Below are 72,089 nucleotides of genomic sequence, written 5' to 3' on the forward strand. Positions count from 1 at the left end.
ATAACTTGCATATCCTATTACTCCGCACCCATTAGAATTCAAAATATACCGTAAAGCTTTGGTTGCAGTGTGCTCAAACTCACTCTTGGCAAAGCTCAACAACTAGAATTTTCAAAAGACAGTATACTTTCAAACAGCAACATGTTATCAGTCCGAGTACTCTGTATGAACTTTGGCTTGAAAGCACTACTAGCAGGCTTTGTACGAAAGTGCAGTATACAGTTTATACGTTGATGGATGACATGGTGCAATATGCGGAATGGAAGATTTGGAATCACATGACGTCCTCACAAACTCTAGTGGTGTGGAATGAAATGTGCATACAAACACAAAATATGTACAGTGACACCAGTAGATTTCACAAGAGATGAACAAAACAGAACAGTTAAAACATGTGCTCAATGGTGAGCAGTTGTCCTTTTTTTCATGGAGACCACCATATTATATGATATGGAATGAAGCTGTAACATAGTTCTACTAAGGGTACATTGTACTCTGAAATCCTTTATTGAAGAATTCAGCATGCAATGTATTACAGAATTCATTTAAAAGTGATAGATATTTCGCATGCATACAATCTGTTTTTGTGCACTGCGGAAATACAAATTGATCTTTATTATCCTCTAGTTTACATACACACACTTACAAATGAATGAATGAAAAATTCAATCTCCATTTTGAAAAATGAATTTCATGTAGACATAGTTATGGTGTTTCGAAGAATGGCAAAGTCAACATCGCCAAAATCTATTCATATAACATTTTGTACAGCAACCTACAACTGTCCAACAAGTAAGATAAATAGAGATGGATTTGCTTTCACCTCATTTTATTTTGCCTCTACACAGTGTCAAACATGAAATGTATTTTATTCCTCTGCAAGAAGCTAAAGGGATCATATAGTTTTGGTTGAGACCTAAGTTCAGGTTTCTAACATTTTTGTTGGTGAGATAATTGGAAACCTCTATGAAATATGAAAGAGCATGTAATTCCAAAAGGGATTCAATGTTTATTTGATGAAAATTGGTTTTGAAGTGGCTGAGATATCCAACACAGTACAATCCTAATAAAAAGTGGGACCCACCTTTTATGAGGATCGCTTTGTTTTGCTTTGTTTGTGGATGTCTCGGCCATTCCAAAACCAATTTTCATCAAATAAACTTTGAATTCCTCTTTGAATGGTATGCTATGTATTAATTCACAAGTGGTTTTGTGATATCTTGCAAAAAGTTAAAAGCCCAATCCTCATCTCCACCAATACTATACCATCCCTTTAAAAGTAACTTGCTCTCTCTTGTCTGAAGTTATAGGATAGCCTTGCTAGGATCTAATTGCAACTGTCACCTCATATGATTTTTCTTTTAATATATACATACACACACTACTTTCACACCTACCCATGCATGTTCTCCAATAGTTAATGATATAATGAAATGTTTATCAATATTTCCTTCAATCAACACTTCCATTTTGCCTATTAATTAAAATCTAGCTCCTTTTAAGGGCAATGTACAAAGTTTGGATTCAAACCATCACTACAGGTATAAATCCTACTTCCTTCATACGACCTAAATTTTCACAAGTTTTTAAAAAATATGTACAACGAGTGGAAAAATTGTGAATGTATCGAGTATATCAGTATTGCAAAGTAGAAATTGTCGTTGGTCTGAATGCCGGTAGTCATTTTGATGTCAAAGGTCACCATTAGCGCTGAACTCGACAGCACTTGCCCTGTGAGTCATTATTTGAAAGAAAAAAGCACGAAAGAGAATTAAGTGTTTGGAAATCATGAAACGTAATAAAGTTTAATCTTCTTACACAGCATCCTTTATGTCATTCTCATTAAAAAAAAACAAAATTATAAAAATAAGATAAAAACACTTGTATGTGACATTCATGTGCTGTGGGTGCATCAGAATATGTAGGGTCACAGTATGACGTATAACCACACATTAATGTTAATTTAATGTTAGTTTTTCAAATATACTATGATCGGGGATGCATTTCACACAAAGTGGCAAGAATTAGTTGAAATGGCGAAAGGATCAACAAAATCAGCTTCACCAATGAAAGTAATACCAAAAAAAAAGTCATCCTGAATATGGGATGGTGACAACATGCACATATGAAGGATAGTCATACATGTATTTTGTTTCAGAGTTTCCATGATATTATCCTGAATTAGATTAAAATATATTTTTGTATGAATGTGAGAGAGAAAGCTCATATACATATAGACCGATTCGGGTTCGTTGAGGGCAGCAGACAATTTGTGGCACTGGGCGCAGCCATTAGCTCAAATTGCGGAGTCCCAGCCTACCCCCCCTCCTCTCCCCCACCCCCCCCCCCCCCCCCCCCCGAAACATGTTTATCGCGCACTTGTAACAAAGGTTCGCGCATTTAGCAAGCGTTCGCGCACCCAGTACGAGATGCCTATTGGCTAAAACAACCATGCATCAGTTTTTCATTCCGCGCGCGTGCTAATGTAGGCAGGGGGTGGGGGAGTGGGGAGGGGGGTCGGCTGGGACACCGCAGTAATGGCGCTGCCCATGCCGATAATACACATAGCGCGTCACAGAATCGGTCAATATATAGAGAGAGAGCTATCACACAACGTGTTCATTGTAAAAATACACACACAAACTTGCCAAATACATAAATTCTAATATTATTGTGTCTGCGGCTTTATGCCTGGGTGTCTTTCTGTGCATGTGTGTCTGTTAAATTCTGTTTGTCTGTCTTGACGTACCTTGTCTCCTGGTGCTGGTCTCATCACTGAAATCCTGTCGTACAATGACTTCACAGGAGCAAAGCACGCTGCTAGCTTACTCTGTGGAAGAGATGATGATACCAAGTTGCTATGGTGACTCCATAAATTTTCAGGGTAATTATTGACATGAAGCGTGTTCAGACAGGAAGGGTGCAAAACGGGAGTTTGATCAACTACACATTCAATCCATCTCACCGTGCCCCCCCCCCCCATGACTTTTTATGAAATACAAAAAAAAAGAGGATGCAAAAATACATACATGTGTACACAATTCATTTGTACAAATCAGGAGCATAATGTGAAATGAAAAAAGCAAAGGAATTGCCATATGATGTTGGATATTATGTAGTCTTCTTCACTCTTTATTCTTTAGTGGCTTAAAAAAACACAATCTAAATATTGTTGAAACAAATGGCATCCAGTTTATCCCATCCCCCTAAAAGAAAGACAAACAAACAAACAAACAAACTGAAGGGGAGGTCTTATATTATATCACATATTGTCGATATAACTGCCCTGCAGGATAACTACCGTGAGACAAAAGGTTTGTGTGTTCTCATTCAATGACAGTTTAAAGGGATGGGTACAGTATTGGTGGAGATGAGAATTGGACTTTTAACTTTTTGCGAGATACCAAGAAAACACTTATGAAATAGTACAGAGCATACCATTTTAAGAGGAATTCAAAGTTTATTTGATGAAAATCGGGTTTGGAATGACTGAAACATCCAAAAACAAAGTAAAACAAAGCGATCATAATAGAGTGTGGGTCCCATACTTATTAGAATTGCTCTGTTTTGGATATCTCAGCCATTTTAAAACCAATTTTCATCAAATAAACGTTGAGTTCCTCATGGAATCACATGCTCTTTCATTTTTCATAAGAGGTTTCTCATTATCTCACCAAAAAATGTTAGAAACCTGAAATTAGGTCTCAACCAAAACTATACGATCCCTTTAAGGATACATGGATCTGTATTGATTGGACAAGAATGTATTCTAGTGGATATGACGATAGGTGAGCATGGGTGACAGTTTAGGGTCACGTAACCCTTTATGTTCCAATGAGTCAAATGTGCCAAAACTTCACCCACATACCCATGCAGTGGCAGATCCAGAGGGGGGTGCACCAGGCGTGCGACCCCTTTTATTTTTTTTTTTAACAAAAGAGAAAAAAAAAAGAAAAAAATGGGGGGCACATGCACCCCCCTTTAATTTTGTAAAGGCGCCTCCCCTTTACAGAATTCCTGGATCCGCCCCTGCCATGGACAGGTAATAAATGTGGTACATGGAGGGTTAAGGGTGTTTTTTTTTTACCTTCAGGCTTTCGAGGCACCCTGGCCGACCTTCTCTGATCTGGAGGTCAGTGCCCTCTTCATTGACTGCCAGTGTCTTGGCGCCTTTGGCCTTCTCTAAGTGGGAACCAGCCTCCGTGCAACCATTCTCACCCCAGTTCACCTGCGCAGGACACAATACGTCATAGGACCAAGGATACACATGTTAACAGTTACGGAAGTTACTCGAGGTGAGATGGATTATATCTGCCGGCATGTTTCATTCAAACATGGAAGGGTGTTCATTAAACACCACACGTGTCACTTAAGTAGTAGAGGGTATCGGAGCAAAGACACTATAATTTCTCAGTTTTCAGTCAACCTCGCCTTGGTCGAATCTACATGGACACAAGAAAATCCTTGAATTTATGTGCATTGCAACTTACACAAGAAAATTATTACATGTTTAATACAGCTAAATATTATACAATTATTATATGTGTAAAAATATTACATAAATTGCACAAACCTGACACAGGTAGCTAGTTTGAAACCACTGTCTGAACAAGTTATCATTAGATAAAATGAAATTATGAGTAAAGATTGTTATCACATTACCAATCATTAACTTGTGACCAATCAATGGCATGTTTTACAATGATTTATTTGATCATTTACCAATATTTCTATTTTCTTCCCAATTGAACTTCAAGTCAGAGAAGTTCATATTATGTGTAAAAAGGAAATGTAGCTGCAATTATGGCATTGATATAAATTAAAGTAATGGCAATGGTTGGAAATACTTACCGGAAAAAATATAGATAAAGCATATGTTATGAATAAGTCATACATAAATTAATATGATATTATGATGAAAATATATCAATTTTTAAATCTAAACAATAAAAAAAATGTAAGAAAAAAAATGGATTAACAATATCCTAGGCATTCTCGATGCAATAAAAATATAAAAGATTATGTTATGAATTATGGATTCAGCGACCAAGAGATAAGAATTGCAAATCATATGAACCATTGTAATCAATTGACTGACATAAATGATACTAAATTCTTGAAAGATTAAAGATTATCATAAAGAATAATTTTTAAAAAATGCACAAGGTATTATGACTTTAACATAGAAAGTTGTGGAGAATCTTACACATCTTTCATCCATGTGGGACTCTGGAATACATGCTGAAAATTATTTCATTGAATAACTGGCACAACCCCCGCAAAATATTATGTTGCCTTGTTTAAATCAGCCAAGCAAGATGAAATAATGCAAATTGTCATGAAATGTTTAAAACAAATAATTCCTCATAGTGTCTCCCCTAAAATATGTATTAATTTGTCCTTAAAAATAAATAGATTAAAAATTGTGAAGGTGATATAAAAAAAATCAGGAAAAAAAATATGATACATCAGACTCATTTTTATTTCTAAATGATACACAATTCATTTCAATTTGGCTTTAGGAGAAAATATACAACATATTGTGTTTTAAGATATTACTTGATAAACTGTTTTATTTAGTAAAGATAAATATAGAAATGAATATTCAGTAAAGAACATGTTACTACCTTATTCAAGGATGCATTTAAGGCTTTGATATTATGGTGATATACTTCATAAATTACAAAATTATGGGGGGGTTTTTTCATTCAATCTTGTAGTCTTGATGCTGAATACTTCAATACTTCAGTCATTATTATCATATTACTTAAGAAACAAGGTTACTTTAAACAAAGTCTGCTTCTATTGTATCATTCGATACGGGCCAATACATCACAATTCCATGATTATGGTAAAGCTCATTCTTCCCTACAATGTTTTCCTACCGATTTCCTTTTCCTTTTTTCCTGCTTTAAGCATGATTTTATAGAATGTGTAATTATATAATATGTTCATTTGTCACAAAAACTACGCTGTTGCATTTTGCTATACATCGTAAAATGAAGAAAAAGGTTGCAGATAAATGAAAAACGGGGAGTAGAACACTGAGTTAGGGGCATTAAGGAGCGTAACAGGTTACATTTTAGTCCATAATATATACTGATATATACATATATATATATATATATATATGCATATATGGAATATATATTTCAACAGGCACTCACCCTCATGGCCTTGATTCCTCCGACACCACCTCCACCGTAGTAGGATGCGTCCACTGTGGGCCACTTCTTCGAATTAGGGGATGCGGGAGGTTCAGGCGGTGGAGGAGGGGGCTTGATTGCAACCTGTCCGAGGTGGATATATATAGTGGTAAATTTAGTGACTGAACACACACACACAAAAAAAAAGAAATACATTATATATATATATATATATATATATATATATATATATATATATGTATATATATGATTTATATATATATGTGTATATATATATATATATATATATATAATACATATATACGATATGTATAGATATATATATATATAAACACACAAACATACTTATGTACACATACATATTAACATACAAGCAAGGGACGGTTGGGGATAGCAGGTTTGAAATACTGATTTTTGTTTATTTTAGATTCATAAATAACTGAAATTGTGTGGATGTACCTGAAGGTATTCCTAATTTATGTCTGTGCCTATTTTTTCTCGTTCAATACATTATTTTTTATAATTGGGTATCTGTATGGTTTTTTATGAAACATTTTATTGTATATAATACTATATATAATATCTAATAATATATCTAATTATATATATATATATATATATATATATGATAATATATAATAGCACATACGTGCATATAGGATAACAGTGTGTAAACCACTGATGGGGCTACCCTGGGTAAAGAAAACTGAATGAATAAATAATAAATATGTGCTTTGTATGAAGCATAATAAATATGAGTATAATGAATGAATTATATGATGGCCTGAACATTCCACTGAAGCAAAAAGGAAGAAGAGCCTAATTGATAATACACATGAGAAAGAGTGGCATACTTGGGTATATGTGGATGTTATAGAGTTTGGTTGATTCTGACTTTATCATTATAGTAATGTAGGGGATAGCGCGAACGCAGATCCCCGCTACCATAAATTATACGCCCGAGTTCCCCACGTTTGGGGGAATCGCAAGGTTCAGCAAGCCGGAGTGCAATGGCAAGCCTCGCCCTGGGAGTGCGTCCTTCTTGATCAACGCAACTCCTGCGCCAGGTAAGTATGCTTGAGAATGGTGAGCATGATGATATGTTCATTATCAAAGCACATCAAGGCGCGGTTATCGAAGAGATTAGCCACCAAGCTTTATAAGTAATATCATTGATAAATTTCACTTTTTCGGTAACCAGAACTCAAAAATATACAAACATATTTAAGGATAATTTTTTGTTACATTAATCCTATGAAATCGATGTAGAAAATGTGCCAATAATGCAGAAATGCTGATATTGCAGACCTATTTCCAAACATCACACACCTAATATGCATATTCATGTTCTTGTTTGAATAAATATACGACGCATGCGTGATTTAGCAGAAAACGTAGTACACTGTACAACGAATAAAGCCCGCACGTACACAAAGGATCCTGCGTCCGCAATGCCCCCGAGTGTGTGTGTGTGGGTATGACAATCCATGCATTCACGCGTACACACACCCATATGGCTGTGATCGCACATGGTATCGCACAGCCTACTGGGTGAAATTAAGACTGCTCGTTCGCATGCATGTACACTTTGTAATAGTAATTAATCGAGGGGGTCTATCTCCCGAGTTAGCTTCAACCCATTAAAAATCAAGAGAATGGGATAAGATAGCTGCTGATAACAATATAACGGAGATTAATATGTTCATATACTCTGTGTAGTCCTCCAATTCATTTATTTATTAGGGTGGGGTAGTGAAGGGGTCCAGAATGGAAGCTATATAGTCAAGTTGACGAAGGACATCCAACTTTGACTAAGTATCACTTCGTCAAGACAATGGCATGCTTTGTATAAATAATTTTGCTTAGTCGCTGCCGAGGAAAGTTTATTTACACAAGCAAGGCAGGACAATTCCTCAGGGGATTAACTCTGCTATAGTCTCATCGCGTCAACCAATGCAGCCGCTTTGCTCACAGTGGACCGAGGAGAATAGTAAGCGGCGACTTCTTCAGATCGCGAACAATATCTAGGGGAGGTGATTACTCTATGGAAAATAATTCCGAAATGATTATATCAATGCTCCCTTCTACTGAAAAAAAAGAGAAAATAACCCAAGACGATCAGGTGTAATATTGGCGGACAACAATCAACGTCCAGAGACTAGGCTAGTTTAAAAGTCAGGAATTAGTCGCATGTAGTTTTCAAGGTTGAATTTGATGCACATCGAGAAAGGCAGGTTTGAGTAATTCACCTGTTTTTGGTATCATTGTTAATGCGTGTACATTATTTTTATCGATGTTACGAACGGAAATAACAAGCAAATCAACAATAAAGTAACTCTCATTTTCAGTAAATCCAATCTTGTAAAGGAAATTGTGATATATAATTTGGGCCACAGAACACATGAGAGTTCATACATGTATTAATCATATTATATGATATCATGGTAGATCCAAATCTATTAACATTGAGGACCCAGTCATTCATTTCGAAACAAATGAAGAGTTTGTTTGCAAAAACCGATAAGTCCATATTTGCAAAATAGAGATATTTGCGATTAAAGGTCAAGAAAAATAAACAGAATAATAAGAAAAATTTTGCTTCTTTTGACCATAACTTCAAAAATGTACCTTTATATGTAGTGACAATATATCATTTAAAAGGTATTATTTTGTACTTTCTGACAGAGACCGTACTTCAAAATCTTCAAAAATGGACTTACCGGTTTTTGCAAACAAACTCTTCAAATCCTTTGTCCGAAAATCAGATCAGCAATATATTTTCTCTTAGAATTATAGGCTAATGTTTTTCATTACAGATCACAATGTGATTTTTTTAAACAAATTTTCCTGATTAAACGAGAAAATAACTGTTTCCAATTCTTGAGCCAATCACAGAAAGATTGTAGCAACATATTCATCTGTCAGGATCTTTCTTTGAAATTTGAACGTGGGGGATAGCGCGAACGCAGATCCCCGCTACCATAAATTATACGCCCGAGTTCCCCACGTTTGGGGGAATCGCAAGGTTCAGCAAGCCGGAGTGCAATGGCAAGCCTCGCCCTGGGAGTGCGTCCTTCTTGATCAACGCAACTCCTGCGCCAGGTAAGTATGCTCTGATTTGCTGGACAAGCCGCTCCAATCATTATCAAACCACTTCAAGGCATAGTTATTATGAAAGACTCTACTTGCGAGCTTGTCTACTTAATCATAAAGCATCCTTTCATCTCTTCTGTTCAAAACAAAAATCGACGCAGTTCTTATATAATTATTTCACATTAGCCGTGAGAAATCCCAACTAATAATGTTATTTGAACCAGAATACTGTTCATGATTTCGAAATGAGCTAACCTTGTATGCATATCATTTTCATTACAACAGTGAACCGCGCATGCCCATTGTAGCTTGCTGACGGTGTCTTTCACAGTTGTCACGGCAAGTTGCCCACCAAAGATATAAAAACAAATGATCTATTTGATGACAATACACTACGGATCCCTGAATTCCTCTGAACAACGTTCAGTACATCATGGTGTATGTGTGTGGAAACCGTAGACGTGTATTAGTAGCGAAATTAGCCAGAAAAGTTTCTTCGAGGTTCGTTTATTCCAAATGTGAAAACAATTTTTAAAAATTCAATTAAAGAGTTATATCTTTAGAAGCCCAAAGAATATCCCGCATGATATTCCACATACACATCAGTCTTCCACCGTTCTGATTGTCATCGGAATGAAGGCAGTGGCGGGGTCTACACCAATATTGTCCGAACACGGTCAAGTTGACGATGGACCCCCAAGTTTGACTAATATTCACTGAGAAGATGACATGCCTCATTTATTTCGCTGACGAAATTAATTGATCTCGGGGTCAGTTTATTTACACAAGCGTGCTAACATCACAACACCTATAAAACCACACAAAAAACTAACTTGTCTATAGACTCTCTTTTTAGATATAATTTTTGTTTTTCAGTTCAACGCACTTTCAAAAACCTTATAGGTCTAAAGCTATGGGCAATCTGCAGAAAATGCGCGATGAAGAGTCACTACACTATGATTCATCATCATTTTCAAAAATACAACAAAGACTCCATAACTTATAATTCTTACCTATGGATAACAGCGAATATAACTAGATCCTTTGGGTCTCCAATTGCTTGATCGTGACTGGCTATTAAACAGACAAGTTGCGGTTTCACAGATGTTTTGCTTTTGCATTCGTCATTGATTATATACTTTAGACAAACACTTTATAGTGAAATCACCTATGGGAGAGGGGTTTCCGCTGACAAGAAGGTATAGTGTCACGTCTAATTCTTGTCGCAAAGTTTGTGACACGGCATTTTGCTCCTGTGACAATTGCTCCGGTCTTGGTTTTTTTTTTTTTTTTTTTTTTTTTTCGAGGACTTCGGGTTAGGGTCAGGGTTGTGATAGGGTTACATAGGTTTAGCTTGATATGAGGATGAGGATTACTATAAGGGCTAGGGTTTGTGGGTAAAATTTCTATTTGGCTCAGCGTGCAGATTTTTCATTATAGCAATATTGTCGCAGGTGCAAATGCCATGGAATTCGCAAAGTTACCTATTATGTCAGGTGCAAACGCGAAGTCATGGCAGGCCGCGTAACGAACATTTTGAAGGTAAGCTTCAGCTGTCCGTTGTCTCAAGGGGAGACGAGAAAGAGGTCTCAATTCCCTTTTCCCTGGTTGAATTTTATTTCAGACATTTCAGATCAAGATTTGGACAAGCATTCTTGTCGCTGTGAAAATCATTGTTGGTGTCGTTGTTAGCTTTTGTTGCTGATAATAATAATGATGATCATGATCATGATCATGATAAAAATAATAAGTATAATGATAATATCAATAATAACAATAATAATGATGAATAATAATAAAAGAAAATAAATCATTACCATTATTATTGTCATTATCTTTATCATCATCATCGTCATCATCATCATCATCGTTTATCATTATCAAATTGCATTTTTATTGCTATTATGATGGTGACAATATTGTACAGGAACCTATCCAGTTAAGTGTGTGCGTGTGTGTGTGTTTGTGTTTGTGCGTGTGTGTGTGTGTGTGTGTGTGTGTCGGGGGGGGGGGGGGGCAGAGGAAGCGTTGTAGACCACTCACCACACAGCAGAGCAGCTGCCAGAACCACCAGAGGAGGAAGAGACCGAGGGCCAGGAGCACAAAGAAAACACCCAGGACGATGCCAGTGACGTCAGGCTGTCACGTGATCAAATCACACACCTTGCACATGTTAATACAACTCTTAAAAGGGATAATCTGAACACTCAGATACACCACAGTCACTAACATGACTACATGTATCATCAGTTCATGCAATAGAATGGTATTATATTTCTATGACAGCCTACTCCTGTGAAATTCATCTGAAAAGGGATTCATGGAAGAGTAACCGTCGTGGGATTGCAAGCATCTTGTCGCCAGTCACGGGAGTACAGAATTTGCCAATTTCCTTAGCCCGCCGCACACTGTGCGACTCACGACTATACGACTGACGGACTTGGACCTGAAATAAACAAGCGTGTTTACTCTGGGGCTACTTTGATTAATTTCGGATCCAGAGTCTGTCAGTCGTATAGTCGTGAGTCCTATAATGTGCTACGGGCTTTAACTGTAAGCTCGTGGGCTGACAGGGATTTGTTTCATCCGAAATCAAATTATTAAAGTGTTTGTTCCGTCGTCACGGGGAAAACCGTAAATTGTTCTCGTCGCACACACACTACAAAGAATAAATCATCAACACGAAGGGAAATGATAATGAAACTATCTTTCATTTTCTTTTCATGTTTCAAGGATAAACCTCTCTGAACACTGCGTCTCCTTGGCTCAAGCACACTTGTTACGTCAGTGCTCGATATTCACATGGAAAGTACTCACATGGAGGCTTTGAAACATTACACTGAAACTCTTAGAGGAAATTTAAAACCACTTACCGGCGTACAGTCTTCTCCCGTGATGGTTACATTACTGGATATGAACGAAATGCCATTCACAGAAACCTGTAATACAACAAAACTGAAAGTTGGAAGTAGAGAGAAGAACGTAACGTTATACTGTGCAATGACATCTGATTAGGAGCGTTATAATATACCACATGGCAATACAATCTTCAGTAAAATACATGTACATACGCAAGGCCACTAATAATAATCGAGCAATGCAAATCTTTTCTTCCGACGCGTGTTGCTTTCCATAAACATTCATTAGCATAGTCACGCATTGCTGGCAAAGCAACGTCCAGATCCTATTCACTTCAGTTTTCCACAATGTTTGACAGCCATCAGAGATCACGCAGTTTAGTAATAAAAGGTGTATGAAGGTCATCCTTGATAGATATCAAGTTTTTAATTCTGCAATATTTTCTTTTAAGAGTGAATAAAAAGACTGTGCAATAATGCAGACATACATGTGTGTTATTATACAAGCTGTCTGTACTTCCGTCATGACATAATGCATCACCATTCGCACCTTTACAGTATCTTTATTTGGAAGGAGGGAGATGATTACGGGAATAACCCCAACTTTTGTGTCATCTGTTTGAATAGTTGGTGAATTTTGTTTTGCCTCATATATTGATTGACAAAAATGGAGACTTCCAATCGGACTGTCTAATATCCACAGTTAACTTCCAATAGACAATATTACGCGTTTGACAGGGTATATTGGCAGAAAACTGGGCAATATATCTTTTTGGGGGAGGAGGTTTTTGACATCTCAAAACTAGGATCAATGACCTGAATATTAGAACACACGCACAGAAAAACAGTCATTGCTCATTCATTATCGACATCCATTATCGATTTAACGCCTTTATAACATCCTCTTTAACGTATTATGGATGCACAGGTGAGGAAGGTTGCGCTGACTAATTCTAAAACAGGTAAGATGAGAATAAATGAACACGATCGGTTTAGTCCTGGTTCTGTTTTAAATGTACAAAACACAGGTCAACACTCCCTATCTAAGCTGACTTCTATTGTGGAAAAAAATAGCATAATGCGAATACATTTGTATTAAAATCAATATTTAATGAAAACCGTTGTTCAATGAGAAAGTTGTGGAATTTGAACTTTTTAATACTTTTTCTGAGACATTAATGCCGATGGATACAGTATATCATTATGCGTGTTGATGTTATTGTCTTCAAATCTTCCACATGGCCTGCGAACAAAATAACTTTCCTCCTTTGAAATAAAAAAATAATAATAATCATATGATAACTTACATCAAATCAATGCACACTTCTAAAACTAAACTTTGAAGGGTAAGATGTCGTACCTTACTGCTATAATACAGCATAACTCAAAACAAAACATTTTTATACACATGCCAATGATTAGACTTTTAGAGCCGATGGCATCATTATCTTGCTCAATTTGAATAATGTGGTCATGAAAGATGTCACTGCTTTATATGACGAAAAAAATACTTTGAAATGTTTCATTGTACTTCCAATTATTTTGTTTGTTGGAAATAAAATAAATCAACTTGAACAACAACTTGAACCGCTTTCATTTCTTTCGCCCAATTTCAATAAAATTTCGTATTCTATCACGCTTCTGTGTGTGATTTAACTCTATTCATTAACCTCAAAACGAACATGGGAGTGTTCCACTTTCTAAAATTATTCCATAATATTATAAGTAATTCCGCACCTTCCGGCTTCTTCGATGTGCGGCGCTGGACACACAAGCTCACTATCGGTAACTAGGTGCGGCGACACTTCTGTAGAGGGAAGAAATCAGTACAGCTGGGTCCTGTTTCATAAAGCTGTTCGTAAAGTCACGTGCGACTTTACGAACGACTTACACATGGCAAGCCAAGTGGGTTTCCTAATCATCGTTAATTTCAAAAGCTAAATTTGAAATTTGCAGATGGTGATTATTCTTACAACAAAAAAAAGTTAACACACGTTTTTGGTTGAAAGTGTATTTTTGCCCCAATGTAAATGAAATATTGACATACAGTCGTACTTTGTTAAAACGTATCAGATAAGGGAAAAAATGGGCACACACATTGGCACTTCGTATTCCATTCGTTCGTAAAGTCATGCGTAATTTTACGAACAGCTTTATGAAATGGGAACCAGAATATCTGTCACAGCAGCACCCTGGGCATATTCTATGAAGGAATTTTCCACCTCCCTCCCCATATCTGGATTTCCGTCTCTGCTTTATTTCCTCGTATGCTCGATTTTTGTTTGTTTGTTTTTTTTTTTGGGGGGGGGGTTTATGTCACATTATCTCACATTTTCGGCAAAATGGAAACTCACATTGCAACTACTTCCTTAACAAGGAGGACATTCTGAATTTAGAGCTTTAATAACTCACGGTGCTTTCCCATCCTATAGCATATTTTCAAGAAGGTCATACTGTACTATACTGATGTCGCCTGAATTGGTTAAAGTGACTCATACATGATGACTGTATACGCAAGCACAAAGGGTCGGGAAATTTCCCTTTCATTCGTCATTAAAATCGTTATCATCTTACCACTGAGTAAAGAAGGTCATATCCTTGACTACCTTTATACCTTGACCCGATTTTACACCGTGACTCTAAAATAACGTCGAAGCCCTGACGATTTTTAAAAGTACGGAAAAGGATGACAGCGTGCTTGTAATTGTGAAATTTGGATCTAAAGTTCAGAAAGATTTCCTTATCCCATACACGAAGAAAGGGTAGACGAGTGGTATCGTAAGTAAAATCTGATACCCTTCCACGATTATTTTAATAGCTTAAACCAAGTACATTAATATTTTGATATTTGCGGCCCAAACCGTTTACGCGCTAACATATAATCCCTTTTCTCTCTTTTTGATAAAGTCACGAGGGCGGCTAATTACCTTGGTCGTCTGTATCGTTTAGCCGGAAGTTACACCGGACCTTTGACACATCCATCGTCCTCGTGAATCCGTTACCTTTTATGGTGACGTTGAAAGTCTCTGCAAGAAAAGTAAGCATAAACATCGTGAATTGTTTGGTCTTGTGGCAAATGAATTTACTCGTATACGCCTGATGGTAAATCACTTGACTCAACATTCTCATAATAAGAGATCCAGTGATTGCGATATCATTATAATGGTAAGAAATACAAAGAAAAGTGTGAGAGAGTGGTACATTATAGCTACCTCCATCAACAGAAAACAGAAACTCTTGGCCCTGTATATACGTCGAGATACGGTCCTAACACAGCATACCTTAAATCTTCATCTTAAACTCTATACATTGTAAAGACTACAATCATGACGTTATACACGTTATCAGAACCATCGTTTACAAGATTTGTAAATGAAGAATGTTTATCAACGTACACAACGAGCTACTCCCTCAAATAATAATGATAAAGAAATAACACATTAAAAAAAAATGCCCGTATAGTGTTGTGCCAGAGTAAATTAAGTTTGTGATTATCCCCTCATTCAATATTCTGCAGTAGTTGTGAACATGCTGGGATTATAATCTGAAACACATGTATGCTCTCATTAATGAAAATGTATAGATGAATCGTGTTCACTGCATGAATTTCCTCAATTCCAGTTGAGATACAGTAACTCCCTATATACATGATTCATACAAGGATAAGAGCATTCTCCCCTTCCAGGAAGTCTTCATACATACCTCCAGTACATACTACAGTTGGGGAGGCCGATAAAATTTCCACGCACGACGTGTTGACAATCTGTGGGTGTAACATAGGAGGTGAAGAATAAAAAAGTTGCTCACATTCTCATAACTGTCAGGATTTTTTTTTTATTTATGTTTTATTGCAAAATTATACAAAATTGTTGCTATCAGTCGTTACCATGTTATGCTAATCTGAAAAGGCAACTTCATTGATTGATTGATTGATTGATTGATTGATTGATTGATTGAATTTGAATTTGAATTTTTTTGATTTTGGTGTTCACAAAAGCAAGAAAAACATAACTGGGTTCAAATGATTATTACTATACAATAACATTTTGTCTGTATCTGACGTACAAATATAATCGAAACGTATATTCTGACAACATAATACATTTGCATGCCATTGGCCAATTAGTTTGTACATACAAATATATCATAAATATTCAGCAATAATCATATACAACCTCTCCCCATTTAAGAGGTCATCACTGCCAGATTCTTAGAATATTACATGTTTGTTGTGTTGTGGATGTTTTCTCTTCGTTCGTTTGTTTGTTCGTTGTTTGAACTGCTGTTTATTGTTTATGACAGGAGACTGTGGGCAAGGTTAACGTCCCCTTTGTTCATTTTATTTATTTATTTATTCATTCATTCATTCATTCATTCATCTATCTATCTGTTTTTATAATTGGTCTTACTATGTTCTGTGACACATCATGTTGTTCGTAAAGTTTATCTGTATCATCAAATAACATTAAAATCAGAAACCTTGTCGATGATGTGGTCGAGATCGTTGAAGGAGTCCCCACGGAAGATGTGCTCCGATGACGGTTTGTCGGCAACGTCGACCAGGTCCCTGATGTTGCTCTGGCCGACGCGCACGGCCAGGACGGACCCGCCTGCATTGCGCACGGTGTTTGCCTGCATAAACAAAAAAGTCAGGATGATCATCACAACAAAGGAAAAACAAATACAATGAACAAGAAGAACTATTTTGAAGCATGGCAAGCTATGAATTGCAGGGCGGGCGTTTAGCAACGCTCTAAGTGATTTTAGTTACTTTGACCGACAAAGAATTACTGATTAAGTTTCATACCCTATAAACATTTTAATTTCTAGTCAGAAGGTTAAGTTTAATATTGATCAGGTATTAAGTCATTATCAAGAAGGCAAACATGAGGAAAACAGGTCATGAAATATAATGTCACTGTCTTGGGCGAAATATGAAATATGTTTCACATCACAACAGTCATTAATATTTCAACATGATGGAGGCACAGAATCAATGTTCTTGCTGTGAAGAGGTGGCAGCTTCATCTCATTCACATACGCACTTCCATAAAACATAAATTCATCGATTTTTTTGACGTCCTCATTTAATAACACCAAAGTTAAATCCACTTCCTTTGAGATTTGATAAATTCCAAAGGAGGTAAAATATGACACACCCGGTTCAGTATGTAATCGGTTATTGAAGGCAATCAAGGACAAGTGTGGGGACCACGCACCTATAAGAACAACCACTACCGGTGTTTATTGACGTGCTAAACATTCGGAAACCATGACAACTCCAACGGCGCTGGCAACTTCACTGTCGCTGGAAACGATGTCATGTTAAATCATTATCAGTAAACTCTTGTATAACTGTATCTATAAAGTTTTGATGTGATGTAATCGCTGTATTTGATTTTAATAGATTTGTATAGAAAATGAAATATGTATAGTCCACGCTGATGGAAAGCTTAAAGGGGATGACATATTATTATCTCCTCTAATTTTCAAAAATGTGGCTGCAACCGTGAGAAATGCGAAAACATTTTGGGGCATAAGAATCTCTAGATTTGAAAATAAAAGATATACAGCTCTTTTTGTTTGATTTTACTGCATGCATAGCAATGTAATTGTGGCATTGCTCTCAAAGAATACCGGTAGCAATTTTCAGCACTCCTCCCTAACTCCTAAACAGCTTAACAATGTATTACTTTGACACGAGCCTGTTTCATTGCAAACACAGGAAAGCCAATAGAAAGGGGAAAACGGGGATCAACCCTGTGCTCCGAGCTCCCGCGGGGAGGTTAACCAAAAGAGACTTGTGCGGTAACGTGCCATCCAGAAAACCTAGCCACGTGACCTCTGTCGGGTCATTGAAACCATGGTTACAGCAGGAACGTGGGATAGTACATACTTATTGTACCATTCTTCGCCTTCAGTAGATAGCAGGAAGCAAAAATTCGTTAAGTCGATCAAAACGAGGCACTTATTCATAGCGATAGGATTCCACCGTTTCATTGTCATCTTCTTTTCAGAGCCTTCAATCCTTGGAAGTTTATTCACATTTTTTCTGTAAATGTCACAGACGCACCCCTAGTATAATAGCACGATGACTCATCGTTCAACAATTTTTTTTTTCCCTGCAGAGAATCGCTACGGAAGTTTGCGCACAGGTGTTCAAGAAGACATGGTGCATGATTTCACATGGAATAAAGATTTCCCCTGCGTACTGATTAAGTTGGAAGAAACAACAACAACAAATAAAAAATGCCAACTTGACCCCTTGGACAACAGGTTTTGAACCAAATTCAACACAGCCCTCAAATGTACATCATCCACGGTTGAATGTCTTGTTAGAATAGCAAGGAATGATGCAATTTGCGGGTTACGTGTCATCTGTAGCAGATTGTACTCTGCGGAGTAAATCTGAAACGCACAGCTCATGGCTCTCATGACGAATCCACATACTCGTCACTATCCGAGTCCTATACGACACCCCCCCCCCCCCCTCCCCCTTCCATCTCTCTATCTCTTTCAGCTGTGGATATAAATAAAATTGCACATTATTTTCTGTCACATTCAACTGCTAGAGAAGAAGCCACACTACTTCTATCTGCAGTAATTCTGCACTCTTGTGATTCAGTACCGATACCTTGTCAAGAAGCGTATTTGGGGTTTTCAAAGACAAAAAATGTCAAGGGAATCCAATAGCTGTAAAAGTGGGCCTACATTACTTTAATTCATTGAAAATATGGAACAATGGTCCCGGATCTGCATGGATGGCTAGGCAAGGCTTAGCGTATGGAGGTGGATTGACTTAAAAGCTTTTGATTCGATTTCCGTGGCCTTTTGTTTTTCTTTCTCTCTTTTCCATACATTTTTTTTTTTTCATTTTTAGGCTACCATCAATGATCAAGCACCTGCTTACAATATCAGAGTCCTGCATTTTTTTCTCCTCCTTGAAATTGGAATTGATTGCAATGATTAGGGCAACTTCTTTGATGTCAACGTATCTGTTCAAGTATTTTGTAAATCATTGTGACTTACATACTGCACATTCATTTTCCGAGACATTGTTCATATACATGTACTGATAGTAATATATTACCCCATTTATACTGGGAGGTATCTCGCTTCAGGTCCGGATCTGAAGCGAAATACCCCCCAGTATTAAAAAAAATGGAAGATTAGTCCGAACCAAAGTTTGCCTATACTCTAAAGGATGTGGTTCAGGTCCGCATCAGGCCCGAGCTTACGTTAGTATAAAAGGTATCTCGATTTTAGCTTGGTCAAGCCTTCGACAGTGAGTTTGTTTTCGAGTGTTTAAGTGGATTGCACTCAATAGGTGCAGTATTTTTCACAAGCTCGTGCCATATGGGCCGAGAATGGCTGTTTTAAAATAATTCCGAGCTAGAGTTATCTCGCTTTATAGAAGCGGGCTTAAGTCTTGCGCAGTGTAAAGGGGTGCAATCCATGTTACGATTCTCATAGAAAAATTCGGAAATAAAATGAAACTTGAAACTAAATACTGAAAGTTACAAACACAAACCAACCCACCCACCCACCTCCTCTTACACATAATACTATTATTTGCATGCTATACGTGAGTAATGTACTAATTAATCTGGAAGGTGAATCAGAACTCTTTCTTTCCTGCATGCAGTTACGTATTTGTCCACGATAGGACATCATCAAATGCATGCTGCTCGATCGCCTACAGGCACGCCATTCATTCAAATGACAAATTTCCTTCAAATAGTCAATCCGTCCGCAGACGAGGTTCCAATAAGACATGACCTTTATTTTGGAATGTTATTTCACTCCTTTCATAGTCTTATTTTTCGCATCAGTCAGTGATCGTTGATAATGTGCAAGTGTTGATATGTGTGTGGGTGAGTTATACCAAGGAAGTGTGTTTGTTCGTAATGACAGCATCATCTTAATGTTTGTTTTTCCCCTTAGACGTTCACTATAAACGTGTCAATATTGTTTAGGGAACTAATAAAAGTTCATGATCATCATGATGCATTGTTTCGATCATAGAAGTGGAGAATAGTAAATATGATGGACAACATACACAGGTTTTCCCCCGAGAAAGGGTTGTTGTAAGTGAGGGTAATCATATAGAATCAACACTGTATCTTATAGAGTATAATTACACATTTAACATGACGGGGAAGCTGGGGCGTTAGTTAACTATGCCACGTGACATCCGGTGAGTACCTCAAATTGCCGTTTCGATCATTAATTGACTGCAAAAGATCTCCTTTAAAAAAAAACTCTTCTTTTTAACTGAATTTATTGACTAGAGAAACATCTTGTTTTGCATTTTAATGCACGGAGGTTCTGACTTACTCTTGAAATAACACAGTGTCGTAGCAAAGTCATACTGAGCACGTTTCTTTGACAGAGAGAAGAAAAAAACATGAACTTATAGACAATTCATGTGAGGTTGCATTACCCAAATAACTTAAAGGACCACCGTGTGTATGATCATAATGTACATGTATACGTAATACATGTATACATATGATATTATATGTATGTTCGTAATATTATGTATAGATGTACATAAAAATAATTTATGATTATCATAGGCGCCTTGATGACTACACATGCAGATCGAAAACAAGAGGAGCGAGACATAAAACGAATCTTTCTCGATGATTAAGTGATATCACCCAGATATTCGTTGAGCTGTGTGACTTCGCTTTGACTGTTTCCATTACTATTCAAGGAAAAAAATGGGGGAAAAGAATATTCTCCAATAGTTGGTCCAAATGCTGGTTGATACTTCAAATGCCTATAACTCGGTGAGATCATGTCTGAGTTGCTGTTTAGTTGTTGTATACATCACGCTTCAGCCTGGCTATTATTCTTTTCAGAATAAAGATTAAACTTAATAAACTAATTTCACTTGATTTCTCGTTTGAAATACAGGTTCTATCTGTGATGAATTCAGAGTTTATGCATGCTGTTTTTTCACAAAATTTGCCCTTAACAACCACAAAGCTTGCCGGAGGATTGTCCTTTCCTGGCAATAACTTACATTCCTACCTATGGAACACAATGGGAGGGAGCAGGTGAATGACATGTTTTGTTAGTAGGCTGTAGGAAAAGAAACATCCTTATACATTGCAGAAACGGTCTATTTTGGGATTACCTGTGCGACCGCCTTAGTCCTGTCGTCCAGGACTCCGTCGGTTAGAGTGACGACCACGCTCGCCGTGTCGCCGCCTTCAATGATAAAGAGCAAGTGCCGTTAGCGCTTATCCATAACACACTGTATAGGTCTTATAAAATCATAATTATTTTTAATCTGCTATATGATATATTCAGCCGCAATACACTTTGATATGGATCATGAGCACTCAAATGGAAACAAAACGTATTGGACGGAAAATGTTACAAAGCATCTTGCCAATGTTGGCACAATCGTCAATGCTCTAACAGTCCTTTAATTCACAGTTCAATGTTTGCAACGTACATAATAGACAGGTGTAAACGCAACAACAATGGAATATGGACTACATCTCTAAACATATACGAAAGAATGCTAGTCACCTGTTTCAAGAATTTGATTACATCTCTAAAACAATACGAAAGAATGCCAGCCACCTGGCGCGAACGAAATTGAATGCTCGACACTATCGTTGTTGCAAGAACTTGTTTTAGTGGGGTGGCTTAGTGAAATTATCGTGACACGGCGGACAAAAGCATGATTTTTTTCACCAAAGGTACTTCATGATGTACCTTCTCAAAAAATAGGGTGCTCCAAGAAAATTGATGCTGGGAAGGAGGTCAGAGGTCAAAGGTCAATGACCTTTATTTGTGAAATAGGTTTTTTGGCTATTTCTCAGGTCAGGAATATCCAATCTGGATAAAACTTGGCAGGAAGAATATTGAGAACAAGTAAAATATTTTGATTGAATTTGGGGTGAATTTTCCAAAGGTCAAAGGTCAAAGGTCAATGAACTTTTTCTAAAAATCATGTTTTTGTTTATTTCTCCAGGTAGGAAGATTCAATTTTCACAAAATTTGATATGAACGTTATATAGAAGGTACCAAGAGTATAAACCAGGGGTCAAATATAATTGTTGATTTGTGCGTTGCCATGGCAACCCAAAACGAGGGTTTTTGATTGAAGTTAGTTACAGGAGGCTATTTTCCAGTTTGGAAGAGATTCCATTTGAATAGGTACAACTGATCAACGGGATGTATAGAGGTTTGAAATACTTTTCATTAGTGTTAAGTGGTATGTTGCCATGGCAACTACATATATAGATTTTGGTTAAACTTAAAGGAGACTTCAGAACTTATGAATTTGAAGAGATTTCCATCAGGGTTGGTATAATTGATCAACAAAAAAGTCGCCAGACAAAGATTTGTCACCTTTATAGCATGTGGGTTGAGTGAATGCAGCAACAATAGTAGAACACATCAGTGAGAGTTTGAGGAAAATTGGACAATCCGTTCTAAAGTTATGAATTTTTGAAGTTTCTGCTCATGCAGTCGAGGCTGGATGAGAAGACTACTATACCTTGTAATGTCACATGTGTACAACGATATAAAGAATGAATAAAGAAAATTCAACATAAATTATTTTCGCTTACAAAAGGATACTCGACTTCTCTTTCAGAAGGCAGGGGGAATAATTTTACCCTTGACATACGTAAGTAGCAAGTCAAAGAAACTATGTGAACTTTATTCAAAAAGTATGGTTTTGTGAAATTCTCATTTCATTTTCCTTAGAATGTGTGCATGTGACATCATACACTGTGGTAGTCTTTTCATCCAGCCGCGACTGTGCAGATACCTTAAAAAATCATAACTTTTGAACGGATTGTACGATTTTTTCCAAGCTTTCTGTGATGTGTCCTACTAATATTGTTGTATTCACTGAATCCACGTGCGCATGAAAGTGGACTTGTCCTTTAAGGACAGATTCTGAAAGAGCAGACTGTAAGCTTTAAAATGATGTATCACACAATTCAAAGGGATTCCCCTAACCTATCTAAATAATAATACCGGTACTGGAAAGAAAGCACACACTCTGGATAAGTATGAACTGAGAAAAGAGGCTGCATTGTCTATTTTAGCGTTTAATCTTTACCAAGCTGTCTCATGTCATTATGTTCATCTTTTCTTCCCCCCTCCAATTTTCATTTGAGTTTGCCATTATTAATTTTTGATGATAAGAACGATGCCACAAGGCATTGTTTCTTAAAAATGCTTCAACTGCTCCTTCAGGTCCAAAATCTACATCAATATATATTATTTTCCTGATCTCCTCAACATTTTCCAAAAATAAAGCATACACCTTTTATGCACTGAGTCCTCCTTTTTGTGGATAATTAAAGGCAAAAACCCAAAATTAGTGCTTGAAAATTATTCTTAAGTGTAAGTTACGGATACAAAGAACCTCTGTAAAAAATGAATCTGTATAATCAATGTTAAGTATTGTTAATAACACAAAATGTGAACAATATTTCTATGATAACATGTTTCCAGACTAAACCGTCCGCATTTATGCTTTAATGAGAAAAATACTGATATCTCTTTATATGTTTGCTTTGATTGCAAAAACTGTATATGGTAGGATGTCTTGTGATACAACTGGGGGGCATTTCATGAAGCGTTTTGTCAGATATTTCGTCTGACAAAATGTTAAAAGCTACTGAAATCCTTGCATCTGATTGGCTGAGAGCATTTTTGTCCGACAAGTTGTCGGACAAAAATGCTTCATGAAATGCCCCCCAGGGGGGCATTTCATGAAGCAGTTTGGTCAGATATTTTTCTGACAAACTGTTACAAACTACAGAAATCCTTGCATCTGATTGGCAGAGAGCAAATTTGTCCGACAACTTGTCGGACAAAATGCTTCATGAAATGCCCCCAGACCTACACATATTATGCATAAAATGTGATATCCTGAACATTTTTTTTTTTCAAGTCACTCTCCCAAAAGTGTATAATATAGGACCTTTAAGTTTTTCTTGTGTTTGTTCCTGGCAGATTACTAGTACACAAATGCTCCAATCCATGATGACCTAACGGAAATTAAGGAAATTAAAATGAATATACTGAAAACCAAAACTACAAATACTAATAACTTACTTCATTCTTCTCTCCCCACCCCACCCCACCCCTTCTTTTTGGTTTCTTGATATACTCGTAGATCTAGCTGACTTTGATAATTGTCATTATGTAACATCATCTTCAATTGACAAGGCGATAAAACTTAACAATCATTTCATTATGCTGCTCGACTAATGGGGTTAGTTGAACTATATTGTTTTTAATGTACTATACTTTTTCCTCCTATCAATCACATGTATTTTGGGTGGAATGTATTTTGACATAAAGCATCATAGAATCAACCGCCTTTGGGGTCGGGAATTTTGTCATATCATATTGTGATTTAGATTCTGCTCTATGCCGATTTTGTTTTATTTCTATCAACTTTTTAAACTTCCCCATAGACTTTGTTCACCAGCCAACTACATCCCACCCTCTTTGGATAATGTGAACCAATCAAACATTGCTTTTACTTTTTAATAACATGTCTATACATAGCTATCAGACCAAAAATATTCAAACCGCTTTAAGTCTTTATGAGTGAAATTACAAATATCAATATATTTTTAAAAATATTCAAATTGTCTAAATTCAACTTCATCTATGAAAATAGACTTTTAACCTTTTTAAACATTTGAATAACCCCCACAAGAAATAAGAAACATATAAAGAGGGGAGGTGCGGACTATAAAAATTGCTTACGGGAACCAGGTAATCCCTGCGCTAAACCTATGGAATTCACACAATCTTGGAGGAAACGGGTTAAATTTGTTAGGAAATATGTAGGTCAATACCCAAAACCTTAAGTTCTCAATGGAATATGCAGCTCTTCTACTGGTAAACTAGTAGTTCTGGGAGAAAAAATGAACTGTGACATAGTCCTACACCTGGCTCAGTCATTGCCCAAGATTTAAAGTATCTGAGCCAGAGTCACATGTCACTCTTTGCCATTTCTCTACAGGAGGTAGACAGTACTAAAAAAATCCTTTACCAGAAATTATAGGAAATTATTTAATGAAAAGGTGCTTAAGAAAACTGGACTATTCCAACACACCTCCCTCAGGTCTGCAACACAGACTAACCACCTGTTACCATAGGAAAACCAGTAAAAATGGTGTATTACTGTAAACATGCACACAATATGTCGTATTATGGGTCTGAATTTTAAGACTAGCAACCATGTACATTGCATTGCATTGTACAGAAACCTGGCGAATGCCCTGTGTATAGTCTTTGAATTCAGACACTATTGTTATGTACAAATTAAGGGCATTTTCTCATCTTTTCTGTTAGCGGATTTCTTGGAGCACCCCCTAATTTTGATCCTCATATATATACAAATGTCTGAGGAAAAAATGACACTTTTGTCCGGCGTGTCACGATTATCAGTATATTTGTCACTAAGCCACCCCACTATTTGCATCTGTAAACAATACGTAAGAATGCCAGTCACCTGTTGGGAGAATTTGATTGCATCTATAAACAATACGAAAGAATGCTAGCCACCTGTTGCGAGAATTTGTCTCTTGGCCTCCTTGATACCGGAGTGCAAGTAAGTGCCACCGTCTGTGATGACGTCACGTAATCGAGCGATACCATCTTCGAGCAATTTGCTGTCGGTTAGACATGAATTGGCAAAAATGAAATGCAACTGTTCATTTACACATAAAGGGGAAATTAGAGGATTTGTAAGGTGACTCCCGTTATATCGAAGTCGTTCGTTACATCGACATGTCGTTATGGCCGAACAATAAACTACAGTATACGTAGATACACACATATTTTTTTTTTTACCTTAATCTTTACTTCGTTGTAACGAGAGTTTTGTTTTAACCGTGTTCGTTATAACGAGAGTGCTCTGATGTACAACGTGTATAAATCAGAGATGGGAAACTTGACGTGGGACTTTATGTTGTAAAGCGAAATTACATGATGTATTACGAAGGAGGTATTTGCGTATAGTCAAAGTAACATCACTAAGCATGCACATGTATTGCAGAAGGAGCTGTTTGGTACTACTACTACAATATTGTACTGTATTTATAATCTTTGATAATGTTCAAAGTCATTGTTTATTTGATTGTTCCTAATAATGGCATGTCGCGCAGAAAAGCATATTGAAATCGAGTTACTCTGTCAACACGAGCATAGTATACTTTATACAATCGATAGGTATGAATTTACGTTCACTCTCAGTCCTAACGTTCATCCTCAAATTATAATCAATGTGTGATGACTCCTATGACATTGCAAAACTTTCCAGTAGCCTTTCAGAAATGTATCATTGCCATAAAAGAGGAAGAGAAATTTTTGAAGACACACTCACCGATCTCCTGTGAGCTTGGTGATAACTTCTGCATCCCCGGAAAATGTGATGAAGGAGGCTCTAATCTTGGAACTGAGAACGAAACGAAAAATAATCTGGATATCAAAGACAATCCATCGCTATGTATACAGTTACAAGACTACGCTTTGCACTTGGTGGCTGATGACTTTACGACATTATGAAGATTTTATTGAAGCACAGTGGGTGCTCTTTATGCTTTGGACTCAAAAGCAGGCTGTGCTTGCGTTCAAGACTAGCCAGCGCGTATACTCTCTTGAACAAAATGTTTCACCCAGCAAAATGTTAACGGCAAGCAATGTCGGATGTATTAATGACAGTGATGGAATATTAGTTTATCAATTACTGACTCAAAAGAGAATACCCTGCTTAAATATGACCAACGTACTCTTATCATGATAGCGTATTATCAATCGCTGCTTGAGATGTGCAGCTATATGAAAGAAACACTTTGGCCCTTTTTAATTATTTCATACGTCAAAGAATCAACAGTACTTTATTCTTCTAAAATTTGTTCAGTGATGCCTTTTAATTCCAGGTCTTGCAAGGGTAAAAATTCTTTTGGCTGATGCTCATTAGAATTTCACTTCTTCACAGAATTAATTCACGTATAATGTTCATGGAAAAATCCATTGAATGTAGGCCTATTATAATATTATGCTTATATAAGTACGAGCTCCTATACGCAAAAGAAGGTTTGTTTTAAACTGCACTAAATGTGTGCAAAGCATATGATTACCTGGTGAACCGGTTCAAAAGCGCCTCAACAAAATTAACGGTTTGCTGCTGAAACTGTTCTTCCGTAACGCTTCCGGACCTGGTTAAAAAACAACAAAACAAAGCAATATTAATTAAATAATAATTAAATCAAACAGAGTCCATATTGATTACGTCGTTTTAAAACAGATTAGTTTGGTCGCGATGATACTGAATTTTAGCCAATCAAAAGAAAAACGAAAAAAAAAAAATCCCAGGTGTAATGATAGTCATCTTGACTTCGTATCATAACCAGCATCGTAACTATAATAAAAAAATGTCGGGTTTATAGCCCCTTCATAATGCAATAATATCAGAATACTAATTCTTGTACGAATACTGATCCAGAGATTAGATTTTAGATAAAACAAGTGGTTACATGTAAGTCCTTGTTTCGTGTTTACATGCCTTGTTTAGTTTTGTTTTGTTTCCGTTGTTTACCACGGCCACGATGGACTTCCGGCACTGAGCATATATTTTTACCGCAGGTTAAAACTCATCACTGACTGACTAATGTGGGTAATCATCGTTTTGAAAGTATGTGTCAACTGTCAATTCAACCTTCTCACGACCACAAACTATAATAGAACCTCCACTGCCTGATTACAATTACAGGTTGTCAATTAGGGTGATGCCGCCTTCCTTGTCCAACCTACACCTGAAAGATATCAGTTCATCACCGTATACTGTGTTCAAACAGTTATGCCTAATGTGATGACAAATTTGCACACAGGCTTTATCACTCACTCATGTACCAATTCCCGGGAATTAAGAATTGACTTTTGAGAAATATTTGAAAAAAAAACCAATGTTTTCTGGGCGATTACAGAAAAACACACAAATGTTCAATTTCACGCGGACATGCGGAATCCGTTCTTCTTCTCTTTTTTTTAAATGACAAAATTAATGCTCTATTAAACGTCTTGAGACATTCCACCTGTTGTGGTTGTCGCTGCTGCTGTCTCTTTACAACTTAACATGATGAATAATATTATGAAACCGAATGAAAATATTTTCTTATCATACCAAACACAATTTCACAAGGGATAATGTCAGGTCCTAGAAAAGACGAAGATTGCAGCCAACATGCTTCAATACATTAACTCTTTGGTTTCCATCAAGTCAAAAATATTACGCGGAGTGTCATTACACGTGCCTCAACGAGAAGTGATAATGCGATTAAGAAGAGAGCTTCAAATGCATTCGTAGCAATCTCAGCCAATTAACCCATTCTGGACCATAATTCACTCAAGACTTCGGTTTTGTGTGCAACCACGTTGCCGGTGATAACGACAGGGTTAATAAGACAGACGACCGGCAATCTTGCAGATTTCGTGTCGTGGGATTGCTTCATTAGGGGAGATTTAGGCTTTAGGACAGATGAAGACTGCATATTTCATTTTTCTTCGAGACAAATTTCGGTCTCTCACGTGACACAGATTCAAATTCTGCTTTCCACCGAGATTAGGCCCCTCGCTTATTTTTAGGCATGGGATTAGCAACATGACCGCCAACGTCCGGTAAGAACTTCGATTTTTCTGTTTTTACCCACTCGGCGTCTCAATAACTGGTCAAAAACCTCTCTGTAATCGAAATTTATGTTCATAATAATATCAAATTATAGTTGCATTCAAACGCTTCGAATGACAAAGTTGCACAACATCTTTGATAAAAGATATGAATGCATTACACATTTTTTTTTTTTTTTGCGTTGCATCCGCATTTAATCTAATGCGCCTGAAACGTTAGGCGAGTAATACACGTAGTATTACGAAAGCTTTTGATCTAAATAATTACTACAATTTTTCAATCCCATGGAAAAAGAGGGAAGGGGAGTATCAGCAGTCATAGCATTTCGATATCTTTTTGGTATCTTCATTAAAAGAAAAAATACATGTCTCTTTGAAATAAGGTAGGGAAATTCGTAAAGACTTTGTGTGTGTGCGTGTGTTTGAATTAGGAAGCTTCGTTAGACGATGAATGATTTATCCCTTTGATCTACAGTGCCTCACTGGTGTGATTCAACCTAAGACGAACCCCACGTCCTTCGCGTCCACCCGAGTCCTGCTGCTTTTAAAGGTAAGATGTTCTCATTTACACTGGAAATCTCACAAATTAATTAATCTATTTACACATTCTGGAATGATTCGTACGAACTGGACTTATATGTCTATAGCCAGTGTGTGAATTACTTCTGTGAAGTCAACGATGGTCTTGAAGGCGACAGGAAGACACTATATATTATGCACACGAAGTAAAAAGACACGTGAAATTTATAGTCACGAACAGAATATCATTTCTCCTTGTAAGGAGAGAGATTTGATTTACAAAATAAATATACACTCCTCACTGAAATGATTCTAAAACTACGGATAAAACTTTGCTTAGCAGAGAGGTAAAGTTCCTCCTATAGATCCAAAATACTAAAATAATTACTAATTCGTACGTAAAATACTTTTAAGAACACTAAAGGATGCTTAAAAGGATGATGTAACGCGAGAGCTCGTCGTGGAAAGAGTTCTGTTGATTTTATTTTTTTTTAAATCAGCAAGTGTCTTCAGCAAATGCCAAAACCAATCAATGAGTCATACTAACATTCAAACAGGTTTTACTAACGTGGCCTCATAAGGACTATCTTGGTCATGTGACTCTGACGTCATGTGATCAGAAATTTTTATTTCGTTTGTACATATAACTCAAACAAAAGCTTTCTTAAAGACGTACAAGGGAGGCACATTATGTCTATCCTAGACATCGCTGTCTGCAGTAATGACGAAAGCCTGCGCTTTTGGCAAAAACAGTATATTTGATAAGATCTGGCCCGTTCCAGAGCACAAATTACATGAGTAATTTCATTGTAAATCTGCGTCTTTATACGCAAACAACGATTCATTGTACGTCACAAATGCACCTGATCGATAATGTACAAAGAAAGTTATGTTAATGATTCACCCACTCTTACTTCTTGCTTTTGGTCCGATTTCACCAAATACTCCAGCTGAATTGTTCCACCCTCCCCCCCCCCCCCCCCCATCTCGACTCGGGTGCACAAACACACTTTCGTTACATTCTTTAATATATGTATTGAGTTTCCTTATTCAACAAACTACAGTTTGTTCAACAGATGTTCACACACAACCTAAATGGGTCAATTCCTGGCCTGACTAGCATTAAACTAGTCGAGCACGGTTAGTAAAAATTGCTATACGAACATGATGATAGTAGAATGCGGCAATGCAGCTAGTAATGCTCTGCTGGATTAAATCAGGCCATGGTTTACTAACCCAAAGCTAGTCAATCAAGTCTGACTAGCATAAAATTGTATGCTGTACTAGTTTGCAGTGTATACGCCAAGAATTAGTCAAAGTGGAGGAACTAGTGTAAAGCTAGTCGAAGTGGAGAAACTATCATAAACTCGTTGATCTTACGAAAACAGCGCATGTTAGTAAAACTGAAGGAACTACCGTGAACTAGTAAGTCAAGCTGGCAGAACTAGGGTGAATTCCAGTGAATACATATTTGAATGCATTTGGTTAGGCCAATAGAAATTGAGAATTCCCCTGTCATGTGTTTACTTTAAGCCAATCACCAGCCGCAATTTCCCCTGGTGTGGGCGCGGGAAGGTTTACCTGAGCGACGCGTCTGTCGCCTGTGCGTGGACGTACTGTGTGGCATGTGTATACGATGTGCTGTGCGTGTATTATATGCATAGGATTTACGTGCTTGTGCAATCGTGAGAATCAGAGCCTGGATGTAATGGACGTGAGAAAATTGCTGTCTTCAAATGGAGTGGGGCGGAGATATTATTCACATTTTTGAAGGTAAGCAAACCATAGATCGATCTAATTATAACTTGTTGAGTTTTTCCAGTATTATGGGCTACTACCTCTCCGTAAACGACCATCTAAGTTACCTTACGAATAACCCCGGGCCAGGGACGCTCCTTGTAACGTTAGTGTACACAGTTAGCTATGGGGCTGGTCGCAGTTACCTTACCATAAACACCTAACAGCTAGAATCCGAGGCCGAAACTCAACTGTTAGGTGTTGGAATCTAATACTACAGTAATACTTTGAGTCTTTGTGCATGTTGGGATGGGGCTCGGCCTATTCGCGGACTATAAAGTCTTTAACTTTTTAACGTTAGAAACGCATTTTTCAAACAAAATAGAGTCTAGACCAGGTTATGATTTTCAAAATTAACAAAAATGAGTGACGAATGTAACCGTCATTGACATTGTACATCTGACATTGTAACTGTGTGAGGGGGCTACTTGTACTTTTGTAGGCACCTATAGAGCGAAGTTGAAAAAATGCCTCTCATGATACATCGATCATCAGGAGCTATCTTCTAATAGAGTTCTAAAAGTTCTAACGTTAACATTATGCGTTTCAGAAAATATTGGGACACACTAAACTCTGTCGTAGGCCTAACGTTAACTACTAACAGTGTAATGTTAGATCTTAGAGAAACTAATAGAACTAGACACGGTCTAGTCTACATGTACTTAAGTTGGGGTTCTACCGAGGTAGGGCTTACTCTAAGTCTAACTGTAAAAGTCTAACCGTTGGCGTTAGTCTAAACAAGTCTCACAACCGTTGGCGTTAATTGTAGGCCCTACTCATTTATTCTATTCCAACTAGAACAGCATTAACGCGAAATAGGCCTACTATTACTAACGGGTTAGGCCCAACTAGTATTAGTAGGTAGTCTAGAACTCCGGTTAGGTCCCCACTCACCCTTCACCGCTATAGCTGGGGACTTCTTTCAACCTCCATAGACTTTGCGCATTAGTGGAGACACACACGCAGAATGAGAGGGGACCGATATCACGATTTAGCCCTAATGTTAGAACGTAGTAGAAGCAGAACCTAGACCACTGTTAAACATCTAGGGCCTACATTGAACGGTTTTCCAGGATAAGCTATATCCTAGGGCCTAGGTCCGGTTCTCATTGCGGTATTATAGACCTAACGTTAGGCCTACAGTGCAGTGGTACGAACTCTACATGGACTACAAGCATAGCATCATGCACACAGAGATGATCACTGTAAAGTATGTAGAGGGAGACGTCTGGTCGAGTTTAGACCACGGTTAGAGATTGACGTATATAAAGCTGTGCTATAATTAACCCTATTTTAACTGGGAGGGGGGTCAAATTGACCCCCTTCTCGACATTTCACGCCACGATTCCGCAACGCGCAAAGATTTTGCCGCGTCATTTCATGACTTTTTTTCATTGAAGTCTCCCGCATATTTTGAGACCAAATTTGCGATGTCCGGGTACACCGTTTTGAAGTTACGCAATGTTTTGCATATGCATGTCAACCTGAAAACAGCTCAAATTCATGATTTCTGTGCAAATCCTATGCAAATTGTGGTTTGTTTGTTGTTGTTTTTTTGTTTAATTGATATAAATTAGATTATTTCAACTTTTAACCATTGAAATTAATCAATTCTACTGTAGATAAGCTTGAAAAAGTGCCTGCAACAAATTTTGGAAAAAAAACAAACAAACAATGGAAAACAAAAGATCGAAAAAACAGTAAAATACATGAAAAATTAACAAAACAATAAAAAACAAAAGAAACTGATTTTGACTGCGCTATTTTTTTAAAAGAAAATTGATGTGTCTTGAGGAACTCTGACACAAAAATTTAGCAATCCTTCAGTCTTTTTGTTGGAGTTATATGTAAAAATATAATTTCATGCATAAATTTGCATAATTAATTTATTCAAAAATATAAAATCAACATTTTTTCTATTGTATGACCGTGTAATCTTGTAGTTGACATCCGGCTCTATTTTCAGGCAAAATTTTGCGGCGATCGCGCGATCGGCGGCCGAGATCTGAAGGGGGGTCAAATTGACCCCCCCCCCCCCCCCGTAAAAACTTGGTCTCCAATAGCCCAGTTGAAATAGGGTTAATGCAATAGACTAGAAGCGTCTAGAAACTCTACATTGCTATTGAGTCGACAGCCGAATCACTGACACTGTGTTGCCAGAAGGTGATCTCGATTGATACGGTAATAAAAAAAAAAATGGTGAAATTTGGTGATTTATATAATTGTGATGACCTATGTAGTAAAAAGGACTTTTATTTGCCACCACATTCGAGCATCCACACAGCTGGGAGAATACCATAGTGCTATTGCACTCCCACGTCATGTGTGGCAATCATCTAAGTAAGAAATACGATGCATGCACTGTTAAGTGTTAGTCCACTGTGACATCACACTTCTAGCTGAAGATCAACGTGCTCACACATCATGGAGATCGATCCCCCTTTTAGCAGACGACAACGGGTACTATATTTGAACATTGTTTTTTATGAAAGTTACAGGTGACCTTAGGCATTGAAATTTGGCAGAGATCATCTTTGGGTCTTTCTAAATATGCTGATCGATGTAGCTAAAAAGTAATTTCTAGCTTTTCTATTGATGCACACTTAGTATTTGTGTGGACAAAACGGAACTGCATATTGTCTTGTGGAGATGAGTTCTAAATCCATTTCTGAACATTGTGTTTTCATGCTTTCCTCCAGATAAAAAGACGTAACATGACAGTTCTTCGGGAGTGATGGTGATTTAAAGGAACTCGGTATAGGGGTCATCATTTGGAGAACGAAGACAGATTGATAGCTGTACAGTCTCTGTCACACCACGAGGGTGCAGATCACCAGATTGAAGAAGTACATGTAACAGATGTGGCCAACGACTAGCCATTGAATGCAGGGTTGACGAATGCTGGAAACACCGGGCCAACATCAGCAAAGGAGCCTCTGAGATATGGACTTCCATTGCACTAACCCTGCTGTAAGCTATTCTGTTGTTTTCCACGATGATTAATGAAGGGAGACTAGTTTGAAATTGATTCACATTTATTTTACATTCTAGAGTCTCAGTAATTACATAAGAGGCTACATTAAGAGACTGAAAGCTTTGTTGGTTTTGTTTTGTTTGAAGAAATGATTTTCAAGTATTAATTATTCTTCATGGAGCAGTTTTGGAGCTGTCCTTCTCTCTGAAAATGAAAGCCTTGAGAGGTTAGTACTCGTATTTAAGAAAAATGTGTACTTGCTGTATCGACAGAAGTGAAAACCATGTTATGGTCAGTCTTGAGTTGTGTAAGTAGAGCTGAACGTTGCTTATGGCAAATATGTATATTAAATGATTTTGCACTTCAAGTTTATAATGTAAACTGGAGGGACCTATTATCCTCATGCCATAATTTGTATGATTTGTAAAACCTTTAAATTTTACTTATTTGCCCAGGAATTCAACACACACATCACTCCAAGGGGGAGGAGATACTTCAATAGCTGATGGAAGGAGTTCTGACTGCTCCAAGGAGACACCTGCTTATCCAGATCATCGTAGCATATTTCTTGTTGATAATGGAAGCAGAAAACTGTACAGCGTAAGTTCAATTGTTTGAATACTGGTCTGGAAAACCAGTTTCCCATTGTCATGTCTTGTACTATACATTTCCATGCAATATAGCACCATCTAATTTGCCTGTTCACTTTTGTTTTTGTCTTCTCAAATATAGAGAATAACAGTCTAAAATGTGCCCCCCCCCCAAAAAAAAAAAAAAAAAAAAAAAAAAATGAAAAAATGAAGGGACCGGTAAGTATAACGTTGTAAATGAAGTGATGGTTATAGATTTAAAAATAAAGACTGATATACTTGTATGAAACATGTAAACAGAGTGTACCTACAAGACTCCGCGCTGACTTATTTTCTTGGTAGCCCCATTGGGCCACATGTAAATGATAATAGTCCTAATACTTATGATATAATTATAATAATGATGAATAAAAAAAATGGAAATTGATTTGCCATAAAGTTCGATGGATAATCACATCTTGTATTTTTCTACTAACTGTGCACATCCACACTTAACCCATCTGCATGAAATTTTCATTTGTATTAACTGATATTTGGTGTAAGAAGCACATGAATAAATGTACTTGAAACAGCGGTACTGAATAGCAATAGAAATTAATGCCAAGAAAAAAAAACATGAAAATAGTTCAGCCCCTTAAAAGATTGAAATGAGGGTCAATTTTTTGATGTTATATATTTGCTTCGTAGAATATGATTAACATTCTTCTTGCTTCCTTTTTAAATTCAGATACCCAAGTAGTGAGCAAAAGACGCGTTGAAGCCAAGGCAGTTGCGATGCAGTACCCCACTTTGTGAGACACCACACAAGGTGCACAAGGATATGTAAGTTTATACTCATAAGTTTATGTGATCTACAACTTTTTAGCCCTCTTTAGCAGAAAGCTTAAGTGACATACATGGTATCTTATTCATCTAGCTTGCAAAAACTTGAACATTTTCAACTTTTCTCCAGAGATAGTGGACAGAATTCAACCATACTAGGAGTTGATCATCCTTGTTTAGTTAGGGGGCAAGGACCCAAAGTTGTTCAGGATATGGTCATGAGCCCCCCCCCCCCCCCCCCCCCAAAAAAAAAAAAAAAAAGAAAAAAAAAAAAAAAAAAAAATGGCCTTTACAGGGAAATTAATTGCATCTATGTCTTAATTAAATCATTGGGCAAATATACAGGCAATGTGGGGGCTTTTGATAATCTTTGATGTACATGTTCATAGATGTCTAATAAATTTTGTGTGCAGATTGGTCTGATTCCATGACTTAGGTTGGATGTACGTAAACTCCAACGTAACGTAATGTAACGTAAGCTCCAACATGCCAGTTGCGCCGTTCATTTATTATAAACCTATTCTCGTTTTCTTCCATAAGAATGCCACTACATGTATTTCTACTGCTATCAGATCTTCATCAGTTATAGTCAACTCTGTGCCAAAGTGAAATTTGTTGAGACTCGAGAAAAAGCTTTGACCTACAATGCATTCTTATATTTCAGGAGTACCTGTATGACAAGGATCTCGGGATTCATTGAGTATCGTTTGGAGACCTTGAGGAGCTATGACACCACTCATCAACTCAGGCAGAGAGAGAGAGTAGTTGCAGCTCCCACCAAGCCCCTGACTGAACACAATTCCAACGTTAGATTAGAAGCCCAACGAGAAGAGACAGCTACCATCGGTGTATAGGCCTACGTACATATCCTTGCTTTTTCCTCTTTTGAGATACATTAAATGCTCCTCTGAAGTTGGAACTTACATTCTTGTTGAAGAGTCAGCCTCATCAGGCTCATCTGTAGTTGAACATGAAGCTGTTACCAGGACGTACTGCAGCACTTCAACACTAAAAGTAGAACAGGGCTCGTCGATGAAAAGAGTTTGTTTTGAAACTTCAAGCTGCCCTGAAAACAACCTTATTATAGGGAAGATTTTATTTTCCCAAACAACTGGCAGTATTCACCAAATATTGTGATGACACAAAACGATCCAAATTCTGTATGTTCATCCATGCTTCCTTCCATGTGTCCATCTGTTACAGTTTCAGTAACTTTTTTGAACTTCAATCGTAACCAAACTTGGATAATAGGTGCACTATGGTAACTTTCCCCTTATGACACACTTTGAAGTCACATGACAGGGTCAAAGCCTCAAAAGTCAAAAAACAAGGTCATTTGAGGTATAATTGTTAGTTTATTTTGGTTAACTGTTTCAAATTTTGTCAATTAGTGCTAGTTGATATTTAATTTGAATATTAGATGATCAAATATCAGTAACACAATAAACTGCCTTTAGTCAGAAACTGGCTTTCTGGTGAAAAAAAAAAATTGATCTATTTTTAGGACAGAGACTGGTCGATCCATGTACTGTTTTCAAAATGTGGTCTTAACAACTGCTAGTGAAGTGGGTAATGTTCATTGTGTCTATTTTAAACTCAACTGAGCCAAAGGCTTGAGTGAGCTATTGCGATCGATCGCTTTTTGTTCGTCATGCGTCGTGCATAGACTTTTACATTTTCATCTTCTTCTCAAGAACTGGTGGGCGGATATCAACCAAACTTGGTGGGGATCATTCTTAGGGGGTAGGGACCAAAAGTTGTTCATGTGGAGCATGTGGCCCAGGGGGACAGCCCCAAGGGGAAAAAGGGGGTAATCTTTAAAAATCTTCTTCTCCAGACCCCAAAACAATGCAGTTAATATGTTATTTGTAGATCTATACATTTACCTATAAAGAATATAGTTTGTTCATGGAAAGACCCAAGTTTCGGTGGTGGGGGCCAAGGGGAAAAAACACATGTCCATCTTCTTCAAACCGGAGTCCAGATTTCAGTCAAACTTGGTTGGGATCATCCTTAGTGGGTAGGGTCCCAAGGTTGTTCATGTTGAGCATGTGGTCGAGGGGGGGGGGGGGGGGGGGGGGGGCAAGGGAAGATGGGAGAAACTTTTGTGCTCCAGATCCAAAAGCATTATAGGCAAGATATGGTGTATGTGGATATCTTTATAGGTGAAGAATATACGTTCATGACAATGCCTCAATACCTATGATAACCTCCTTGGAGCTCGGGGGGGGGGGGGGGGGGGGGGGGGGGGGGGCAGAGGATAGGGCCCCCAAGAGAGGAAAAAAAATCTTGCTCTCCAGACCCGAAAGCATTACAGTCAAGATACGTTTTAAGTAGATACCTTAAAGATAAAGAATATTCATGAAATGTTGTTCATGACAATACCTCGGAAAACCCCTTTGGACAGACTGTTTTGTGTACTAACATCGGTCTTGTACTAGTCTGATTTCATACCTTGATACCACCTTCAGAAATGCATCCTTTCTGTACAAAATGGCATGATATAAAAAGAAAGTCAAAATCTGAAATTTTTAGAGAATTTGTTCCGTTTGTTGTATTTTTAGATCAGATTAATACATTACATGTACCTACATTTGTATTGGATGTTACATCACTGCAAGCCTCATTACATCTTATTCTTATGGACAGTAATGTGTTTGTGTGTGAAAGTTTATGAAATATACTCTGTAATAACGAAATTGTATAGGAACCACACACATTATCTCAATGAGTTATTACTATATGCCTATGTTATAATCATTTGTAAGAAAGCAACCAGAGTCAGATTTCTCTAATTAAATTCCAAAATACATGTACTGTACATTTAGTACACAATCCTTGGGAATGAATTTCTGCTTTAGTTTCAGACTTTGCCTTGCGGCTACTCCTTGACACAGATTTCGAGTTGTATAGCCACATATAATTTATAGTTCTTAATACACTGTACAATAAAACATGCGTTATGAAGCTGAAATAATGAGAAGGATGAGAAAGACTCAAATCAAGTTTGTAGCCCATATTATACCAAAATTATGAATTATAATAAATTTGCTCTCATAGTGTTAAGTTGACTTGGTCATATGATTAAAGCTTTTGTGACTTGATTTGAGATAATTATCATTGAGAAATTTATAATGCATTTGGAGTTGGATTATTATACCTGTCCTAGCTGTAAGAAAAAACCAAAATCAACTGCCTAGTTCCTAGTATAGCAAAGTTATTCACATAATTAAAAAAAATCGCTCCCATAGACTTTATGTGTACCGTTTCTCTCCCCTCTCCCCCTCACCTCCCCCGCACCTTCATCGTTTTTTTTATTCTATCACTTGCCGTGTCACAATTTCATGTGCTTAATGAGCTCATATAACAATGAATCATAACATTTTTTTTTTTTTTTGGTCCACCCTTTTGGGTTGCAAGTTCACAACACATGGCCATTTACGGGTTCAATTTTATATAAATGTTGTATATAAGGAGATATGCAGTTGTAGAGCTCGACTCTTGATTTATATCATGCTTCCCATTGTGCATTGAGTGTTTTTATGTAACCCTGTATATTCATATGTTTATTCAATGCTGCAATTCAATTTCTTTTCAATTATGTAAGATTCATTTGTGATATTCATGATGCCTACATTAATTTGCTGCATTCGTTGGATGAATAAAATTTGAGATTTTTAACCTGATATTATTGCTTTTGTTTTAATGTATTTTCGTCACAGTTACATTATCTGCATACATGTAATTTCATTTCAGATTCATCTCCGAGACCTTGACTAGCTTTCGCTTGTCACGCATGCTGCACTAGGTTTGGTGAAAGCTAGTCAAAAGGGCCAGACCAGCAATAAGCTAGTCTAGCTGTTTGTACTAGCTCTATGTTAGTGTAACTTGACACCATCTACACTAGTTTAAAGCTAGTCGTTTTCTAGTCAAGCAGCAATGACTAGCCTTACTCAGCATAGTCCAGCATCCATTACAAGTCTCATGCTAGTCCAGCAGTCATGACTAGCATGGAAATCCAAAGCTAGTAACTTAGTTCAGCAGACATGACTAGCTTTGTGCTAGTCCAGCACTCTTTGACTATCTTTTGCCTAACTAGTCCACCAATCACTACTAACATGATGAGTAGTTTTATGCTCATTACTAGCTTGATTTCCCTAGTCCAGCAGTGTTAACTAACATCATGACTAGCATTATGCAAGTCCAGAAGTCATTACTTGCCTTGGCTTACCAAGTCCAGTAGTCATTACTAACTTCACGGTAGTCCAATAAGCAAGTCAAGCTAGCATTACTAGAATAACACTAGTCCAGGGTGACACCATCTGGACTAGCTTCTTATTAGTCCTGCCTACCAATTTAGGTTGTGTGTGTATAGCATATAGTGGGAATCGAGCTTGTTCGATTTTCTTGCAGCGCATACCATCTCTCATTTATGAAATGATAACAATTTTGGTCTGGATTTGCCCTTTAAGGGAAGCAAAAACAAGCAAGTAGATCGACTGACATTCTGACAAAGTTTAGAAATTGCTAATAAGATTGCTGGGATGTACAGTAGGAGGAAGAAAATAATATTCACTGCATGGGATGGGGAGTTGATGGTGCGGGTGATGGTGTACTGGGTGCCCGAATGGCGAATAGCGAATACCGTTACCTTGTACTTGTATTGTGAACGCAGCCTTACACGCACGAACAAAGGCATCGAGGGAACACATCAATTTCTATATGTGGGACAGTACTATATTTTCGCGATTTCGTGCCGAGTAAAAGGGAATGACTTCCCTAACGTTAGCTTTCAGCTAGCTACTGACCAATCTAATCATAACGTTACACTTTAGGTACCGGTATCATATTAAAGCTGAGTGATTTTCCTTTTACATGGTATTATGACATTCGTTGTTGCCTTACGATGAAAAAGAAGACTTTTAGGAGAATTTTAGAAGAATATCTGAACCCATTATTTCCGGGACATCGGTAATTACCGGTAATTAGCCACGAAGTTTGTAATCTTTCTTATCGTTCTTGGAAAATTTAACAACATTGCATTCAGTTTTTAACCTTAACATTTCAAATAAAAGAAAATTCATGTGAAAACGTAATTCAGTGACCATGATCTGCGGGGTCAACGTCAACTCGAGGTCACGCGTGCGAGCACTTGGATATTCTGGACGGGTTTTTTCGGGCTAGCCGACTGACGACTGGCGAGTAACAACACTTGTACTTGTCGAGAATCGTCTCATCACAGTTCACGCTTGTCGGGGAATGGCGCATGGACTCGCACGCGGTATACTACAGCGTACGCTTGATACACACGTACCATGCACTGGGGGAACCAAGCACTGGCGGCACGGGGCCGTGCGAAATCGCACGCCAAACCCGCACAGGTCCGTGCGATGGAGTATGGATCCGCATAGTACAGATTCGCACGCAGGCGTTCGGATCCGCACGCGAGCGTACAGATCCGCACGCGGGCGCACGAATTCAAACGGGCGCGTACGGGGGCGCTCGGAGCCATACGCACCCGTGCGAAATCGCACGAAGTGGCGCCGTGCGCAGTGCGTGCGGGAGTAACATAACTTAATGGTCTGACTGTATATGTATATGGGTGAGAATTTTGAACGATGTACAAATGCCAATTTTCGCACCTTATGACATTCTTTCCCTTACAACACGGCAGGATGATCTAAGAAACCAGATTTTTTCATGTCATCTCAAAGATTGGTAAATTTCCTTTCAGGAAATATATGGTTTGGTTGACTTTTGCCTGATATTTTTCATTTGACAAGGACTTAAAGCGTAAAAATACGGTAAAAACGCTATTTTCACAATAATTTTTGTTTTTCAAACTAATGATGTGCATTTTTAAGCGTACGTGGCATCTAATATCTGACTATGTTCTGGATCTGACATATCATGGGTATGAACCACAAAATTATAAGAACTTTATGAGCACGTATAAAATCACAGAGAACAATTGAAATATCAAAGTCCCAAACAGACGAACGTCCGTGGTGCTTTTATTTCTATCGCTGCTGCAAATTCTACTTTGTTGTCCCAACTAATGTATACGAAAATTTGGTGTTCCACCTATGGCACATATCCTGCAAAAATTGTACGTCTGCTGGCTGTACATGGGACGTAATATTCTTTTATGCAAAATTATACTCAGTTTTCGTCACGGACGTGCTTCCGCTATTTTCTAATAAAGATCATATCCCAATAAACGCTATTGGTGATATTGTTCTGAGTCGTAATCAACTAAGATCTAGCCACACGATAATATGTTTGTTTTGAGTTTCTGTCCATCCTTTGTCAAATAGGAACCGAAATTATATTTTTAGACGAACCTCCGAGAAAAAAGAACGTCCGTGATGATTAAAACGTTTTCGAGTGGGACACCATCTTGCTTTGATGACGAAGGTGCATTTTACCTTTGGCTCTCTAGCCGAGGAGCTGTATGTTATTTTTGGAGCGGACTGAGGCTTGTCCGCAGTTTTTTGACCATGCAATTCACCGAAAACCATGCAAATAATTAATATTTTCTCTGAAAATTCACCTCCTGATCCCCCTCTGAGCAATACATATTGTGTAAGGATGTCAAATTTCTTATAATTTGCATTGACAATACCTTTTAAAATTTTTGAAAGAGTTAGGAAGGCTAGGTACTCTCTGCCGATTAGTTATCCGTCCGGGAACATGACCCTATCAGTAGAACGAACGTCCGTGACAATTCCAGCGAACGTCCGTGACGTATGCAATCCCTTCGATACGGATAACTTGTCCCGAAAGTGTCCCGTATTCTTTAAAACTTTTAGCTCCAATAGCCACAAATAAAGTTTTATAAAGTAACCAATGAGTTTAGGGCAGTAGTTTCAAAATTTTTAAGGCGTTATGTGATCATGATGAAGAAACAGTTGAAAATATACTCACAATTTTACGCTTGTTTTCCCTCTAATTATACAAAAACAGCTAAACACTGAAAACAAAGTTATAGGAAAATGGAATTTTGCGTAATCTGTAATTTCTGTGCATTTAAATTTCTTTCTAATGAGGATCTGGAGACAATTTGTACTGTTACAGGTTCTGAAAGTTTAGCTCACGGACGTTCTGTCCGAGAAAGGAAATTGCTGATAATTACAAATATATCACTGCGAATAAAGTTAATGTTAGTTGAAAATATTACCAAATCACCGAGCCGCTCATACCCAAAAGTGAATAATGTTCAGCACTCAAGTTACTTGTAATAACAAAAGGAAAACGTTTTGGTCACGGATGTTCGTTGGTAGAATAAGTCAATGGATTACATAGTAGGAGAAAGAGGATCAGTGCCACTTTTTAGTGACAGGTGCACCAAGTGTTTATCTTTGTGGCGCTCCGACAAAATGAGTCATAAGTCGCACGGGGAGTTTTCCCGTAATGAGCCGAAAATGAAGGGGAAGCACTGCTCGGGTCCAAATTTTTTTATGACGGATTTTGATTCCTTGAGGTTTTATCTGTTTGTACAGAAAATTTCAGCGTGTAAAAATGAGTACAAGTGTCCCAAATCACAGTTTTTCTGAGACAATTTTTTTCGGTTACATTTTTTTTCGAACGCTCGCCTTTGCGTTGCGTTTCGCACCTTTTGTTCTTGCCCGATCGAGACTCCGCCTCCGTTGCCAGGGTGTATGCTAATGAGGCATTGCTCTTGACTCCATTAAAGACAAAACAAAGCATGGTGTGCGCGGCGGCGTCGGCGGCCAAGCGGCGAGGGCTTTAGAATTACGCAATAATAGTGAGCTGACCAAGGCTATCGATTGCATGACCAGCGAGTTTCGTTTGATACATGCACTCCATTTCATGAAGTGGTGATTGATGTGACGCACAAATCGCGCTGAAAACTTAATTTCAACGAACGATCACGCAACATTTATGATACTTTATCTATGAGCTAATACAATTATGACATATCGAACTTGAAAACTCTTTATGCGTGTGTGTACTCTTTCAACGGTTATTAATTGGCCTCATTAATGAATTCATTCAAATAATCATAACTTTCGTTCCCTGGTATGTGACTTGCTGTTTTAAGTTCATCTCTGGAGATATAGTAAGGCCTAAGTTGTCAATTATTCTCGTTTTTATAAAGTCGACAATGCGTGTGATAATTCGCCAAATATATGTAATGCGTACTATTATTTCCCTGGTTAATAAAACTTATTGCCCTATTTCTTATAATGGTTTGGGCCGTGACGGCATGGAGAGAAATTGGAAGACAAACATTATTAATGCCCAAATAGCTCGTGTTCCCTTTGGAGGATATTCTCACCCTTGTCATCTGTGTATTTATTAGAAGTAGGACCTACTTGAGAAAGGGACAGAAAGCTGTGTCGCTACTCAAAAGTGTGCTTCTTCATTTTGTTTTGTTTTTTAATCAGAATGTTTGTAATGATAGCTGTTTGTCGTGTATTGCGTGTAGCTGACATGTGAGAGGTCAAGTCTGCAAAGAATTTGGCTAACAGCTTTGCGAAGTAGCAGCGCTAATTGCCCATTGAATTTCGTATTCTGAGGAATTTCGAATGAAAGAACTCGGACGACACTGTTCACGCTTTGTATCCGAGTAAACCCCGCATCAACGAAGCCTTAAACAATGAAAGGTTAACTTCCTGCTATCAAGGCGTGGATAATCACGCAACCAGTATTCTTTCTTCGCCATTGATAGCAGAATCAGTTGACGGAATGGAGCAACAGTGTTGGAGGATCGGCATTATGTCTGCTAATTTGTAAAATAATTTTTCAATTCCCTTTTTGTGTTCAGAACCACAGTCAGGGACGCTAACTTCCCTATCTCATACAAGCTATCGTTACCATCTTAAAACGTGAATTTTATGAAAGGTTAAAAGTGATCGCGGAATCAGTTCTTCTGCGTGACACATGCAGGCTTTTATAATAGGATACCAAGCTTACCTGTATAGAAAGGGCGGGGATACACACTTATCGCAATCATCCGGATTTGAGAGTGATACACTCTACTACTTTTCTTCATCTTTCCCCCGACAAAGACCATGGTAGTTCAAAACAAACAAACAAACAAACAAACAAGCAGTTGCATTATATCAGAACGTACAGAATTTTTGTTTCATGTATGTATAGGTCATCTCTTGATGTAGCGAAAACCCAACACAACTTTTATCAAGGAGGGAAGGGAACTTAAATTTAAATATAACATAGTTTACAGAAATCAGACATGTAAATAAGGCAATCAATATACATCCGCACGGCCGAGTGTAATCTCTTACTTTGATTATCAAACATGATCGCCTGCATTTACTTGCTTTTTTCTAATTTCTTGAACTTTGCCTCATTTTCTGTTTTTTTAAAACAATTGCTCGAAACATCTAAAAATCGTAACACAGTCTGCTGTCCCACAACATAACATTCCATTTGATTTGTCACTTATTGTTGGTCGGGTGACGCCAAATGGTGGAATCTCGAGCGATGATACACGGCATTTTGTTTGTTGGTTTTCGTCTCATCGCTCAAAAGAATTTTGACTACGATTACAGAGGTATTATCTACAAGACATAACTGATGGTTTACAGAAGAGATCATCAATTCAGTAAAAATTAGTCAAGTCATGAATTTACTTTACCCATCATGTCTAATCGACCTACGACATTGTTTGGGTAACCGCGCCTTTTATTCTCATAGTTCAAACTAATTCTTGACATAATCAAAACAAATAATTCTTTATAAAATTTCTCAAAATTCTCAAAAGATGGCCTAAGTCAAAACTTTCTACAAAGATTGCATACGGCAATCTTTACTAGCCTAAACAAGTTTTCTAGAGCTATCAGTTCCCCCTATGACGATGACTTCGATTGCGTTTTGAACTTGTATCGAACTACTTTCAAAACAGCTGTTTTTTTTGTTACCTGTATAGTTCGATTAATAAACCAGTCTTTTGAATTCATAACCAACATTCGTAATCGTAACCATACAGTAACATAATACCGCATGTCAATAAAAATTGAAAATGTAAATGCTATAATAGTAGCGCAAAATAAATGAGTAACGATTATCTTCATACATTCTAATTCCTAAGTGATGTTGCTACGAAAATGACACATGGTTTGACGACTGCTTCAAGCAAATAAAAAAAAAGGGAATGGGATATACTTCTAATGATAGTACCACGCCGTACAATGCATTTCACTGTATTTGGTAACGTTTGGTTACGTTTCTGTGCGCTTTACGTACGGAAAATAAAAGGCAGATTGATGCTATTCACATGCTAACACACAAGGCATTCAAAATGTTTTTTTGAAATACACCGTGTACTAATGCTTTAGTATACGGTTTGAAACTTTTAATTTGCGAGTCCTTTATAAAGTTATAACAGGGTTATTACATTATCAAGCAAAAATTAAAGTATTTAGGGATTCGGATTAGCGCAGAAGACTAACAGTGCTATATGGCGATCGTTCGCAACAGAGACAATCCTCTTCAATAGATATACAATGTAATTCTGTTTTCATGAATTGAAAGAGAAACGAACAGAAGTCAACTTTTTAACTTCATTTAGCTTTATCACCAATTAAACTTGATTTGATCTGCCACGCAGGATCGCTGTGTGTTCTATTAATTCTGTTAAAATATTATTTAATCGGCGTGCTTGTTTTTTATGCAGAATGTCACAGGTAAGTTTAATTCATTGAAGTTCATAATGTTTGTACATATGGCGTATTCGTTGTTTTGTACTTTTATTTTTATAATATATCATGTGTCCATTATCTGATTCTGACCACGAAAATATGGCGACTGTTTAAATGCGGAGCATGTACTGGAAAACTGTAATGTCTCCTGCCAGTATAGACAAACTAATTTCTAGTCTATCCCCGCTTGAAATGGAAATGAAATTTAAAAAAAAAACGAAGTTCGACTTTCAGTAGATTTCAACCGTTTTGTATAGTGCCTGATTCATGTAATGAACACAATTCTTTAGCACATTATAAGCAATCACACAACTTTCGGGAATAGATGTGTGTCTTAATGATTGTATCTCATGGAAGAAAACTCGTCATCTTGCCTGACTTTTAGCTTTTACCTGTTCAAGCTTGCGTGAAAGAAATAGTTGAACATCAATAGCAATCGTTGAGAGAGGCACACCCTTAAAAGTAAGCACAGGAGTACTGAGACACACTACGAAATAAAAACGGGCCTTTTATCACTATTAACAACGCATGACATTGAAGTGTTTTTTTTTCCTTGGGGAGGGGGGTAATACAATTGATTATTCTGAAGGTTCGTTAATCACACAATGAAATATGGTTCACTATTAGCTTAGGTTCGTTAACAAGAAAATTAAATGCGGTTCCTTTCCGGTCATTGCCGGTGGTTCCTTTACCCGAAGTAATCAAGCAATCATTTTTTCTAATAAGGTTTGTGAATACAAAACGAAATGAAGAAGGCCTAAGTATTAATTCCGAATATTTGTCAGTATTATCATCTATACTCCACTTCTCAAATGCAGAAAGATTGTAACTGCAAATGTGATGTTAAAAAAAAAAAACATTTAGCTTAAGCTACAAGTTAATGGTTTTTTATATGCTATGGTATTACAAAAGTAACCGAGAATAAGAAGTATATTTATGATACAATCATTGTAAACCCAACGTGAAGCTGTCAAGCCTACATCAACCTTTGCTTCTGATACGTATAATATGTGCAGCATTGGCAAGCGTGATAAGCGATAATTACTGTGCACGCAACGCCTATAAAGGAAATGTGCCTAATATGGCGGGAATTCAGAATGTTACGGCTGTATACAGCTGCGGCAATACAGACGCGAAAGCAGTCTTTGATGCTCTGCAACATTACGACCATGTGCGTAATTTGAGGGTTTTTAGTACACGCATAGAACACGATCTCAAAAGACGACTATCGTTAATTAGCTTCATTGACTTTTTCTACTGATGCTGTCTTTTGAACCCCCGCTTACAATAGGTTCTCAGGTTCTATTTAGGTATTGGTACTTGCATAACGCATCCTCTTTAGTTTCCATTGACAACAACATCGGAGGAGAATGGAAGCGATGAACGCCCTCGCTACAAGACGCTCTCCTAAGACGCATTGCGTGCCCGCCTACAATATGTTCTCAGGTTTAGGTATTGGTACTTGCTAAACGCATCCTCTTTAGTTTCCATTGACAACAACATGGGAGGAGAATGGAAGCGATCAACGCCCTCGCTAAAAGACGCTTCTCGTAAGACGCATTGCGTGCCTTTTTTCTTTTTACTGTTTCCTATTGTTTGTGAGTTAAAAACTCGCGGCAAACCACAACGCAGCCGACACACAACGTGTACCGACTCATTCATGCGGCGGCAGCGGCACGGACACAAACGCGCCGAAGTTTACATTCGGGCTGCCGTATTGGTCAGAATCGTTATTGACAGACCTGTCCTGCGATTGGTTAATTATCTTACATACCCAAGCTATCGCCTTATACGGTAGTGCGTGCGATGGAGCGTAAACGCCGTCGCTAAGCAGGACTGCTGTATTGTTTCCTCCCGTGAAAGAAACAGGTTGTGAGCTTGAACGTAGCCTGAACTTTGAGAGCGATTTTCTCCGTTATTTAGAAAATGGACTGACATCATAAACGTAGTTTATATTCGTGTTTATGATCTATAGGGATATCGAAATGAGTTGTATTACATATCAGTGTAAAGCTTAGAGTCTGTAGAATTCACATATAGGCATAACTACGATTTCATTTTTTGCGACTTTTGACTCATTCCGACGGAGCGCATCACTTAACCTATGGTAGCTGCCGTCTCAAACATAACACATCCAGTTTTGGCCTCCATAACGGACGTTCGCTGTAACTGTCATGATCTTAAATGCCTTAATTCATTCTTATTTTTCTCTTCATGACGATTTTTATCTCATTCCCTCGATAGCCTGGACATGCTGCGACCAAACAGAAAACAGAAACAAAACAAAACAAGCCAAAACAAATCCGAAAAGTGCTACGTAATCACATGCAGGATAATGACGGAAGAAGTCTGTAATGGACATGTGTTGAATAAAAAATGGAAAAGTTTCAAAAGGACGTGGAAGCAGTTGAATAACAATGACTGAGAAACAGAGAAGGGATCGAGCTCCAACACAAAGAGAAAAGAATTGCCAGTGCACTCCCGTTGTACCAAATTCCTCTGGAGAAGTTTTTGTGTGTTTGTTTATGTTTTTTTATTCATCGAAATGCCGTCACAAGCGAACAAAAATAATGCAGTATACAATTATTGTCTGATGAAAACAAACAAATCCTCCGCTTATCATCACATGGTGTTGTTTTATACTCATCAATGAAAAGCAATGTTCATTTGTAATTCTTTCCAAGATTTTGTTTTTCATTTTACATTTAAGAGACAGAGAGATCGTCAATTTGTTTGTGCTTTTGTGCTTACTTTGAAAACACATGTTAAAAAAAGTAATGATTAAAAATAGGTTTAAGGTTGCACTTTGATACGTTCGCTCTTCCTAAGATCCGTTTTTCCGATGTCCAAAGGTTTGTTATTCCGAAAATGGGAAAATAAAGGTTGTAGTTAATTAAGGAGGTTTGTTATCAAAAAATTTCTTATTCCGAAAGTTTGTTAGTCCGAAAAATAAATATTAAGGATCATTATTTTAGGTCCGTTCTTCTAAAAGTGGAAAGGGCCTGATATTCGTTTAGGTGAAAACGGTTATTATGAGGTTTTGAAATTTGGAGGATTTTAGTTGTTAACTTGTTTCTCCACATTTGGATAAGCGAACATGATTTGTCATGTTCCAATGAATTAACCTTTCGATTAACCTTCGGAGATTCCTATCATTTACCGAATAAAAAAAGCTTCATAATTATACGAACTCTATCAATTTTCGTATTGACAAACTGTATGAATAACGAGCCTCCGAAATGACGCGCTACAAAATGTTTGTTATAAGAAACCATATTGTATAATATCGAAGTCACAAACATCCATCCAAGTAATATGGACTTATTGTGTCTTGTTATGACGAAACTTCGCAGTATCGAACCTATTATCATTTCTGACTAATATAATAATACAAATTCTCCTCGGTAACTGTGTGTAACACAAGGAGCAAACATAGAGGGATTTCTTCCCAACGTATTCGTTTGCCCTCCCCAGCTAAACTTCGTATTTCTATAACGGAGCACATTTCTGTTGTCTTTCTATGTTGATTCTTTGTCATAATTTTAGCTGTGACCATGTTCGTTATAAGCAAACTTTGCATTGTAGACTTTAGGTAACAAATTTAGGACCTGAATCTTTACTTCATGAAAACGAAATTTTGATAAATATATTTGTTCTCAAGGATGGACTACGTCACTGAGATTACACGTATTGTACGTTCATTTACGAGAGATGGAAAAATTATTTTCTTTGATTCCTCAGTAGGAGAAGATAAACAAGCTTATATAATTGAGAATTGGTAATATCTGTTCAGGATTTTGCAGAGGAGTTTGTTCTCGACATGAAATTGCTGTTTGTTGTGAGTAGAATGCGTTTCCAACTCAGAGCTGCATCTTGTTTGTTCCGAACGTCCGTGAGCTACTTGCGAACCTCCGTGATGAAAACTATGCTATGTTCGTTGGGTTATAGAGACTGCCTCGATCAGATACATCTTAAAAAGGTATGTTATTATTTGGGAGTGGGGATTGAAGTATGGGATAGTGAAATAAGAGGTCAAAATATTGAGTTTCTGTAAAATGCGCGTAAAGTGGAGAAAGTGTTTAGCGGAAGAGCAATATTTCAACAGAAACGACGAATTTAGTTAAATCATCAGTTGTCTACCATTACGTACAAGTTAAGAGTACAAGCTTAATATTCTGCAAGCACGTACACATGTCCCTTAAGATATTTTGTTAGGATTTTGAACTGAATCAGATCTTTGCAAACTATGTTAAATGGTATTCAAGTGTATGTGCTGTACTATTCCTCACGGACGTTCGCTGCTCTGGACATGGTAAACTTCAGCGGTGAATAAAAACTTGTTCCTCTGGGAAAATCCTAGTATAATTGGGTTCATATTAAAGCTTGAGTTATACGCTTTCAGGTAAGATGGATAATTTAGAGAATTTCCTACTTTTTAAATTTTGCCTTGTTTTGGCTCAATTGTACATCGTTCAAAATTCTGACCCATATACATGTGTAGTTATGTGCGTGTGTGTGTGTGTGTGTGTGTGTGTGTGTGTGTGTTACCTCTTACGCTCTATTTTTTCTCATTAAGCACGGTGTGACATTAGTAATTATGCAATTTGCGGGAATGTGAGATCTTACATAAATCATATCAGAGTTGAGATCTCACACTCTTTCACAGCTAATTACTTCTCTAGTACAAAATCACCATGATGTAAGCACCCCAAAAACACATCTCCTTGGAATAAATATATGATTTTTAATGTACAGTGCGACATAATCATACTAAAAAGTTGGCAAGGGATACGTTTAACATGATATTATACCTACTGCAGTAACGGGGTGATGTATGTTACATTCAATTGTTTAAATCTTGCGGCCTTGCGCTCAAGTAGGATGCGCATTGCGCATTTGGCAAGGCACTTTCAACAACTAGAACCCGTCCTAATATAATACCGTATAAAATGTGAAAGATCACGTGGTACCGGGAGGCCTGTTGTACTATTCTGTGGGTGAGTTTTGCTACAGTTGCAATTTCCGCCATCTACTACTGCGAACCAATGTGTAGGGTTTTCCCATAATTCCATAATAATCATTGGCGACAGCAACATATACACAACAACAAGTTTTCTTAAACATGTTTATCACATACTAAGGCGCTCAGTGCAATTGCTGCATTGCAAATGTTGCGTGACACAGAGCCCTCGTACGTCGATTTGTATCCCCAAATCATGTGATTTTTTTTTTTTTTTTTTTTTTTTTTTTTTTTTTTTAATTTTGTTTTTATTCAAAAAATCAATGAAAAATCACATTTACAAATGATTTTACAAGATTAGCATACAAATCACAAAAATAAAAGAAGAAATAATAACAATAATAATAATAATAAAGGGCAGAACAAAGATAAAATGCATGTATTATTCAAGAGCTGAGCTCCGAAACACAGGAAGAGAAGCTAAGGTATTCACATTATGTCTTATGTTTAACTTCCAGTTTGGTATTTTGGCCCTGCACTTCATTTGACCCCAATAAATTACAAAACATCCTTTGATGTGCGCAACCAGCTGGCATTCCTTTGATGTACTGAAGGCGATTGGAGTCTGAAGGTCGACTAGCGGAGCGATCTACATAATAGAGTTTACACCACCAGATCAACTTTTCTTAGCTAACGCAGCCACCTGAAACAAACTCTCTCCCCCTTCCCCTTCTCTCTCCCCTCCTCTCTCTCTCACCCCCATGCACATTTAACATACATGTATATTCAACCTCCATTGCATCCCGAAACAACACTCGAAATCACTGTTATAAAGGGAATCGCTCCGCCACCCGATCTCCCCCATCCAAATATCCCAAAATACGTACATGTACAATCGTATATAGATGTATTATTCCATTGGAAGGTTAAAAATTCAAAGGACATTTTAAAAGCAGATTGTTATTTGCTCGCAAAGGCCTTGTGAGTCAAGATGTCTTAATTAATCGGGGAGCTCGCCCTTGGAAGTATAAATGAATTAAAGGTACTATAATATGTGAATATGCAGTATAACACTGAGCATTGTACTTATACTTTATAATTATGGTATTACAGGTACATAGCATAAACAAGATCTTAACAAGGAAAAAAATAAAGGAAGAGTGGCAGTGTGCACCACTTTTGTCGAGGGTTGCAGAAGTATATCAGCACAGGCAATAAATCATTTAGTACAAGTGTAGGGATGAATATAAATGAGCAAAAGGAGCAGGCATTGAACTACAATATAAAGTGTAATGCATACATGTACATCGCATCACTCAAAATAAACAACAAAGTAAAATATATCAAAACCCATCATCCAAAATAAATATGGCTCGCATATACAAATTTGATGAGATAGAAAGAAAGAAAAAGTGAGGGAAAATTATAAATCAAATCGCCATTTCTTAAAGTGCACGGGCAATTTGTTTCTTTTTTTAGCTGAAAAATATTCAACTTCTTTCTGTTTCCTAACAAAGCATTTAAATGCAGTAAAATTGGGGAGACTGTTATTAAACTTGCAAGTATAAATGTAGTATTTTACAAGCAAAAACAAATACGTAACAAATTTATCACTACAAATGCCAAATAATTTTTCAAAATTGGTTACATTGCAAACATTCTCACATTTCTGTGAGATTACATCCAAAACCCCTTGCCAGATTAAAATGACTTTATCACATTCACAAAATAAATGAATCATTGTTTCGTCCCCAGTATCACACAATGAACATTTTGGAGAATCTCTTCTATTAATTTTATAAAGAAATTGATTCAAAGCAATTGCCTTATGGAAGATTTTAAAATAAAATGATCTCAATTTTGTGTCAATGGTACAAAAATAATTAGAAATATGTATTTTCTCCCAGTCTAAGTTAACAGGCACGGGTATTTTATCACCCCAATACTGATATCTCTTATCTGGAACATGGGAGCCTATTAAAATATCATATGCATTCTTTGGAACTTTCTTTGTGCTTAAAAGCTTTTGAACTATAGTTTCATGAACTCCAAAAATATCTTTGTCAAAATTCCTAATCCATTTTTCAGGTATATTTTTTATCAAGAAATTAAATTTTCTTCTATCACTCAAAGGAATGCCAAAATCTAAAACTAATTCTTCGAATAATTTATGACCTGTTAAAGGAGGGTTGAATAAATCCGACATGGTAAGAATATTATTATCGAACCAGGATTCATAAAATAAACACGATTTAGATTTTGAACGAATAAGCCGGTTAAACCAAAGACACTGACATGCACTTAAATCTGAAAATTTATGGCCATAAAACTCTACAGTAGCTACTTCTCGATATATATACCATGCACGGAGAGATTCTGCAAGTTGTATACTGCCAAGTGAATTAAGAATATTTTCTGGAGCAAAGGAATTCCACAAAAATGAAATTTCAGCATTAAATTTTTGCAAAAAGGATAATTCAATAGATTTCCAAGGGGCAACAAAATTTACATCAAGGAGGTGTTTTACCCAAACCAACTTTTGGGCATTGGCAAAAGATAAAGGATCGATCATTTTTAAACCACCTTCAGCATAATTATTACACACAATCTGTCTCTGGACTCTGTCCTTGCCTCCATTCCAGATGAATCTAAAAAAAATTGAATTTAACTTTTGGAAAAAGGAACGAGGGATTCTAATACAAAGCACAGAAAATAGAAATATCAATTGTGGTAATACCAAAGTTTTAACAACACACACTTTACCTATTAGAGAAAGATTCCTCATTCGCCAACAGTTTAATGTTTGCTCAATTCTGTTCAATTTACTATTAAAATTTAAATCAAACATACGGTGAACATTCAAAGAAAATCTAACACCCAAACAATTAAATTCTGACTTTTGCCAGGATACACCATAACTGGTGAATGGGAAATTCAAACATCCTTTTTTTGCGCCAATCCATATAGCCTCCGTTTTACTAAAATTAAGTTTACATCCAGAGTACTGGCCAAAATTGGATAGAGTTTCAAATAACTGAGAAAAAGAAATATTAGACCCATCAATAAAACAGACAGAGTCATCTGCAAAAAGAGAAATTTTGGCTTCTTCATCTACAAATGAGATACCTCTTATTAGGTCATTTTGTCGTACGGACAGTGCCATAATCTCAATTACGAAAAGAAAGAGATAAGGTGAAATTGGGCACCCTTGAAAAATTCCTCTCTTCATAAAAATACGACTGGATAAAAACCCATTATTTATTACGTAACTTTGACGAGCTGAATACAAGGTTTTAATAGAATCAATAAATTTATGACCAAAATTGAATTTTTCAAGGATTTTAAATAAGAAATCATAAGAAACACTATCAAATGCCTTCTCAATATCAAGCAAAATAATTGAACCAGGAATGTCATAAGCTTCAGCATATTCAATAATATCTAAAATAAAACGGATGTTGTGCCCAATATTTCTCCCTTGCAAGAAACCAGATTGGTCCACATGAATGAGATAATCCAGACAACGTTTCAATCGGTTGGCTATGCATTTGGCTAGAATTTTATAATCAGTGGTCAAAAGAGTAATAGGTCTGTAATTTTTTACTAACAGGGGGTCTTTATCTTTTTTGGGAAGAAGGGTTATTATACCATTCCTTTGGGAGGCTGACATTAAACCATTTTGCAGAGAGAAATTAAAGGAATTTACAAGCATATCACCAATATCACTCCAAAAAACAATGTAAAACTCAATAGGCAATCCATCTAACCCCGGGGTTTTATTCTTTTTCATAGACTTGACCACATTAAATATTTCATTTTTGGTAAGGGGAGCCTCCAATAACTGTTTGTCATCCTCATGTAAGAGAGGTATGGAAATATTATTCAAATATGTTTCACATGCTTCATTATCAAAATCAGTATTAGGAACTGAATATAACTTACTGTAAAATTCATAAATATTATTCAGAATATCTTTAGAATCTGTAATCACATTATTATCATTATCTTTCAATTTATTTATATTTTTCTTTTGCCAAGATCTATTTTCCAAATTACAAAAATATTTGTTACTTTTTTCACCTTCTTCTAACCATCTCACCCTTGATCTTATTATTAGTCCTTTTGTTTCAAAATCAAAAATTTTATCCAATTTATCTTCCAATTCTTCAAGTTGTGAGTACAAAGGGTCGTCAGGTAAAACAGAGTTGTTTGACAGTTTTGATTTAATCTTGTCAATGCTTTCTAATAATTCATTTTTCTCTTTATTTCTATCCCTTTTTTTCGTGCAGAATATTCAATAGCGACCCCAGTGATGAAACATTTTAAAGAATCCCACAATATATTAGAATCACATTGGGAGTCTTTATGAATGATCTTAAAATCCTTAATTTTTTCCTTTATTAAATTAATAAAATCTGTATCATGATATAAATAATACGTATTCAGTTTCCAATATCCTCTGCCTCTGGGAGGCTGATTATCATTGAAACAAACAGAAACAGTTGAATGATCAGAATTAATTCCAGGCAAAATTTTAGTTTCTTTACAGTTATTTACAAAGTTATCTGAGACTAAAATAAAATCCAACCTAGATAAGACTTGAGGTGTTTTTTGGTGTCTTGTATATTTTTTCAAATTAGGATTAAAAAGTCTCCAGATATCACACAAACCAAATTCATCCATCAATGCAGAAAGCATTTCACTTGCTTTTATATTAGAATGTTTATTCCTAGAACCTTGGTAATCAAGAGGGCCAAGAACAGTATTAAAATCACCAGCTACTAACAGGGAAAAAACATCAAGTTTATTAATTTCAGCAAACAAATGAAGTAAAAACTCAGAATCGTCATTGTTAGGAGCATATACATTTACAAGAGTTAGGGGGAATTCATTGAGAGTGGAGTTCAAAATTAAAAATCTACCATTGGGATCTCTAAAAATGGATTTCACCTTAAGATTTATTGAATTCCTAATAAGGATTGCTACCCCACGGCTATTGGAGGTAAATGAAGCAAAAAAGGCATGTTCACCCCATTGAGAGTGCCACAATTTTTCATCCTCTCTACTGCAATGCGTTTCTTGGAGAAACAAAATATCACAATTAAGAGAGCGAAAGTAATGAAAAATCTTTCTCCTTTTCACATAGTCCTGCAACCCTCGACAATTGAACGAATGTAATTTTATATACATTAAAAAACATCTATTAATAATACCATTAAAACATATATGGCAAAACAAAAGGGCCGAGCCCGTGAAGGAAAGAGTACAATACTCAAAGCCAAACAAAATATATATAATATATAATACATTCCTAGGTTGCCTTGAAAATAGATTATGCAATGTCTGCCAAACAAAAAGAAAAAATTAAGTAAAAAACAATAAAAGAAAAAAGAACTAAAACCGAGCATTGGTGTAATCATGAAAGAACAAACTGAGCAAAATGTGGTGCAAGATGAAAAATGCAGGCCTCAAATCAAACCACGGACCTGCACAATGCACACTTCTCTGGCTTGGTGTTTGTGGGCAACATCTTTTTCATGCCCTTTATCCAGTTACTATAGTCAGACATTAAAACAAGCATATTTAAAAACAAACATACTTATGAAAACAAACAAACTTAAAAGCAAACATGGAATAATCATAACATTTTATAACACGATCCAAAATATTGTACAAAGCTGTGACAATATGATCCTCTTGTTTGATCCCGTTCATATTTGGATGACAGATTTCTTTACATTTATATCCAATGATCTGTTAAAAATCACTATCACGGACACAAAATAAAACCATGATGTACTCTTGATTCTTCACCGCTATTTGAAATCCAACGAGGATTCTTGTTGGTATCTTATTTTGATTGCTTCTGATCTGCAACAGCTGGTGGGTCTGATGGTGTTATGATCCGTCCACTAGAGTCCTTGGCTTTCAGTATAGCGGGAAAAATGAAAAAGGGTTTCAGACCCTTTTCCCTGAGCGCTTTGAAGGATGACATCTGAGCTTTTCTTCGCTCCAAAACACGCTTTGACAGATCATCACTGATGAAGATCTTCCTCTCCCTTTCTTCTTTGCTCGACACGAAGCGGATCAACTCCCTTTTCACTCTTTCTTTATCCCTGTAGTGGTTGAATCCAACATGCACTGGCCTGGGTCTCTGATGTGCATCATGCCTGTTGCTACGATAGGTGGGCGTTCGGTGTACTCTTGAAGTGCATCTATCAATGTCGACATCAACTTTGGCGATCTGAAGAAACTGCTTCACTACTTGCGTGGTGTTATTCTCCTCCTTATCCCCTTCGGGTAGGTTGTAAATCACAATGTTATTTCTCCTAGATCTATTTTCTAGATCGTCAATTCGGTCCTCAGCCTTGGCTAAAGCCACCGACAGACTATCAACTTTGGCACTTACTTCGTCTATGTTGTGTTGCAGCACGCCATGAGTATCCGCGCACTGAGCAGTAAGTTGCTCAAAACGGGCGATTTGCCTAGCCTCGTACGCCTTAAACCACCGGGGAGCGTCATTGTCGATTTCCGTACCTTCGGCCACGCCGACCATATTTCCACTGTCAGTTTTCAACTTTTTCTTCACTGGGCTGTTGGAGACTGAACCAGAGTCCATGTTTGAACCAAGAGGATCCTAAATGATAGTCTGACTATATGATTATATGTTAATTACTTGAAATGGCGTAAATCAGGGCATGATATGAAATTTCCTCAGAGCACTGTCACAGCACGTGTCGCTCTACCCGCCGCCATATTGCTCCTCCAAATCATGTGATTTTACGAATACTGAGAAGGAGCTATCAATTACTTTGCCGCATAGATGAACAATGTTATTATTACATATACGGAATTTCGCAAGGCAGTCTTTTCCTTGAAGCCATCATATAAACGATGCATTTTGAAGTTACAGACTATATCAGCAAAGAAAATAGCAGAGTCGGAATAGGTCACCTGTCAATCAAAGCAGAAAAATCATATTTTATCAAATGTGTTATGTTTGAGTATGTATACATGTATATGAACAAACGTCATAATGATATCTTTTTTTAAAGACATTTTTTTCTGAGAAAATAAGATTTATGTTACTACATACTAGTAAGGTAATGATTCGTCTGCCAATCGTAGAAAGACACACACCGACAAACACACGAGCGTGCATACACAAGCAAATAAGATATCAAGTTTTTGGACGACACATCACAACTGCTATGAAAAATTGACAATCAATAACCTCTCAGTGTCAAAGACAAGCAGGAAAAAACATTCTAGCTCACTTTCATTAATACGAAATAGACAAAGCTAAGTGGTATACCAGTTGCCAGGGATTCATTTCTGGGTTTTGGTTTGTTTCTTTTTTTAACAGTAACACAAATTACAACGTTTATAAATCAATGTTCATCTACCACTTTAAATATTCATAATAATATATTTCGGTATTGTACAAGACTACAAAATCTGCGCATAAAACACACAAAATAGTCACTATAGTCACTCAGTGAGTTAGAATCATTCCAAGTATCATCATAATGATATACTACCGCAGGAAAAAGGAAACAACGCAAATGAAACAGCAATGCTCCTAGACGAAATGAAATCGGTGGCATCTTCATGAATAATAATAAGAATATGAGCTTTCGAATGAGGAACTGGAATAATCAGTGCTGTTTGTGAGATCGCCTGGACCAAGGGGTGTCAAACAGAGGCTTTCATCTTCCCCGGTGAATGTGCAGTCTCTGTTGCCATCGCAACGGCCTCCAATCGGGATGCATTCCGGGGAGTAGTGACACACCTCTTCCCCTTCGGAGCAAGCTGCAAAGAGACGAGATACCAATTGGTTTTGTTGTTAGTAACATCCATTCCCTCAATTTCTCTTCAAGTGATAATCTTGCACGCTAAAGAATATCATCGTTGTTCTACAGAGATGAAAGGAAGAAAACGAAACTTGCTTCAAGAGGAATTTTCCTTTGCTATTTCAAAATAGACATAGTCAAAGAAGCAAATGCATACTGTTTGTCAAATGCGCAAAGACTACAGCGCGGGGCCAATTATCCAGCTAATTGATGAACCAGCGCAAGATTTCAGTCAGTCGTCACGCCGTATGCAAATTAGGCATAATGAGGTTCCGTTTGCCAGTGTTTCCTCGATGCGCATGACGGTCTCGCGAATTTGAGGTTTCACGGGATTTTGCGAGGCTCTGTACAAACTCCAATACAGTTGCCATGCAGTTAGCGCTAATGTATACAATTTCGACATGGTGGGGTGAGTCCAATTACCAGTTTCGTACTCTTCACTTTGAAAATATAAAATTTGTCCATACTTAAAAGTATTTTCAATGTTTAATCTCTCGTTAAATTTACCTTATATTTTGTTCGTAGTTTTGATGTATTCGAAACATAAACGTCTATTTTGCTGGATCCTGGCTGGTATAAAACTTTTCATACTCTATTTTTTTTTTAATTCGGCAGAATGTACCGATACTTGTTTTAAAAATCGAAAAGATGCAATATCTGTAAGTTACTTAAAAATTCGTTTAAAAACTGACTAAAAAGAGACTTGCACCGGAAGTTGCGATCGCCGAAGTCAAGATTTTTCCTACATATGGCGCGAAGCTTGGCGTGTCCTTGAAAGTATTTCATGAATCCAGGCCTTCGGGCTCTAGAATAATAATAATAATAATAATAATAATAATAATAATAATAAGATTAATATTAATACAATAATAATATAAACATGTGGCATGATCAGTACAATAGTAGTTCATCAGATTATTTAAGATTAACATTCATGCAAATCACCAGTAGTTCCCAGCTGCCGCTTCCAAGTTCCCGTAGAAAAATATTAAAATCAAAATTAAAAAATGAATGGATAAATCATAATCTAGCGGACATATCATCAAAACCAGAAATATAATTTGAAGGAGTGAGAATGTCCAAGGAAAAAAGCAGACACAAGGTTATTTTATTTATGAAACCGTAACTTGCAAGACAACGTGATGTAAAACTAAACATGAAAAGCAAATCACGATGGAACATTTCAGAAAAGAAAAGGCATGAGAAACATCATAACACAAATATTAGTATACGGGACTAAACCCAAGTGTTTTTGGTTTTTTTTAAAACGTGTGAAATTGCTGACGTGCTCGTATTTGCAAGTAGTCAAACAAATTACAAATCCATACGAACACAAAGTGGCGATAACGTATCCTTAAATAATTATCTACGGAATTTTGACAGAACATGACAGAATAAACCTATTATATACACATTTAAGCCTAGTTTCAGTCTTCGAGACCCGACACAGGAAGTAAAAAAAAAAAAAAAAAAACACCGTAGCAGACGATGTGATGACATCATGCGACCGTCGTTTCTGACCAATCACGATCCAGCATTGTACGTATGCGCTAATGGACGATTTCGAACAAAGAGCGATGTGACATACTGTGGTAATTTGCTGGATCCCATGAGGTATAAAAGATAGAGTGACTTGATTTTTCCTTATTTTGAAAATAAGATAATCAAGTATCCTACTTATTTAGTTTGAAAGAGATGCAAGGTGGTTAAGAACGTATTTGACCCACTTTTTTCGGGTTTAAATGTTATATTTTCAACGCGTGAAATTATTCGTATTTTTACCCTAATTTCCTTTCCAGGATTATCAAATCATAGTCATTAAATTAGACCTTGAGCTTTCTTCTTTCATTTAATGTAAAAATGAGCTGTAAATATTATGCTGGGGCTGCACAACGATAGTTTAAAAAGAACACTGCACTGCTAATTATGCATTCATGACCGCTCCCAGCGTGCATACGTCCTCCGCACTCTGTGCGAGATTCGCACGCCGTGACGACTGACTGATTTTTTGGGATTAGCATCGCGTTGCTTATCCCGCTAATTTTCGGGTTTTTCTGTTCACACGTGCAAAAAAAACTCGGGATGACTATCGCGATGCAAATCTCGAGATTTGTATCCCGCTAAGTGGTGTACGTGTGAACCCGGCTATTGTACCATTGTTCGGTATTTAGGACATGTTCTCCCTGAAATCGCGATGTACAGCCTCCTAATAAAACGTCATGACTGTTCTAATATCAAAGTCCAACCAAATTAGCTGACCAAAAATCGTTACTAAAAAAAGATAAATAAAATGGTTTCACGAGCACAATGAATACACACAAAACCGGGCAAGTGAGGATCTATGCATCACAGTTCGGATATGATTGGTTGACAGAGCTTGCGCATACCTGCAACTTCCGCAGCTGTAACATTAAAAGATCCGTGTATGACGTCACCATCATGAAGATAGAGGACCGCCCACAGGGAGGCGGAGCGAACATAGAAGGGGTTCAGATCGATGGGGGATGTGGAGACATCGCGTTGGAATGCCGCGATGGGCGTGCGCGTGGCATTCAGGCCACGCCCAAATTTGAGGTAGGAGTCAGGCGAGGTAGCTGCTGGAAAACTGGCCGCCACACTCACAAGAAGGTCCGCCGAATCTCCGGTGGAGTCAAACAGCCAGACTGCAAAGGAGCCCTCACCGGTGTACGCGCCTTTTAGAAGTGGCGCGGGAAACTTTACTTCATATGTCATTCCCACCGTAAGATTTATGGAATCTAGATGAAGAGGTGGGAAGAGGAATAGCAGTAATTTCTAACCACTTCCATACACAGTATTGCATTGCTTATGTCTAGTGCGTTTTTCTTTCATTGCGATTTTGCTTTGATTTTTTTTTCTCGTGAATGTTGATAATGATAAGACCATAATGGTAATGATAAAAACTGTCTTGTATTGTTAAAATTGCAGTAAAAAAACCAATCACTCGTTTATATATTAGAAAAAATGCCTCCAAAGAAAGAGAATATATTCCCATTCCTAGAATAAGCAACCCCCCCCCCCCACACACAAACAATTGCATCTTTAAAGCTGAATCGATAGAAATATATTCCTCTACTTGTTTCGCAAATAACTACAATGTATATATTTAAGAAACTTTCGAATCAGCACGCCCGTGTGATGTGAGCAAGGCTTGCTTAGCTTTTAATTTTTCTCATGTACTTGATTAATCACAGAGATTATCCTATTGTTCATTATTGGATTCATTTTCTTCATGCTTCACTTTCTCTCACAATTTGTTTTGGGTAATTCCTGCAATATTGATATTCATATAGTTGAGTTATTCCATTGTTTCGTAAACTAACTGAATTGGAACTGCTTTTTTTAAATATGTGATCATATGACAATCATCAACTTGGTAAATTATTTCTGTATTTCCTTTATAACAAAGGAATACATCAACACTCGTCGGTGATGCAATTCTAGTCATTTTTATCAAGGCATTGTTTGCTAGCCAGAATGTGCGATTTTTTTTTTGATCATTATGTTAAATCTAAAAAGTTTAACAACGAACAAAATCTAATGAAGACATGACAGACACCTTTACATTCTAAACGGGAAAAGAAGACGAATAAATGTGATATGATATTCTAATTATGTCAATATACTACAGGAAATGAGGTTAAGATATGCTTAACTTTCGGCCTTTTTTTCTAAAAATAACAAACTCAAAATGTTATGTATTTTGTGGCAGGGGGCACGTGCTTACTTGACAGGGAGAGAACGTTGCATTCTTCTTCGGATTCATCCTCATGAAAATCGCAGTCCGGATAAAAGTTACATAACCTGGTTTTCGGAATGCACGCCCCGCTATGGAAGCACCGGAAATTGGTCGTGGAATCGCAGGTACCTGTTTCAAGAAAATATGGGGGACACATGTTGTTCATGGCTTGTACATGAAACCATTGTCGTAAAGTTACGTCTTCACTGTAAATAACTCCTTGATTTTGACCCTAGTTTTGATACGCGAACTGCTTAGCATAGTTTTTGATTTACAGTATTGAATTGTTTTGTATAATTATGATTCTTATCTGCGATGGGTATCAATTATAAACCAGTGAGACATCATTTTGTTCATGTTTTGAAGTTTGTTTGGATACCATAAGTCAACTATGTTTCATAACATCATCTCAAGGTCTTTAAAAGAAATCTGACAATAATCCGGCCTTGCCAAAAAGAACTGTGTAAATCATAGCCTCATTTGTGATCTTCAATATTTGTATTCAATTAACAAAAGTACCTAAAGTTTGTTTGTTCGCTTTCAGACTCAATCTTGGAGAACCTTTTCATGATTATGATTATGTGTCTCTGTCATACACCTTGACAAATGATCCGTGCGAATGCAGAATCTGCATAGTTATTATGTTCATGGATGGACGCACAAACTGTCGGCATTCAAAACTGGGTCACTGTTCTGATGTCCTGTTGTCGAGTGTTTATTCACACACTAGCACACACACCCAAAAACACACTAACGCTCACAAATACGTGCACATATCAAGAATCTGAGCTTGAGTCGCAACGCTGAATCCGTTTTTGAAAGAACAAGCTGTATAGTACCCGCAAAGTCCATCCATGAAGCTACGGTTCGGTGTAAAAATGGCAGAGGTAAAAATGGCAGAGGTAAAATGGCAGAGGTAAAAATGGCAGGGGTAAAAATGGCAGAGGTAAATATGGCAGAGGTAAAAATGGCAGAGGTAAAAATGGTAGAGATAAAAATGGCAGGGGTTAAAATGGCAGGGGTAAAAATGGCAGGGGTAAAAATGGCAGAGGTAAAAATGGCAGGGGTAAAAATGGCAGGGGTACTCAATGGCAGAGGTAAAAATGGCAGGGGTAAAAATGGCAGGGGTAAAAACGGCAGAGGTAAAAATGGCAGGGGTAAAAATGGCAGAGGCAAAAATGGCAGAGGTAAAAATGGCAGAGATAAAAATGGCAGGGGTAAAAATGGCAGAGGTAAAAATGGCAGCGGTAAAAATGGCAGAGGTAAATGATTATGTGGTAAAAATGTCAGAGGTAAAGTTGACAGTGGTCGAAATGCCAGTGGTCAAAATGCTAGAAATAAAAATGCCATTGATAAAAATTTAGTCGTTGAAATGCAAGAGGACGAGGTAAAAGTGACAGAGATTTTTTTTTTTCTTCATGTTTCTGACACTTTTCTCGCAATACGCGCTTTTCGTGCCTTCTCCTGAAATAAAGCACGGGGGAGACCGGGGGAAAATGTGACACGGGGCGAAATATGGGACACTCATGTAACTTGAAAAATGCTCGGCCAGTCAACAATCCAATTATATCAGTAAAAAGATGAGCCTCGGTACACCTGAAAATGGACATATTAACCACTATACAGCTCTACAGGTATCTTGTCAGTAAAATATCAAACTTACTTTAGATCTGGTAGGTCCTATACCATGTTAATACGTATTTTAAAAAGTGTGCAAACTTCTGAAAATAAAATTGCTTGATAACAGACATTCAGGTATGAAAAATTGGCAGGGATCTTTTACTGTTTCTGTTACCACTGGGAGAAATTTAATAGGGCAGTGTTACATTTCTCCCCGCGGCACATGTAAAGAGAGTCTTGCAGAGCTTCAGCGATCCCTGTGTAAATATTGAATGGCGATCATATGGTAGTCATAGGCGGTGATTTCAATCTACCTGGATGGGATTGGATTGGATTTTCTTACTGTTGTTGTATCACGAGGGAACAACGTCATTTTGGGTGGCTGAATCTACCAATATTTAGCAACACACCATGTTGATAACATAATGGAATCTGACTTTGGAGCAACAGCTAAGTTTGACAGGCATCAAACATTCACATTTTTTCGCCTGCGGATTCGTTCAACAATGATTGAAAGAAATCCCATGGCAAACTATCGGTTTTTACTCTCACTGAACAGTCTATTGCTAAAGTTCGTCTCCAGTCTTAATAGGCATAAGTTTGTAAAGTGACCACAAAGTGTTCATTAAACTTCGAGATATTTGTTTTTGCGCCATGTGATACTTGAACAATGTAATGAAATATTTTGCAAGCGCTTATTTGTTTTTGCGCCATGTTATACTTGAACAATGTAATAAAATATTTTGCAAGAGCTTACTTATGTCTGCCGATACATCTGCTGTAGTTTGTTTTTTGCATCTTGTATTTTTACTTCTACATTATGTCGTGATCAAGCCTTGTGAGATAAATAGGCTCCTACGAAACCTGAATGTGAGAAAATAATATTGAACAAGTGAAAAATTAGCGGTTTGCTTCGACTATGTCTCCTTCACTTCTTTACACTAAACAGTTCAAAAAATGAAAAATAATGACAATATACTATATAGCCTGGACGTGAGCGGAATTCGTTTGTGCATAAGAGTGTGTAAGTGAGAGTATGTATATCTGCGTATATGTTTATACCAAAAGTGGGTTCGTGTGTGTGTGTGTGTGTGTGTGTGATAACTTCATTGGGCGAAACAACGTAGGATTATCCTATTTAAGGGCTTTGCAGCATTGTTGGAACCCCCTTATAATGATAGATAATAATAACAATAATAATAATAATAATAATAATAATACTGAATAATAAAAAATAATTTCCCATAGGCCTACTAGGCTCTTAGCTGGTTTATTATTTCTCTGCTCACAGACAGATTACGCCACTGCACTTGAATCCAACTCAGAATAATGAGAGTGCTCTAATCTTTTTAAAACATAATTCAATCTATATTCTTCAAATCTGCAATTTGGATTTGATGATTCGATAAATACAGTTTGCTCTGGCTAGGTTATCATTCAAAAACTCTCCATACGTTTATATCTGACGAAATCGCTCTCATTACTTCTGACATTTTACTTCTGCCATTTTTACCTCTGCCATTTTTACCTCTGCCATTACTACCTCTGCCATTTTTACCTCTGCCATTTTTACCTCTGCCATAATTTTTATACCTCTGCCATTTTTACCCCTGCCATTTTTACCCCTGCCATTTTTACCTCTGCCATTTTTACCCCTGCCATTTTTACCCCTGCCATTTTTACCCCTTCCATTTTTACTTCTGCCATTTTTACCTCTGCCATTTTTACCTCTGCCATTTTTACCCCTGCCATTTTTACCTCTGCCATTTTTACCTCTGCCATTTTTACCTCTGCCATTTTTACCTCTGCCATTTTTACCTCTGCCATTTTTACCTGGCACCGAAGCTACACCCCCATTCCCGTCAGGCCGGAGTAACTATAGTGTCCTAGATCTTGAAATTGTGATCATCTTGAAAGTGGCTCCAATGAGTAATTATGAGAGCACAGACTCTTATTGTCTGCGTCATTAGTATCAAATTTGTGTCAACAAACCACCCACTTCGTCGTTCTCACTCAATAGATAATGTGGGCAGGTCATTTGGATTCTCTCAAGCAGCGGATCATTACATTTTCAAAATTAAATTGTCAAAGCTCGCTGTGGCTCATATTCAGCATCTGTTTAAAAAGTGGTGGAACAACAAACCAAAGATATAAGACTTTCTGATGAATATCAGTAATGACCATTCAGTCGTGTGCACATGATCAAGTAGTGGCCACTAGACAAATGAAAGTCACCGCGGAGGACCATTATACCTGAATTACCTAAATTACCTACGATGACGCCCGGTAAGTTGAAAACTCGTAGAGGGCCATTCAACATTTTCAAAGGATTCAATCCTGAGCCTGAGGAGATCCATGTGATGTACTGTCTGGTTTAAATTTGTTATGCTTCTGCTTCCAGTGATCATTGAGCTTGGACTTGAAGCTATGCACTGATGTTCCCTCGACAGCATCTGCACAAAGGCTATTCCAAGTATTTACTACTCTCTGACTGAAAGAGTTCAACATTGTACTAGTTCGACACCTTCCTTAATTCAACTTAAACTTATGACCGTGTGTAACATGATCATTGATGACAAAGAGAACAGCTGGATCAAAGTCTTCCATATCACGCAAATCTTGAACACTTGAATCATATCTGAATGTTCACGTCGATACTCTAGGGATGGAATCCCCAAACGCTTACAATACTTACAATTCTCCTCGTCCTCCCCACTCTCGCAGTCATGAACGCCATCACACTGGTAGTTGGAGTTGATGCACACCCCGCTGCTGCACTGGAACCCGCTGTCACAACCTGTAGGTTATGAACATCTATTTAGCTTTTGTTGATCGCTTATTTTTTTATTTCATTCCTTTAAGCGGCTTCGCATTTGGAAAATATATTAAATTGAAAGGTATATGACATTTGTTAAAAAGATAAGATTCACTCCTGTCTGTACTTGTGTAACTACAATATATTTCATACCTGTTTGCGCGAATTTTATGAAAGCTATCACAACTCAGTGGGTCCTACAGAAAAAAAAAAAGAGGTGCCGGTGTTTCAGTATTTATCATAGGTGTTGAGCTCTGTTATCGCCTAGCATAATTCTCTTAATGGTGATGAAAACGCTGGCTAAATAAAAGGGAAAATGGTGAGAATGCCTCATTTCAATGGCTGATTATCATCAGCTTGTCAAATTAAAGATGTGTTTAACTTTGGAAACAGTGTAAAAAACTACTTGCTGCGTTAGTGTGTTTAAACAGATCCAAAGTTAAACTCGCGTATTCAATTTTTTACCGATCCGCTCTGCCCTGTGCAGCATTTGTATTACGGCAGTATTTGTTAAGAAAATAAACATCAGCACTGTAAATGTGTTTATTGCAATATCTAAGGTGTAGTGTACTTCGTAAATAGTTATGATTGTATTTTTTCCCCATTTCAGTTAGACTCAGTCGTAAGAATAGAGATTAGCGTTGGTGCCTTAGACAACACTCACGACAATTTCTTTCATCCTCGCCATTTTCACAGTCCAAGTCGCCATCGCACACCCACGATCTCGGCAGGCAGCGCTGGCCCGTTCCGCATGTGAAGCACTCAGGAAACACCTCGATCGGATCGGTCTCAGTCGAAAGCGACTCATCGTCAGTTGGAGTAGTAGTCGACTGGGATAAATCTGTAACTGCGGGGGAAAAAGTTTATCAGATCCCTTTAAGATTGCAGTCATTTCAGTAATGTTATATCATACTTCACACTGTTAGTTCTGTCTTTTCGTATGTTATAAGTTTATTATGTCTGATGTCGTCATGGCCTATTTATGCCGTAAAACGCTTTGAAACTTTTAGAAAAGGCGCTACACAATTGGCACAATGTATGTGAGTATCAACAGATTAATCCCAAATCTGCTTTGACTGTGAAATTGGCGGTGTAGTCCACGAAAGAGACCTTCGAAGTCTTTAATTTCATGAAGGATAACTGCTAATTTATCCATTTGCTAAACATGAGACATGCACATTATGATGGATATATTGACAATTGATTTCCAACGAGTTCGGTAATGCATTTTGACATGAAATATACAAGCAACCAACGGCGAAATTTCTAGTATTATTGTCAGTATTTTTTCAACCATCCCACGGTCTTTCTTTCGGCAATTAATTATGAACTTCATTTTCAAACATGCAAATGATAAGTCTCATCTTTTTTTCATTGAGAATTTGAGAATTTTCCAAACATGCCACTAATTTCAACTTTAAAATGCAACAGCTCCCTTGTGGGGAAGGAGAACTAAATCCTTTCAAACCCTCCCCCTGCTCGACGGGTACTGTTCGGTCGCTACACTCCCTTTGTGTGTTTCCCTCTATGATTGAACAGATCCCCCCCCCCCCCCCCCCCCCCCAGAAAAGGAGAGAGAGAAAAAAAACTCCGGTGAACGGTCATGCCCCTCCCTGAACTTTATACCTCGCCCGGTCCCTTCATTTCTTTAAAAAAAAAAGGTCTTGTCTTTCCCATTTTGAACCTGCTCTTCCCCCCCCCCCCCCACACACACACAAATCTATTCATGGGCCTGTATAAGTGAGTGAGTACCGCATGCTTTCCATTACGAGAGTGAAATCAATGTGAAAACATGAAATGTTACAGGGGAAAACGATGGCCGTCTCTAACAGGATTCTATTGACCCATCATACATACTGATAATAGACTGGTAAACAGTACCTTATTTCTTCTTCTTGTGAGAACTAATATGACCATCACTGGGTATTAGGGATGCTGTCTTCTATTATAAAGAGGAAAGTCGAGTGTCAAACAGCGTGTAAAGTCTTCATTTATTGCCGAATCTCGACGCTGATTGATTTCAAGTGCTTGACTTTAGGAACGACCTTCTTCTGCAAGACTCAATGCACTGGAGAACTGTTGATCCAGTTTTATAGGGCTTCCATAGCTGGACAACTATTAATGCACTTCAAAGCTGCCGCCTATTTTGGCGAAGAGGAGTCGAGGGATTAGAGTCGTTGAAGTGAAGCCGAATAACGCAAATACATGTACATGCCTGCTCTTTAATCTCTGTTTAGCTAGAACCTAATGATAAACAAACATACCTGAACAGGCGAAAACTTACCTGACGTTTTGCGTGTAGCCGTCGGTATCGTCGTGACAGCTTCCAATACTTTAACTGGAAAATAAATCAAAATATTCTCCAATATGATTCATGTCCTATTGTTTATCATACACAATTCCATGTAAGCATAATGCGTATATGTGTTTGTATAATGCCATAACTGCATATTGTGCCTCAATGAACGTCAACATACAATAAATCAGACATGTACTACAGAGTGTCATGTTTCTGAAATCGTCATCTGTCCCGGTCATTTTCCTTAAATTAATGTTCAGTTGTCATGATGCAGAAAGTTGTGTGAATGAGTATTCTATACGTCTTTTCTATTTTTTTAATAGTTTTTCATGATCGTCTCTACTGAAGTCAACTATTGATGATGCTCTCTTTACATCCACTCATACGGGGTAATACTGTTTACACTTTTTTTTCCAGCCACATCTTTAGTAAAGTTCGTAAGCCTGGGCGAATGACGACCTCTTGTTTTCCACACACCATTTTAGTATTTATCGTTCAGTTTTTCCTCATAAAGGAAACAATAAAGCAATCGTCAATGCAATGCGCCTATAATGATCAGACACACTGATATCGCCTTACCACTTTTTATCCTGAACACCATCCGAACTTTTGCGGCGAGGGCGGCCTCTAGATGAGATTCCATTTCTTCCATTATCGTTGCCTCCACGGTAGGCGTGTCATGGGATGCTAAATTACTCTCAACGTCTCGTGGCAATCCACTCAAGTGCACGATGCAATCAATTACAACGCTTCCAGACCTGCAAGTGCATGGGAAAGTCATCAAAAACCAGATGTGTTGACGCAGATATGATGGCTTTCATGACGTTGATTTGTAAAATGAGTTCCCTGATGGCACTATACATTGCTAGATAGAATTCAACCTCTTTCTGCAGTGTTTGAGTCGGAATATATCTCCATACAAGATATGTATAGCAGCATAGGTTAAAAAAAAAAAACAGGCAGAAATTGACTCTCCGTCATTTTCCTCCATTATTAGGCCTATGAAGTTATGGTTTGTTCCGCGGCTCATACCCCAAATAGCATTACATATGTATCCATTCACTTGTCTACATATAGGCCTAACACAATGATTATATAACACTGTATACTTTGTACATAAATATAATTGTGTGTATGTGTGTATGTGTGTGTGCGTGTATTATGGTATTATAGCAAGTTTTTCTTATGTTTCTCTTATTTCTATTGTGTTGTTACGTCTCCAGTGTTTTCCTTTCGTATTTGAATAACTTCAATAAAGAGGTGATGATCAATACGTATATATTGCCAATTTATAAATCATAACAATTGTATAATCGTAGAACTATTTTGCTGATATGAATGTGAATGCAATAAAGGGATATTATGTTAGTGATCTTCGTTGATTGGAAATAAACTATGATTGAATTGAATTGAATTGAATAGGTAGAACGACAACACATACAAATAAGAACACTTTGCTTTTCTTTGATATTATATTTGTCTGTATTCCGTAGGGGTTCTACATTTTACAAGCAGTGCTTCTTTGTAGTCCCCTCCACATTTGTGATTATATTTTTTTTTAAGTCACCATATTTTGTTTATATTGTACTCTGTACAGATTATTATTTGATATTATGTACACTATGAGGAATATGAATAAATTTCATTTCATTTCAAAATTTCATTTCAAAAACATTCTTCATGTTGATTATAAACTCTTCCAAATTGTATCTGTACTTCTTTTTCTAGTCGTACCTGACATTTTCTACTGCAGTCGCTGTATACGTGTGTGAAAAGATTCCCGTTCGAAAGGTTTCGTCCATCTGAATGAGAAAAAAAAAATCAAATCTACTTTTTTCTGAACATAAATACGTATTTAGAATAGACAAATGGAAATATACTCATAGACTAGATACAATAGGTTTTTCCACTTTAAACCAAGACAAGACAGCTGGTTCACCATGGTTTATTGCCCTGCAACTTTATCTAATTCAATTTTCCTTTTCTGCCTTCTAAATGGTCTGGACTGCACCGTACTTCGCATTGGACCCGAAGAAGACTCATGTTCAATGTATAATGTAGAAATCAGTTTCAGATAAAGGGGTAACGCACATGATATACAGGATTTCTGATGTCTGAGAGTTTTTTTCAAGAAGTAAATGAAAATAATTAAACAAGTATGACCATATATCTTAGCATATGATATTGATTTGGAATTGCCTTTAGACATTTTATATTTTTGTATAATAATTATGGTGATATCCGTCACAGTCTGTTTTATTCGATTTTCTGCGAATAAAGTAAAAAAAGGAAATGTATAACAAATATCTAAAGGCAATGGGAGAAAAAGAAAAAGAAATTAAAAATTCAATCTTAGTCCTTTTAAATAGAATATCAGTTTATGTAATTATGACGACAAGATTCGATAATGTATTATCTAACTGCAAACCTAACACGTGACCAGCAGTACAACATACCGTTTGCTTAAACTCGTTGACCATTTCATTGTATTCTTTGGAGGATTGATTTAGATATTCATCTTTAAATTGTTCCGATGGAAAGGTCATTTCCAAGAAAATTGATATCCTTGCTGAAAATGAAAGAAAAAA

The 72,089-nt window shown here is 37.2% G+C and overlaps 2 protein-coding genes, 1 long non-coding RNA gene and 2 other non-coding genes across 5 annotated transcripts in view; 1 reads left to right on the top strand and 4 right to left on the bottom strand.

Moving 5' to 3' along the window:
* Positions 1-1,704: 1,704 nt before the first annotated feature.
* LOC139731808 (anthrax toxin receptor 1-like) lies at positions 1,705-29,938 on the bottom strand. Its single transcript, XM_071642684.1, has 15 exons — positions 29,895-29,938; positions 27,262-27,339; positions 26,505-26,576; positions 25,685-25,791; positions 21,264-21,337; positions 16,598-16,750; positions 15,821-15,881; positions 15,046-15,144; positions 13,856-13,925; positions 12,134-12,215; positions 11,304-11,399; positions 6,168-6,290; positions 4,088-4,228; positions 2,750-2,824; positions 1,705-1,731 (listed from the first exon to the last, which is right to left on the bottom strand). Exons 1-15 carry the CDS (start codon positions 29,936-29,938, stop codon positions 1,705-1,707), a joined length of 1,302 nt encoding a protein of 433 aa, XP_071498785.1.
* Positions 7,081-7,242, bottom strand: LOC139731927 (U1 spliceosomal RNA). Its single transcript, XR_011710999.1, has one exon. It is a non-coding gene; the product is annotated as a U1 spliceosomal RNA (small nuclear RNA).
* LOC139731928 (U1 spliceosomal RNA) lies at positions 9,116-9,277 on the bottom strand. The gene has a single exon (XR_011711000.1). It is a non-coding gene; the product is annotated as a U1 spliceosomal RNA (small nuclear RNA).
* Positions 29,939-34,053: 4,115 nt separating the features above from the next.
* LOC139731917 (uncharacterized) lies at positions 34,054-37,560 on the top strand. Its single transcript, XR_011710998.1, has 4 exons — positions 34,054-34,093; positions 34,553-34,697; positions 35,415-35,509; positions 36,174-37,560. It is a non-coding gene; the product is annotated as an uncharacterized lncRNA (long non-coding RNA).
* Positions 37,561-58,766: 21,206 nt separating this feature from the next.
* LOC139731809 (uncharacterized) overlaps positions 58,767-72,089 on the bottom strand; it is a 16,626-nt gene continuing 3,303 nt past the window's right edge. The window contains exons 3-9 of the mRNA XM_071642685.1: positions 70,081-70,259; positions 69,487-69,540; positions 67,867-68,049; positions 67,083-67,184; positions 62,756-62,896; positions 61,398-61,766; positions 58,767-58,969 (exon numbers count right to left, since the gene is read on the bottom strand). Of these exons, the coding sequence (XP_071498786.1) occupies positions 58,767-58,969; positions 61,398-61,766; positions 62,756-62,896; positions 67,083-67,184; positions 67,867-68,049; positions 69,487-69,540; positions 70,081-70,259 (1,231 nt within the window). The remainder of the gene's footprint in view (positions 58,970-61,397; positions 61,767-62,755; positions 62,897-67,082; positions 67,185-67,866; positions 68,050-69,486; positions 69,541-70,080; positions 70,260-72,089) is intronic.

This window comes from Diadema antillarum, unplaced genomic scaffold, assembly GCF_040938485.1.
Source record: "Diadema antillarum isolate AM-2024a unplaced genomic scaffold, OU_Dant_1.0 seq00000386_RagTag, whole genome shotgun sequence".
NCBI classification, from domain to species: domain Eukaryota; kingdom Metazoa; phylum Echinodermata; class Echinoidea; order Diadematoida; family Diadematidae; genus Diadema; species Diadema antillarum.

Bases quoted from the DNA above. Each gene is read 5' to 3' on its own strand.
- LOC139731808 (XM_071642684.1), bottom strand. From the start codon at position 29,938: ATGACGTCAGAGTCACATGACCAAGATAGTCCTTATGAGGCCAC. The intron at 21,338-25,684 runs GTGGCTAGCATT...TTATCATTGAAG, and splicing joins GAGACAAATTCTCGCAACAG to GCGGCGACACGGCGAGCGTG. The intron at 6,291-11,303 runs GTGAGTGGTCTA...CACCTCGGACAG, and splicing joins GGCAGCTGCTCTGCTGTGTG to GTTGCAATCAAGCCCCCTCC.